The sequence below is a fragment of the Chrysoperla carnea genome, chromosome X (genome assembly GCF_905475395.1).
Source record: "Chrysoperla carnea chromosome X, inChrCarn1.1, whole genome shotgun sequence".
NCBI lineage: Eukaryota > Metazoa > Arthropoda > Insecta > Neuroptera > Chrysopidae > Chrysoperla > Chrysoperla carnea.
The window spans coordinates 6,790,966-6,863,054 of record NC_058342.1 but is presented as its reverse complement, the minus strand read 5'-3'; the positions used below and the strand labels follow the sequence as shown (position 1 = coordinate 6,863,054).

The 72,089-nt window shown below is 31.9% G+C and overlaps 2 protein-coding genes across 2 annotated transcripts; both read left to right on the top strand.

The window, feature by feature from the left end:
• The first annotated feature begins 42,305 nt into the window (after nt 1-42,305).
• Nucleotides 42,306-46,873, top strand: LOC123302834. The gene is made up of 2 exons (XM_044885925.1): nt 42,306-44,585; nt 44,855-46,873. Exons 1-2 carry the CDS (start codon nt 42,306-42,308, stop codon nt 46,871-46,873), a joined length of 4,299 nt encoding a protein of 1,432 aa, XP_044741860.1.
• Nucleotides 46,874-59,624: 12,751 nt separating this feature from the next.
• On the top strand, nt 59,625-66,307 carry LOC123302833 (piggyBac transposable element-derived protein 4-like). Its single transcript, XM_044885923.1, has 2 exons — nt 59,625-61,440; nt 66,186-66,307. Exons 1-2 carry the CDS (start codon nt 59,625-59,627, stop codon nt 66,305-66,307), a joined length of 1,938 nt encoding a protein of 645 aa, XP_044741858.1.
• Nucleotides 66,308-72,089: the final 5,782 nt, after the last annotated feature.

The window sequence follows — 72,089 nt, the reverse complement described above, 5'->3', positions numbered from 1 at the left end:
GGTCATGCTTGCGTATCGTAATGACTTTAGAGGCTAGGCCAGCGGTAGATAATATAAAACTATTTACTGGTAGGGAATCCCATGCTGGAAAGATTCCAAATGAACGATCAGACTAAGATCCAGTAGGCCCCTAATCCAGGGTGTTATGCGACCCGTTGCCGTTGGCTGTATTTGAACGGAGCCTGCCCGATACCTGTTCGCCGTATTATGGAGCACTGGTGCGGCCGGCCTTTCACTTTTTTTAAAGGACCACCGAGTTTGCCTTTAACCGATGGAGTGGTCCTACACTATAAACGAAACAGAAAAAAAAAAAAAAATAACCAGGCCGCCCAAGAAGGTAGGCATATCACTCCCCCATGTTCCACAACGCAAAGAGTATTTATGCCCACGCAAAGTGGACCACAATTGAAAAAAGTATCTTTGGCTTTCAAACCAGGATCTTCCACTCAAAAGCCAAGTTACTCCAAAACAGAGGGCAACAAACCAGCTGATGGAGGCAAAATGGGTCTATCGGCCCAAAAATATAAGGAACGTAGTGCAGCCTATCGACTTATCGAACGCCTCGAGTCCATTCCGGATGAAAGCCTCACAGATCATCAGACGGCCTCCAAGGAATGGGCAAAAGGTGTAATCAGGAAAAGGGAAAAGGCAAAACAAAATCCTGCTAAAGGACCACGCTCGCATTAAGAAGCAGCCCCTCCTTCGAAGAAATTGAAAATGGGGCTTTCGCCCCGCCAAGGGAGTCAACTAATGAGTCGGCCGTACAGCTAAGTGGTTAAAGATCACTTCATCTGGGCGGTAATAGACCGTAGCAACCCCGACGGAACCATTTCAAAGAAAGAAGGTCGGAATCGCTCTTTTAAGAGTTCACAAGGAGGTCCTAACGAAAAACCCGGAGGCTCCTCCGCGTTGTAAAGATGCTGGCTTGTATCAGGGTCACATAAAACTTGTGGCCAATGAAGTTCTGCGGATCTTTACAAGGCGGCTATGGGGAAGGCAGGGAGGTATGGGATGGCAGTAGACTGGAAGCTGCCAGAAGGGACTCTATCTTGAGTAGATTAAGGTATCTGCACGAAAGTTGTAGCACACTGGTTATGGGCTGTTATTAAAAGGCTATGGATATATAAATTAACCATTAAATATTATTTATTTATTTTTAATGGTATGTCTAATAATATAAAAATTAATTACGAGCTATTTTGATTGACTTTGTCTACTACAGGTAGATGAGTTGGTTGGGTTCTGAAATTTTTAGCCCTTGCATTCAAAAATGGGACAAAAATTTTTTCCTAAATCTTTTATATTATATTGCAATAAACAAACATATTTTTGTATAAAATTCATAAATTTATTGCATTAATATTTCATATCATGGTTACTTTAAAACGAGAAGAGATTTTAAAATTTCAATTGATTAAAATAATATAAATAATTATATAAAATAAAGTCAGTATTTGGAATAGCAATCGACTACAATTATATCAGAAATTTAATATTTTTTTACTTTATTTGAATAAATGTTTTATTTCATTTGAATAATTTATATATAATATTTTTAATAAAAATAATATACTCTTATTTAATAATATATTTTTGTAATATGAATAAGGCCGAAATTTTTTTTTTTTAATTGTCTTTTAAAACGTTTATGCACGTTCTTCACGAATACGTTTTTCTTTTTTATGTCCTTTGGCATACTTATTACACGTTTGCCTGGATTGCGCATGCATTAATAACTTCAAACAAACCTACTAAATAGGCTTCACTAACTTCTGGTAGCCATAACAGCTGAACTTTGGGAACGTAAGTCTGTTTTAAAATCTTGTCAATTTCACGTAATAGACGTTGGAATGGTAATTTACGAATTAACAATTCAGTAGTTTTTTGATAACGCCGAATTTCTCACAAAACTTCTATACCAGGACGATATTCATTTGATTTTTTTTCCACCAGTGCACTTTAAAGTGCAACTTTCGTTACTAATTGGTTCTTTGCCACCAGTTGATTTACGATAAATTTTTCTTGGTTCTAGCCATTTGAGAATAATAATAATGTTTTAACACGGAACGCTGAGGAACGGGAATTTGTTATTGATTTGTTTTGATGAAGAATTATTGCAAAATGCTTGTATATTTTGTGTGCTGACGTTTGGCCACAATAAAGCACGACTTTCACCTCTCCAACAATACTGGGTACACTTGAATATGTACAATGTTCAATTCGTTATGTTTTTGGTGGAATTTCGAATTAAAAAACTGACATAAATCACTACCTTGTAAAAGATAGAAAATATAGTGCGTAACTTCTCTATTTTTATATTACATTTTTGCTACTCGCACTAAACCCAACGGACTTTAATTTGGAATTTGATCGGGTCGACATCGAAATTTAGTAACATCATCATCATTGTAAAAACAGCTTCGGATGGTTGTTACATCATTGTAAATTTTAATACCACAACCAAAAATATTTTCGTAAATTGTACCATGTTTTTGATTCGATCAAGTATCCTTTTGGGATATTTAAATTATATCATTATTAATTCGATATTCCTATCAACTACATCCATCTTTGAAATTGTACGTATTCGATTTAACTTATTTTTGGATTTCATTAATAATTTTCTGAAATTAATCAAGGTTAGTAAAATAAAACTATTTTCATCATATTCAGTTACTATGCAAATAGTTTCTGGGATTTAATTTAATTTAATTTAATTTAATCGTGTTAATATTCAAAACATTTTGTTAGAATTATTTAATCAAAAGATATTTTCTAGTATGGTTAAATAATTATCGATATAGATTTTAACTTACTGATAAAAAATATTGTTATGGGTAAAATGTTCTCAATAAATAAACTGTATTTAATTAGTAAAATAATGAAATAGTATTTATTAATTTGACGATTACACTTGATAAAACAAAATACATATTCTTTTTTTTTTTTTTTATATGTTGTATTAATGAAACATGTGCTCTTATATTCTTTATTGTTCTACACACAGTACAAACTAGTCTTAACAACGATCAAACAAAGACTCTCAATGACACACTATAAAAACTGTTAATATATATCATGCATTACATTCTAAATTAGTACATTAATCAAATAGTATGTTGTGCTGCCATCTGTTGATTGACAAATCAAACTATATTTGAATTATTAATTTATATCAACACTCCTCTTAAATTATCAATTCAAATATTGTTCAAAAAACACCAAGTTCATTTCTAAATTTTTCAAATAACACTCGTCCTAATGGTTTAGTGAAAATGTCTGCTATTTGATCAGTTCCTTTTATATGATTTAGTTTAACACAGTTATTTATATTTTCTTTAATAAAAAAGTATTTAATGTTTAAATGTTTGACTCTATTCATAAAGCCGTTGTTTTCATTTCCCAACAAACACAAAGCACTCGTATTGTCAACATAAAGTTCAGTTAGTTCATCACATTTGAAATATACATCTTTCAAAAATTGTCTTGTCCACATAATTTCTTTAATGCTGTCGCAAGCTGCTACAAACTCAGCTTCTGCTGTACTTAATGCCACTGTAGATTGTTTCCTTGAACTCCACGAAACTGCTCCGTCAGCAAGTTTACTAACATATCCAGAAGTCGATTTTCTTGATATCACCAGCAAAATCAGCATCTGTATAGGCTTTAAGTTTTGCGTTTTCTTGATTGTAATAAATTCCATAATTTTTTGTTTCTTTTAAATAACGTAAAATTCTTTTTGACTCTGTCCAATGAGTTTGAGTTGGTTTTTCGACAAATCTGCTGAGGTAATTTACTGCAAAACAAATATCGGGTCGTGTAATGTTTGATAAATAAAGTAACGTACCTATAATTTCTCGATATGGTTTGTCATGTGCACTTGAGGAATTTTCAACTTTGTCAAAATGAGGTTGCATCGGAATTTTTGAAATGTTGCATTCTTCCATTTTAAATTTACGTAGCACTTTTGTTATGTAATTTTCTTGATTTAAAAATATACCATTTTCCATCTTTTTAATAGTTATCCCTACATATTCTTTAACTTTTCCATAAGTAATTTCAAAAGTTGAGTTCATTTCTTCTAATAATTTTGCAATTTCTAAACTATCTTCACCAACAACCAATCCATCATCCACATAAAGAGCTATTATAATTATTTTTGTATCTCTTTTTATAAACACACATCTATCAGCAATAGAATTTGTAAATCCTTTATTCGTTAAGAAATTTGAAAATTTAATATACCATTGTCTAGGTGATTGCTTTAATCCGTAAATGCTTTTTAACAGTTTACAAACTTTTCCAGATCCATCATTATATCCTTCAGGTTGATAAATATAAATATCCTCCTCTAAATCACCATTTAAGAATGCTGTTTTAACGTCAAATTGTAATAGTTCATAATTTTTGATAGCACTAAGAGCTACATTCTAACTGAATTGTAGCTTACCACTGGACTGTAAATTTCTTTATAATCAATATCTGCTGTTTGAAGGAAACCTTTAACTACAAGTCGAGCTTTTTTGATTTGTTCATTTTGAAATTCTTTCTTCCGGAATACCCATCTTGAACTCAAAGGTTTTTTATTATCAGGAAGATCAACCAAAATCCAAGTGTTGTTCTTTTGTAATGATGACATTTCATCTTCTATCGCTTTTTTCCATTCAGTGTCTTTAAAAGCTTCTTCAAACGTTATATCTTCTACTTCACCAATCATTGCCGTTAATTCATAGTCAAGAAGGTGATTTGGTTTTCTTACAGTTTTCCTATTATCTCTGAGTGAATAGTTTGTATTTTCTACTTCATTTTCTTCATCAATAACTTCAGTTAAATTGTCGTTTTCGTGTAAAATATCAACTTTATCTTCATCATCAATTTGTTCATTGTTTATGAAATCCAAATTATCATCCAAATTCGTCAAATCAAGTTTCACCACATCTTCTGATTCATTGAAAATAACATTTCTACTAATTTCTATTTTATTTTCGTTTTCCACATACATTCTGTAACCTTTTATGTTTTCTTCGTATCCAACTAAAATCTCAACTTTACTTTTCGGATCTAACTTTCTTCTTTTTTGACTTGGTATATGAATATATGTTTTACAACCAAAATTTTTTAATCTAGCTAGTTCTACCGTTTTATTAAACCACAATTCGTAAGGTGTTTTATCCTTCACTGAGCTGGTGCCTGTCATATTTAAAGTATATACCGAATAATTAACCGCTTCTGCCCATAGTTTCTTGTCTAAATTATTCTCATGTAAAATAGTTCTAGTCATTTCCATAATTGTTCTGTTATTCCTTTCAATTTTTCCATTTTGTTCTGGACAGTACGCCACTGGCATTTGATGTCTGATACCTTCTTCAAGTAAAAACTGTTTTATTTTTATATTATCCTGTTCGGTACCTTGATCACTTCTAAATATTTTTACTGAATTTCCAGTTTGATTTTTGACAAGCTTAAAAAAAGATTTTATACATTCAAAAGTTTCATGTTTATTTTTAATAAAGAAAGCTTTCCTGTAATGTGAATAATCATCTTTTAATAAAAATACGTATCTAGATCCACCTAGTGAATTTACTTCCAAAGGACAAAGTACATCTCCATGAATTATCTCTCCAACTCGAGTAGTTTTCGTTTGACTAGTTGGAAAGGACAATCGATGTTGCTTTCCGATCACACATGATGTACAAATAAAGTTTTTACAATCGATAAAATCAACTTGTAACCTTTTTAAAATATTTCTCACGTGGTCTAGGTTTTGGTTGTCCTAGTCTTTCATGCCATAATTTTAATGATATTCTTGATATACCAACATTTGCAGTATTAATAGATTCATCAGTATTTTCGACATTGAATATCATCTGATATAAGTTACCTTCTCTTACACCTTTTGCAATTACATCTTTTCCATCTAAAAATTCACATTCTAGATTATTACTAATAAATTTGTATCCTTTATCTAGAGTTGTTCCAAGAGAAAATAAATTAAAAGTCAAATCTGGAACATAAAGTGCATTTTTTATTACGGTTGAAATCCAATCTTTACCATTAAATGATTGAATATGAATATCCCCTATTCCTACTGCCTTCACACACGATCCATTTCCTATTTTAATTTGTTTAGGTGATATATTTTTATAAGTAACAAACCAATCTTTTATGTGACTCATATGTTCGGATGCTCCTGAATCCAAATACCATCTAAATTTTTCTTCAATTTTAAAAGTAGCGCTCATTAATGCCTTCCTAGAATCAGCAGTTTTGTTACTATTATTGTTATTGTTATGATTTTTGGAATCCGATCTTTGTTTTAGTCTACAATCGTTTATAAAATGACCTGGTTTCTTACAAAAATAACATATTCGATCTGATTTTTTATTGAAATAGCATTGACTCTGTTTGTGACCTGGTTTCTTACATTTAAAACAAATTATTTTAGATGTTAGAGCTACTTTTGATTCATCTTTCCTTGAATTTGGCATTCGTTGCTCCTCTAAAAGTAATCTAGTAACTAAATTATTTACCGTTTTTTGTTCTCTGTTGATTGAATCCCATGCACTATGAAAATGCATAAACTCCGAAGGAAGCATATTTAAAATTTTAGATATGATCATACTATCTGATATCGATTCTCCAAAAGATTTTAGCTTTGATGTTATCTTTTCCAATTTGGTGTAATTTTCTGCCACTGATAAATTACTGTCATATTTGAAGTTGAAGAATTCTTGCTGATATGTAAATACAGATGTTTCACTTTTATAACCATACAAAGTTTTTAATTTGTTTAACATTTCATACGATGATTCGCAACTAGTTAACAATCCCAAAATATTTTCATTAACACTAGTGACGATCAGTTTTTGAGCTTCTGTATCACTTTTTAACCAATTTTGTACGTTATCACCATCAACAACTTCAGGTTTTAATTCGATTCCAGTAGCAACGTTGTATTTATCAAAACTTTTCAATATTATATTTATCTGAAATCGCCATGTTTCATAATTTTCACCATTTAACTTGATAATTTTTTCTTCCATCTTGTTCATTTTATTGCACTTAGTTTTAATTACAAAAAATTTCAATTTTATTTGTTCTTGTTCACAAAGAAAGTTTTTTATTTTAACGTTAATAAATTGCCGGTTCTCAATTCTCACACAGATAAACAAAATGTCCACAAAGTTCGTCTTGATCGTTAAACTGAGCACGTGGTTTTTGGCACGTTATTCTGGGCCCATAACTGATAAAAAATATTGTTATGGGTAAAATGTTCTCAATAAATAAACTGTATTTAATTAGTAAAATAATGAAATAGTATTTATTAATTTGACGATTACACTTGATAAAACAAAATACATATTCTTTTTTTTTTTTTATATGTTGTATTAATGAAACATGTGCTCTTATATTCTTTATTGTTCTACACACAGTACCAACTAGTCTTAACAACGATCAAACAAAGACTCTCAATGACACACTATAAAAACTGTTAATATATATCATGCATTACATTCTAAATTAGTACATTAATCAAATAGTATGTTGTGCTGCCATCTGTTGATTGACAAATCAAACTATATTTGAATTATTAATTTATATCAACACTTACCAATTATGGTTTGTCGTAATTTGATTTAGTAATCCTTTTAACATCGTTTCTTTTGTCGAAAGCAATTATTATTGAATTTTATCTGGGGTTATACACGATTGGTGTATGGTTTTTTTATATATAACCGAATCCTGTAATATTCAAAGATTTTTGAGATATACGAATGTTAAAATGAAACTTTATTTGATTCTAAGTACATCATTTGTATTTCGATAATTTCATTAATTTTCTACTTAATTACTTACATTTATTTAATGTTTTGAATGTATTTTCACTTTTCATGTATAGTAGAGGGAAATTACGCCTTGTGTATGGATTAAAAGTTCGAGCAGCGAAACTTTGGGGTTTTTCTTTACACATAAAATAAGTATTTTTCGAAATTTTTACTTTCCCGGAGTGGTGCAACATGTTTAAAAAACAAAATAACGTCAAAAATGGAATTTTTTTCAGAAATTTTATCATTTTTATTTTATATTCGCAAAAGGGAACATCGGTGGATATCCAAATTTGGTAGGTTTGTAGTCAATGTTAAGAACTACTCCTCATATTTGGGGGGGGGGTTCGTCCCTTCCCCTCCCATTTATATATATATGTATACATACATATGGTAAAACAGTTCATTTGACTGTAACTTGAAAAATATTTGATTGATTTTAATGAAACTAATATCAATAGTAGATTTCATTACTTACAACTTTCGGTTAAAATTTTAGCGAAATTCGTTACATAGTTCGGCCAAAATTTCCAATTTAGTAAATTGTTTAAAATGGCTGCCATTTTATGCCATTTTGTCCTACGAAGTTAAATTTTTTTTTTAAATTGTAGCATTTTTTATTATGTTTCGATTTTATAATAAGTGGCTTACCTGTAAAATGACTCCTTGATCCATATTCTTGCGAAAAACGGAAAATTTAACACTTTCTGGAAATAATTGTTTGGGGGGTGTATGGACTGGCTTTGGGGGGTGTTTTTTGCTTTGGCTTCAGAAAACTATTTTTAAAAGAGGTCTATATGGTTTAAAGCAAAATTTTTAAGTTTTAACCCCCGCGCTGTTAGGGGGAAGGGGTGTATGGAATAAATGTATCTTAAAAGATTTTAAAAAGAGGTCAAAATAGTTTAAAATGCTAAAGTAACCCAAAACTTTAGATGCTTTTATTAATATAGCCCTTTTTACAACATCCACCCCTTCCCGTCCCGCTTTCATATTTTTGCAAATTCAAAATTTTTATGACGTATAAAGGGGTTTTTGGGGTCGCTGATCTCGAATTTTTGGCCCAAATAAGTACACCCCCTAAAAATATTACTATTTTTTCGTGCAAAATTCGAGATCAGCTCTCTGACATATGCTATTGATGTGTTGGGCCCTCCAGTGGCCAAATCCTTCCTTAAAAAAATACAAAACCTTCAAAACAGGGGACTCAAGTTGATGCTAGATGGCGATGCATCCACTAGCTCAGACACCAACCATGAACTCACTAACTAGAATTGAAACGATTGATGAACTCATCATGAAAAGAACACTTAACAGCCAAAAGAAACTTGAAAATCATACCAACTTCTTACTAAACTCATTAAAATACAACAAAAATCTTTCACACAATGCAAAAAACATATTATTTCCGTTTGAAAGATATATAAATCTATGAATGGGATTTAATAAAGTCTTTGCCACTCCGAAAGCCCCGTCATAGAAAAATTTTTAAATTTTTTTTTCTTCCGGTATTTAGTTTTAAGTGTTGTGTAGTTTTAAGGTAGTTTTAAGGCAAATATATGTTATGAGGTTTTTGGAAATTTTATCCTCTGTATTTAAATAGATTAACTATAATTCATATTTATAAAAAATAGTTTTAAAGAAACAATTCTTATGTTAAAACAAGTGAAAACAAACAATTCACTGAATTAATTGTTGAAATACCATGTATAGACAGTGTTGCTTACTCTGTCACACACATACATGTCATACATATATAACTGATATTTCCAAATAATACATACTATACAATTTGCGCTCTCACGGGTAAATAGTGATGTTAACGAAAAAATGTTCAAAACAAAAGTTGTTTATTTTTTTATATGAAACATTTTTTACATTTAAACTTTTGTTCTATCTCTAACGGCTTACAAGATGGGTCCTTCGGACCCAAGACCCAATTGACCTATGTTGCTCAATTGGGTCTTGGGTCTATGTTGCTCTACTCGACCTCAGTTTTTACAGACTAAGCACACTATAAAAATTTCAGCTTGATATCTCTATTCGTTTTTGAGAAATCGTGATGACAGACGGAAAGACGACAGACAGACAGACAGACAACCGGAAATGGACTAATTAGGTGATTTTATGAATACCTCTACAAAAATTGTTCATACTATCAATGTTTTTAAGCGTTACAAACTTGGGACTAAACTTAGTATACCACGATATATTTTATATACATGGTATAATTAAGGTCAAAAGGTACTATTTATAACTTTTACTAATGTAACAAATGTTAAAACTATACTTTATTATCATCCAACATTGAATTTTAATTTTTTGAAATTTTTCGCCGCTCACATCACATCACATCACATTACATCACAATCACATCACATCACAATCACATCACAATCACATCACAATCACAATCACAATCACAATCACAATCACAATCACATCACATCACATCACATCACATCACATCACATCACATCACATCACATCACATCACATCACATCACAAATCACAAATCACAAATCACAAATCGCAAATCGCAAATCACAAATCACAAATCACAATCACAATCACATCACATCACATCACATCAGATAGTGTATTTTGAAGGCATAATTTGAACAACTACATAAGTGTGTTGTATAACCCATAAACAATAAGGCCCATTGTATTAAATTAATTAATTAAGCAAATCATTATCTTATCAATTACTAATTAAGCAAAATATTATCTTATCAAATTAATTATTATATGTGGACTACCCACACTTAAACATTACAATGTATTTATTTATTAAGTAATTATTTCTTTTATCACGATTCTTTTAACACGTAATATAATAAAATTATTATTCAAAATAAAAATTGTTTAAAACATAAACAATAAAAATTATTATAAATAAAAATTGTTAAAAATATAAGCAATAAAAATGTCCAAAATAGAATTATCTAAAATGTAATTCCAAGAATAGACATAAAATAAGGCAGGAAATTAAGCTATCAAAATTCAATTCATAGAAATTGATAATCGTTATGGCTATTCTTCAAAATTAAAAATATTGTACGTGTAATCACAGGATGTTGATAATAATTATTACTAAACAAAAATTTAAAGACAAAGGAAATCTTTTGTCTAAAAACAGTATAAATACCAGCATCCAAACAAGCCAAAAATTACTCTTTGTCGAATCTTTGTTACGTTCAAGTTACGTTCAATTATTTAATTGTTAAAGTGTTCAATCTATTATTTTGTAAATAATATAAATATTCAATCTAATAAAAATAATTAAAGTAAAAATTATTCAAAGTCTTATCATTTTCAACAACGCATTAAAAGGGAAGTAAATACAAATACAACGAACGCTAAAGTTATCATCAACTTTATTCAAAAGAAAACTATCAACATCAAGTGGAAGAACCATCCAATATTGGCTTAGAGTCGCTCGATGTCAATTGTCGAGTGTAAATAATTCATTGACTGGTGACAGCGAAACTGCAACGCAAGAACCAAAAACCTTTTGGTATATTGTAACAACTCCTTCTTAATATTATTACGGGGAATCATATTTAAAAAAAAGCTACCAAAGCTAAATAATTATACGCCATTGCCTAGTATCAAAACAGCATAGGAACCCAGAATTATAGGGGAAGGTTTATTTTTATGTGTTAAATTTTACACAAGCAAATTTTATATTTTAAACTGCAAGTAGAGTTTATTTTGTGCATACATGTTTTTTCCATGTAACCCAAAAATAAAAAGGGAAAAATATTTTCTTAATTATTATACGCCAAAGCCTGTTATTTTAAAAGCACAGGAACCCATAATATAGGGAAGGTCTTTTACGCCAAAGCCTGTTATTTTAAAAGCACAGGAACCCAAAATAAAGGGAAGGTCTTTTATTAATGTACTAAATACACATGCATTATTTCTCGAATTTATAATACTTAAACGAATTTATATATACTTATTTTAAAAAGAAAAATACATTTCAAGTTATTATAGTATTATAAAATATTTTTCATTTAAAAATTATTAACTAAATCTAAAACTGATTAAATTGAAAAATATCATTTTAAATAATTTCAATATAGTATTGTCTAAAAATATTAAATATTATTCTTTTATTTGAAAGTAAAATCTTATTAAGAAATATTATAAGTCATTAAAATTTTACAAATTATTTTATAAATAAAATTATTAAACACAATTGCTTTCAAACCATATCACATACCGAAGAAAGGTCACTTAGTTAAAATAAAAATGGCACCACCAGTCGAAAGTACCTCAGCGATAGTAGCAACAATAGATCCAAAACAATGGATATGGATGTTATCAAAGATAAAAGAATTCAATGGTAAAGATATTCAAAGTTTGGAAGTTTTCTCAACAGCGTAAATACTGTGAAACAATTAATTGGAACACATAACGCAATGTTAAACGAAAAATTAGCTATCTGTGCATACAATAAAATACCAGCAAATACAGCATTGGAATTGGGATACAAATCGCCACCAGCATGGGACACATTAAGGACCAAGTTACAACAAATATATGGGGATAAGACTCATATGGACTTACGTATGGAACGGTTAGAAACCGCAAGACAACTTCCATCTGAAAATGTTACGGAATATTATACGAGACTGAAGCAATTGGGAGATAAATGCATTGTCTGTCTTAAACAATCCACGCCTGCTGCTTCCTTACCGTATGAAGCCGCCATGATCAGAAGAACTTGTTTACGAAGGTTCATTTACCACAGTCAACCCGAAATCTCAAGAGTATTGCGAATTGTATCAAAAATCGAATCTTTGGAAGAAGCCTATACAAGAGCATTAGAAGAAGAATCGGCACAAAAAATTTATCAAGTCGCTTATAAAGAAAGAAATAAACCCAAGCTGTATTGTACAAAATGCCATATGAATAATCATACATGGAAGACATGTAGACGTAAAAATTATAATAATCATCAATACAATAAAAACAATGGTACTTCGAACAATTATAATAAACCAAACAACAATACAAATCGAAGCAACACGAATATTCAAAATTCTGCTCCAAAGACTTGTTTGTATGTATATATATATATAAATTTTATTTGACATAAATCAAGTACAAACATTCAATGCAAAAAATTAAAGTGACTAAAACTAAATATATATGCTTGAGAGGTTAGTAGAGATATGTTTGTCTTTTTAACAGTATATGTCGCAGATACGTCGTTATTGCTCTCATAAGCTCTAAACTAGAGCAATTGAGAATAGATTGAGTCGTAGTTAGTCCCAATCTATGCAATTCTTCCCTTTCTTGGCCTGCAGTTCCTGGACAGTCCTCTATCAGATGCTTCACACTTTCTGCCGAATCACACAATACACATATTCTAACTCCATCAACTTTCACACTTTCCCACTTAAACCCATACATTCTAAAATTTGCAATCAAATATCTCTCACTTCTATTACACACATTCACATATCTAGCAACTAGTTTATAGTGGTCTAAGGTTATAAAGGTGCTTAGACTCTCTTTCATTCTCATATCATTCAAACTTTCAAGTATCGCTAACTCTTCAATTTCTCTCTTGATCTTTGATCTCACACAGCCCTCATCCAATTCATTCAATCCTCTTTCGTTCATAAGATCTCTTATTCTATCCAACGTACCCTCATTCAAACAGATTATTTGCAGCTCTTTGTTACTATTATACACTCTATTGCGATAATTCAAGGCCTTGGACATGCAGTAATACTCCACACTTCTAGTGCCCATTTCAATATTAACTGCTGAATTGGGAATAGATTTTGCTACACCCAACAGTTCTTTAAGAAAATTATGCATTAATGTGTTTACAGTTCTAATATGCTCTTTATAGTTATTACTATTTCCAACCCATAGCTCGCTTCCATATGTTAAAATTGGAATTATTAAAGCATTACACATTTTCAAAATCACGTTTATAGGGAAATTTTCATACCTGTACACATACCTCCTAATGCTCATTAAAACTTTCATTGCCTTATCTGTCATACGTTCCACATGCTCTTTCCATTTTCCATTACTACACATCACTACACCCAAATATTCAAAACAACTAACATTCTCTGCAATCACTTCTTTATACTTCCATACTTCATTCATGCTATTTTTTCGTCCATTCGTCACTATCATCATTTTTGTTTTCTTTACATTCACACTCAACATCCATCTTTCACAATACTCCTCCAAACCTTTTAAAAACCTCCGCATACCTCCAACTGTTTTTGAAATTAACACCACATCATCTGCGTAAAATAATATTTTTATTTCTTTACCATTAATACATGGTGATGTGGTGTTTATTCCTTCCATCCATTCATACATATCGTTTATATATACCAAGAAAAGAAGTTCCGATAAGTGACAGCCTTGCCTAAGACCTTGAAAAGTTTTAAAGTCTGGGCTTACATATCCGTTATCCGATCGAATGCAACACGCAGTGGACATATATATAGATTTAAGTATTTCAATCATATGCATTGGCAATCCGATATTTATAAGTTTATTCCATAAAAGATGTCTATTTACTTTATCGAATGCCTTCTCAAAGTCTATGAAACATAGATAAGTTTTGGTTCTTTTCACGGCTAATGATTTGTCTATGATTGTTTTCAACACCAAAACATTATCCATTACTTCATAGCCAGTGCGAAATCCGGCTTGGGCATAATTAATGACTCTATTATCATTTAGCCATTGCCGTAAACGATCGGATAAAACTTTTGTATATATCTTACTCAAGCAAGGCATAAGTGTCAAACCTCTGTAATTCTGAGGATCATAAGTACTTCCCTTCCCTTTATATATTTTTGTAATTATTCCCGTACTCCAGGCATTTGGATAAAATCTGTTAACTATCATGACATTCATCAATTTGCACAATAGTAATCCAAAATTTGGGCAGTGTTTATGTATGGTTTTAATAATTTCAATTAATATCCCATCTTTGCCTGGTGCCTTGTTGTTCTTTGCCATGATAATTGCCTGATCTATATCCGTGCTTTCCAGGGAAAGGTTGAGATCATCCGTTGTCGACACTTCTTCTCTTAATGTCTCCTCACATTCTACACTCACGCCATACAAATTGCTATAATGCCTAACCCATTCATCCCATTTGACCTCATCTTTCACAGAGCTTTTACCTCGCCGGGCTAATATCTTCCATAGTAGCTTGGAATCGTTGTTATTGGCAGCTTCATTCACCCTTTGCACATATTCTAATTCATAGATTTTTTTCTTTCGCTCGCACATACATTCAAAAGATTCCTTACACTCCAGATATAGCTTTAATGACAAATCAGTCTTTTGTCTTCTCATTTTCCTTAGTTTATTTTTCAATTCTTTTCTTTGTTGCTTACAGTCGGAGTCATACCAATCGTACTTTTTGGTGCATGTAATCTTACAATGACTTTTAGCTTCTAAATCTCTACTTAAATAGCCTATCCAGTCTTGTAAAATTTTAACAGCTTCATTGACTCCGATTGAAAACAAACGAGATTCCTCGCTATTGACTCGTTGGAGGATACATGTTTCTTTATTGGGATCCCCCTTATATCTCACTAATTCCTCATTGCAACATAAGTTTTCTTCGCCCGCTATATTATTAATATCAGTCTTTACTTCTAATGGAAAATGAAAAGACTCAACCAATTCCCCTACCATCATGTCAGTATACCCATTCCACAAGTCTTTCGTAACACACACGTAATCAATCACACTCTTCCCTTGTTTCGATACATACGTCCACTCACCACTACTGTCGCTCAAAGCCCTTCCATTCAAAATCACCAAATTATTCTGTCTAATCATACTCAAAAACTTTTTACCATAACCATTCACGCATTTGTCCATGCTTTGCCTAGGCTCTAATACATCATACTCTATATCTACGTGATCGATTTCTATTCCAATTCTCGCATTCATGTCCCCGCCCAAAATGATTGAAGCATCTGGATATTTCTGCATTATGGCATTTATTTCGTCATTTAACATTACAAAAAACTTATTATTCGTATATTTCGAATTTTCTGGCTGCAAATAAACCACACCCATCAATATTTGTTTCGCTCTACACATCACTAACAACCATATAACTTCTTTCATTCCGCTCTCGATTTCAATTATCATTTCAGACATACTACTCCGATAGAAGACAGCCAAGCCCCCAGGAAATCTTCCTTTATCTGTATCTCGTTTACCACCTTTACATATACATTTATACCCATTCAAGCGGGGTATTTCTCCTAAATCACTCCATGTCTCTACTAAGCCTACTATATCAAAATTATTTAAATATTCTATCATACTATTCCTCGAAAATTTCTTCTTTATTCCTTCAATATTCCAAAACACGATGTTTAAATTATGAGCATATGTACCATTCCCATTTACATTATTATAAGATCCGTATCCATTATTCTTATCCATTTTTCCATTGCCAGTGTCGCCTAATTTATCTTTTTTAACCTCCCTTTCTGCGTTCAGTTGTTTTGGGGTTTGATTCCCATGTTTGCAGATGTCGACGGAGATGAAGTTTCAATAGAATTTAATCTAGGCCGAACAAAATGGTCCAAGGTCGATGACTTTAGGCTTATGTTGTTCTGTTGTTTCGTTTTGCTTGATTCTTTATTGGCCGATAGTTGTAATTTTTTGCTCACGGAAGTATTCACTCTATGGTCCGCTGCCGAGTCTTCTTCAGCTTCCAAATATCTTTTTTTATTGTTTATGTCTGCTTCAGGTATTACTCCAGTTGGATTAAGCGTTTCATTATCTAATACTTTCCCTTCCACATACAGTTGTCCTTTTTTAATAACAGCATGTTTTCCATTTTTTCGAAAATTCATCATCTGTGGGAGAAGCTTCTTTTCTTTTTGTCTTTCTTTGAAAGTAAGGTCATCAGATATGTAAATGCTAGACCCTTTCAAATTTTTCTTATTATTGAAAATCTGACGTTTCATTCTCCATGATGTTAAACCCACAATTATCGGTCCATTATTTTTAATACTCCGTATTCTACTGGTGAAATCAATATCACTGTAATTAAATTCGATTTTTAGGTTTGTTTTCATAAAATTTAATATAAGTTCATCTAATTCTTCTGCGTTTGCACTAATATTTTGGATTCCATAAATAATAATATTTCTGCGTTTAAAAAGTTTTTCCAAATGTTCAGCACGATTTTCTATATTACTAAGTCTTTCATCCAACTGTATATTCTTAAGCTTTAACTCCTTGAACTGTTGATTGAGATTATTGTTAACATTTGCAATATCTGCTTTAATATTCCCGATTTCAGTTTTCAAACTTAAAATAGCATCAAGAATCTCTTCATTCGACATGTTTATAACAGATGTCAATTGAGATAATAACAAAAATAAAGCAAATAAAAATTGTAATAAATAAAACGACACAAGTGGGATTCGAACCGCCTTCAGTTGTAATGTATAACACACTTAACTGTATCACTTAACTGATTGCGCTATCGGTAATGTTACAATTGTTTACAAATTATAATTAATATTCTGTTCCAGAATATTGTTTGTCTTTCGTCAGTTTTTTTAAAGAACTAGTAGAATTATAGAAAAAGAGTATGAATCACAATTATTTCAATAATATTATAATATCAAATATTTCATAGATCGTCACTTCTCACTTATATTCACAAAAACTTTGTTTAAAAATATAATCACTTTTAACACAAGAAAAACAGAAAATTCTAATTTTAATTTAAGAGGTTAATTTTGAACGATGTTGACACATATATATTTTAATTTTTTGATGTTCACTCGTTGGTGTAATAGACTTGTTTGTATTGTAAAAAAATGAGTCATACAATTGACAATTGTTTCAAAAAATTAAACAATGAAAAATACAGAAATCGAGCAGCCATTAATACTGTCATTGAAGATATGGATAATTTAAACTTGAACCAGGGAACTGTCGAGATGTCCGTCAGCCAACCCCGAATTGTAGACATCAACTAAATCCAATCGAATCTATATACCACAATCACAAAAGAGGAACCATTTGGATAGAAACCCCAAACACGGATTCTATCAAAGGCAATTTTAAATTATTAGTGGACACGGGAGCATCAATTTCAATAATTAAACACGAAACTCTACACAACCAATGTGCACGGGATTACCGAACACTACATCATATTAAGTTAGGAGCACTACCTTCAAACAGCAGAACATTTACTATTGAAAAAGCGTTAATATTATTAAATGGTTTAACGTATACTCCATATATAATAACTGCTGAGGATGCGAATCTTGATTATGATGGAATTATTGGAAATGATTTTCTACGACAAAATAATGCCGTGATCGACTATTATCAAAAATTATTAATATTAAACAATAATGCCTGTTATAAATTATGTATGGACGAAATGGAACCTCACATTTATTTTACACCGACAAATCGGGTAAATGAATTCTATAAAAGTGTTAGATTGGAACACTTAAATGAAGAAGTAAAACAAGAAATTTTTTAATTATTAATAAAATATAAAGAGTTACCCAAATTAAGTAATGACGAACCAGGTCAAGCAATTGGATTTCAACACAAAATCGATACAACAGATGATCAACCCATTAAAAACAAAATATATCCATTACCAGAAGTCCGCCGACAAGAAGCGGACAGGCAAATTAAAGAATTACTGGAAATGAATATTATTAGGGAAAGCGAAAGCCCATACAATTGTCCAGTTTGGATTGTACCAAAGAAAGAATATGCAAGTGGAAAAAAGAAATGGAGAATGGTTATTGATTATAGAAAATTGAATGAAAAAACCATTCCCAATAATTATCCCATGCCTAATATAAACGAAATACTGGGAAAATTAAATGGAAACTCATACTTCACAACCATCGATTTGGCTAGTGGATATCATCAAATTCCAATTAAAGAAAGTGACATTCATAAAACAGCATTCTCTGTTAATGGAGAACACTACGAATTTGTACGAATGCCTTTCGGTTTGATAAACGCGCCAGCAACATTCCAAACAATGATGAATAAAATATTAAAACAAGAAATAGGTAAAACATGCCTAGTTTATTTGGATGACATAATAATCTTTGGAAAAACGAAAGAAGAACATTTATTATTACTTATTATTGTTGTTTACATTTAATCATGCACACAATATTTACATCATGGTCTTTTCGACTAATTTTGATATATAATATGTTACACATTCGTAAACTAAATTGACAAATATCTTGCCTAGTAATCTTAGTTAAAGCGAATTGAAAAAAATACACTCGAACCAGGACTCGAACCCGGACCTCTTGGATTCATGTCAAAATTCAAATTCAAAAACAGTTTATTAATCAACATTTAAAAATACAATACATTACATACATAACATATATTACAAAACTTTTATTTACTATTATAGGTTATTAGCCTTAAAAGGCTTTCATCCTAACTTATTTTTCTTTCATGCAGATTGCTGTGTCGCAATTATGCTTATGATATTTAATTTATTTGTTTGAGCAGGTATATGTTAAGTTAATTTTTGTTGATATGCTCTTTACAGGAAAATTTTTAAAAACCTGTTTTATGTTTTAGGCAATAGCTGTGGCAAACTTATATTGCCCATTGCCTATGTGTTTTTGCATGTAAAATTAGATTTAAAAAGAAAAGAAAAAAAGAAAAAATTTAATGCCTTGCGTGGGACTTGAACGCCTGCTTTCGGAGTGCCAGTCGGGAACGCTGGCACGACGCCACAGGCTCTTGTAAGGAATGGGTATTTTATCTTTATTATTTACTGTAAAATATTTTGTTATACATTATTTAAATATTTTGTATATATTTGTTTGTGTTTTTTGGTTAGTGAGTTTGACTTCACCATATTTTTGGTTAAGTAGCTGTTTTTAATCAACTTAGTGTAGAAAGAATGCGTTACATGTTTGGTATAGTCTTTGATTGTCGGTATGTCTGTCTCTCTATGTATGTCTTGTATTCTAGCGTATCTATCTTTGTTTAGTGTAAGTCGGAGGCATTTGTTCTGTATACGTTGCAGTCTTAGATATGTCGTGTCTGAAACGCTGTTCCACACAGGGGCTCCGTAGGTTATAGTTGGTCTTATTATTGCAGTGTATAACATTTTTTTATTTTTGGTGCTGAGTTTGCTGTATTTGTTCAGGAGTGGGTATAGTTGTCGTATACACCCATTTCCCCTACTGATCAGGTGGTTGATATGTGGGACAAACGATAATGTCCTATCAAGGTACACACCTAGGTACTTTACTTTGTGCTTGGCAGGGACTATGGCTACGCCGTCTACCTTAAGTGGATCGTAGATTTTGACATTTGTAAATTTTTTGCTAAAAATTATATGTTCAGTTTTGCTGTTATTTATTTTGATTTTCCATTCCCTGGCAAACTTTAGTATCATATCCAGGTGTATTTGTAGTTGTTTTGTTGCCACCTGAGCACTAAAGGAGTGGGCGTACACGGCAGTGTCATCCGCGTATATCGCAGTTTTTGTTTTGGCAAATTTTGGGATATCATTAATAAAGTAGGTGAACAATATGGGCCCAAGTACCGATCCTTGTGGCACACCTGCTTTTGGGTGTCGGAGTTCCGATGTGCTGTTGTTTATTTTTACATAGAATCCCCTTCCTCTGAGGTAACTGTCCAGTAGTGCTATTAGCCATCTTGGGAAGTCATAATTTATTAGTTTGTAAATCAGTCCATCAATATATACCGTGTCAAAGGCTTTCTCAATATCCAGAAGGGCCATGGCCGTGACGTTACTTTTGTTAAAATTTTGTATTATGTCACTTGCTATTCTGGCAACTTGCATGCAAGTGCCATGACCACTTCTGAATCCGAATTGTTCGTGTATTATTATATTTTTGGACTGACTTATCTTGTTTATTCTTTCCAAAATGACTTTTTCCGCTATCTTGGACAGCGTGCTCAGGAGGCTTATTGGTCTGTAATTTTTGGGATTACTATGATCCTTGTTAGGTTTCGGTACTGGGATCACTATTGCCGTTCTCCAGGACTCAGGGAAGTATCCTATCCTCAGGATTGCATTTATTATGTACTGAAGTTGTACTATAGCTTTGGTGGTAAAGTTTTTGATTATTTTGGTGTCTATCCCGTCTTGTCCTGGGGCTTTGTTATTTGGGAGGGTTTTAATTATGTTTTTAATTTCTTGGGGGGTTGTGAGCTTTATTTTGGTGTTGTTTTGTGGTGTTTGTGTGGTATGAAAGAATTCATGTATTCTTCGTTTTATGTCCTCTTCTAGTGGAGTAGTCTGTTCGTTAGTCTGGATCTCCTCTAAAGTTTCACTTATTATGTCAGCTTTGTCTTTGTCCGTCATGTAATTATTATCGTTCGTGGTGATTGTGGGGATTTGTTGTCTCGGTTTTTTAAACGTCTTCGTTATTCGCCACATTGTTCTGTCACCGGGTCGTAAGTCCGTTAGTGTTTTTTCCCACTGTTCATTGATCTTGTTTTTAATGTTCCTCCTGATCATTTTCGTGATTTTGTTTATATCTGCTTTGAGGCCTGGTATAAATCTTTTTTGGTACAGTTTCCTCATCGCATTTTTATATTTGATTAAGTTTTTTGTGTTGTCATCAGGGAGATACCTGTTATCAACTATCACGACCCGTCGGCTGTGAGCTTTTTGGACTTGTTGCACCCCTTTTGTGAAGTTATCTATTTCCTGATCAACTTCTTGGGCATTGTTTATTTTATTATTGATTTTTATTGTTGAATTTAATTTTTTTCTAAACTCTGCCCAATCGGTTGATTTATAGGAAGTGACAATGTGTTTGGAACTCGAATAGCCTAATTGGTAGGGCACTTGACATGAATCCAAGAGGTCCGGGTTCGAGTCCTGGTTCGAGTGTATTTTTTTTCAATTCACTTTAACTAAGAACATTTAAATAATATCGATAAAATATTTAAAATCATAAAACAAAATGGATTAAAAATACAATTGGATAAATGCGAATTTTTGAAAGATAACATAGAATACCTTGGACATACAGTCACAACAAAAGGAAATCTACCAAACAATAAGAAAATCGAAGCTATACAAAATGCGCCTGTACCCAACAACATGAAGCAAGTACGACAATTTCTTGGACTAGCTGGATATTATCAAAAGTTCATTAAAAATTATGATATAAATTACAAAACCATTAACAACATTATTAATGAAGGAAAAGAAATTTGAATGGACACCAAAATGCCAAGAAGCTTTCGAAAAAGTTAAAGCAGAATTAACTACGAGTCCAATACTAATACATCCAGACTTAACCAAAGAATTTAGAATCACAACGGATGCATCAAATGAAGCTATAGGAGGAGTATTGTCTCAAGAAATAGACGGAAAAGATCATCCTATTGCATTTTATTCCCAAACCCTCATCGCAGCTGAACGAAATTAAACTACTACAGAAAAGGAATGTTTAGCAATCATTAAAACAATTAAACACTTCCATCAATTTTTATATGGAAAAAAATTTTTAATTCTTACGGATCATCGCCCTTTAATATGGCTACACAACGTAAAGGATCCGAGCAGTAGATTAATAAGATGGAGATTAAAATTATTGGAATACCAGTATGAAATCAAATATAAAGAAAGAAGATTAAACACTAATGCTGATTACCTAAGTAGGATTTTATCAATAACTACGGAAAAAGAAAATTTGGAAAATTTCAATAAAATGGTAAAATTGATACCTACTAGAATCAAATGGGAAAAACAAGACATCTCTAAAGTAAAATATTTACTATTTATTACAAATAACAATCACAATATGCGCTTGAAAAGATACCTGGAAGAAAATACTGATTATAGTAATAGAGAAAAGGGAACTCTGGGAGAATTAAGTATCCTACAAAATAAAAACAATTATACTCAAACGATTTATTTATTAATAGTGGCAAATGGAAAAGAAGAAATAAATATACCACTACTATTTAGAGCTTTACATGTTCTAAAATATGAATATAATGTACCAGAAATCACTTGCTTTGATTTCATCACTAAAGGAAAACAGCAGAAGATGCTATTAAAATTATTTTACTACTTTTTTGAAGAAAATTTTTGGATATTGAACGATACGTCTATACCAAATAAATATTTTGATAATAAATCGTCTAAAACGACATTGAAAAATAATCAAGAGATAGTAGAAATAGAAGATAGTAGCGACGAAGAAGAGAATATTGAAGCTACACAAAGCCAACACAAAGATGCAGTCATCGACTTAGAAAAAGAAGAAGTGAATAAACAAATGAAAGAAAGAATTAAAATATACCGCCAGAATTGGAAACCACATTGTTGATACGAATGACATGTGATTTAAATACATATAATGATAATTACCCATATTTCTCAAAACACGTAAATATTGATGAAATTGGAGAAATAAGAAGAGGAGCATTCAAAATAATGCAAAATATAAAACATCCTCATCAGAAAATAATAATATACTACTTTAAAAATTACTTCGACGAAGAAGACGATTATATAAATTTAAATAATGATTTAAAAATACTAAAACAAATATGTAGTGAACTAAAAATTAAAACATTAAGTGTTCTTAACGAAAATAATAACCAAATAAAAGAAGCATATTCAAATAACTTAAAAGAAATAAATTTACATTCTTGTGAAGAATTAAAAACGGTCATAACTGATCCTGAGTTAAAACGGCAAATACTAAGAGAATATCACAACGACTCCACTGGAGGACACACAGAAATGAACCGTACATATATGAAGATAAGAGAAAAATATACGTGGAAAAATATGAAAAAGGAAATTGAACAGTACATCCACTCATGTCATGAATGTCAAGTAAATAAAGCCAATAATCAACCTACAAAACTACCAATGGTTATCACTTCCACGGCGAATACATTTAAAGAAATAATCGAAATGGATATATTAGGACCATTTCCTGAAACGAAGAATGAAAATCGTTATATTTTGGTTATAAGGGACAATTTAAAAAAATTCACGCAACTCTATCCTACTCCGAATAAATCAGGAGAAATCATCGCTCTGAAATATCTAAAATATTGTTTTACTTTTGGTTACCCTAACGTTATTTTAACCGATCAAGGAGGAGAATTTATAAACGAAATATTAAAAGACATAAATGCAATAATGCAAACAAAGCATAAAATCGCAACACCGTACCATCCACAAACGAATGGCTCTGTTGAAAAGATGAACCAAGTCATCAAAGAATATTTAAGAAGTTATGTTAACGAATATAAAGATAACTGGGACGAATTTGTCGATACTTGTGCTTATGCTTACAATACGACACAATGTGTATCTACGGGAGAATACCCATATCTACTTACATTTGGAAAAACCCCAAGAGATCTAAATTTGCAACGCTACAAAACTTATGATGAATACTTAAAGAACATATTACAAAAATTAGAATTCAGCAGGCAACGAGCGAAAGAAAATTTAACTAAATCGAAAGAGAAAAGCAAAGTCAAATATGACAATAAAATTAAAACGAGCAAAATGAAAGTAGGAGACTTTGTAACAATAAATTTTAAGGGAAGGCAAAGAAAACTCAATAGGCAAAACAATGGCCCGTATAAAGTATTGAAAATTACCGAAAATAATGCTACCCTACAAATATCACCAACTACAACAAAAGAATACCACTTAAACTTACTCAGAAAATGTATTGTTCCAGATGAAATTTAAAATAATATTATTCGCTATACTGTTAAAAACCATTACTGCACTGGAACCGAATTATGAAACGAAAAAGATCGCTACAGGATCAGGATTACTCTTCAAACACCTAGAAAATGCTGAAGTATGTACTAAGAAAATCTCTATACTATTAACATATAATATGACGATATTATACAATTATTATAAAAATATAAATCATCACGTTGGAAAACTAAATGATATATGCCAAAGTGATTATAATAAACAAATAGATTATTGTAAAAAGGAACACGCAAATCTGTTATATCGACTTACAAAAATTTACAAGAAATTATCTATACTATCTGAACACATAACGTTAGACAAAAACAAGAAACGAGGAATACTCGATGGATTATCATATCCCATTAAATGGATATTTGGAACGCCGAATGCCGACGACACCAAATTTTACGACGAATCATTACAAGATCTAATTAATAATAAGAAAACCGAAGATATAATTTTGAAGAATCAAGCTGATATTATCGATGCTGCTACAGAAAATTTTAAGCACATTACAGAAAATTTAAAAGATACAGAAAAACGACTCGACTCGTTTTTATTTTATTCACTTTTTTTAATTTTTTTTTTTTTTTTTTTTTTGTAAAATATTTTATCAAGCACAACAAAATTAATAAGAATTAAGTAGTTGATTAATAATATTTTATTAATATATTTAATATATAATTAATAATTTTTCTTTAATAATATTAATAATAGTGTAATGATTAATTAATGATGCACAAATAATTGAAATGGAAGAAAAAACAAAAATATATAATACATTTGCAAAAATACATGGAAATAATCAATTGATAACTTTTTTATCAAACAATTTTTCAAGACTAAACATTCGTGTTTCTTTGAGGGACCGGCAAAATCGGGCATACCGGGTTTTGATTAACCAAGGTATGTAACGCAGATGATTGATTTGGACCAGATCAACAAAATCTTCTCCGGACCCCATTAGAAATTCCGAATCTGGCCCCTATAAGTTTTTCCTGATCAGGTTCAGGCAAATCATCTGCGTTACATACCTTATCTGGTCTAGATCGGATATGTCCGATCCGGTCCTTCGAAGGATCACGAAAAAATTTCTAGTCGGGTAGTTCGATGTACTATATCTTTTGTTGGATACGTATCCAATCGTTCCACAAAATTCACTTTAGCATACTCACTAGTTCTTCTTTTGGCCATCACTATCGTCATTTCCAACAAGCCGTTAAGTATGCAATTATACTACTAAATTACGTATCAATGGTTACAAATTAGCAGAATAGTTACTGTCAACAAAAATTCATCCTAGTTAACAGAATAATTTTTGATTGGTTATTTCCCTTGGAACTCTTAGTTAATTAATACCAATCATAATTCATTTTTTAACTAATGGAAAGCGTAGTTATATACCAAAATAGATCATTGTGAATGCGAGAGTGAAATAATTCATTGGGATTGCGTCTTAAATACAGCATAATATTGTGTATACAATTATATACACATCAGTCCATGTTCTTACTCCTAGTCATAGGTTATATTTTAAATTATATTTAAAGTACAATCAGGTTTAAGAGGCTTAAAATACATTATTTTGATCGTTTTTAATTAATAAATATGCACAAATTTGACTTTAACTCACGTCTCTGCTCCAATATCAACAGATATTTTTCCAACGACACAACCATCACCATTAAATCCCCAGGCTGTATCTAATTGGGATAAATTCTATCGAAAAAATAATTCAAAGCAAGCAAACAAACTTTATGCGCCGGTGGCATTAACAGCGACGCCGACAACAGCAAGAGATTTCGCATTTACTGATGCAGCTACGTCGATGTATGGCGCTGGAATTCTAACGCAAGCCTAAAAGTTAACGTTATATTGCTAACTGGAGCGGTCGAGTTTCCATTCTTTCTTTTAAATTGTGGGCCGATCGTTTTAAAGAATTTCCGACCCTAAATTTGGGTGGATGCTTGACGCCATCCAGTCCAGCCTTTGCAACGTGAAGAGAATGAACATCAGCGAGCCGATGGAAAGTTTCGAAAAAAAATATAATCTTCATACCTGATTCGAAGAGAACGTTTGCAAAAATGCATTCTCTTTTATATAGAGAGTGTAAAAACAAATAAAGTAGCGTTTTTGTTTTAATGAAAAGCAAAGATTAAAATGTCCTAAATTTATGAATCCTAAACATAACATTCAAAAACATGCAGTCACAACTATTGCTCATTAAGTAGTGTTCAGTTTCCAGGCAAGTTAAACATAATTAATTATTAATGTTGTCCACTCTAGAATATATTTTTTATTTACATTACATTTTTATTTTTAGGACCATGCCCAAAAAACATGACCGAATTGGACCGAGAGTGGAGATTATTGAGAAACATGACATTTCATTTCACCGAAAAAAAATGTGGATCCTACATCTGAATAATTCTGGAAGCATGTTTCATCTATTAAAAAAGAAGACCAGTCTCCAATGTTTCCCCTGCTATGCGAATTCGTGAGAAAATTACTCGCACTTCGACATAGTAGCGCCAACGTTAAGAGATTGTTTTATGTAATTAATAATATGGATTATTGATTACCGGACCTTGATTCACAACGTTCTATCAGTTTTCTGACAGAAACCATCAACGAAATACTTACGACATACGAATGCATGCTGATTTTGGTCGGTGACTTTAATAGTCGGATTGGTGTATTAAATCAGGACTTTGACGAATCAGTTTTTAATCATTCGCACTTGTCCTACAAAAGAAAATCGTCAGATTTAATAGTTAATAAGCGCGGTCGCCTGTTGGCCGAGTCTTTTAATGCCATGGATCTCGTCGCCTTAAATGGTAGGGCCCCCAGCGACCCTATAGCTGCTCCTACATATATAGCTTATAATGGTGCTAGCGTTATCGACTTAGCATGGGTACACGGTGCATACTTGGACCTGGTGAAGGATTTCACGGTGAACGAATCAGGTGAATCTTCCCATTTATTGTGCTCCATTATTTTGAAAAATACTTTTCAGTCTCGTTCTTTTCCAGGCTGCAGAAACCATCAAAAGCTTGCCTGCGTTTATTCCGATTATTTTCAATGGAAGGAAGATAAAAGTTTTGAATATGCGATCAGCATGGCAAGAGATAAGCGCCTCTACTTCAACAGTCAGAGTGTTGACGAACTTTTTCAAAATCTTTTGTATTGTATCTACGATTCGGCTATTAACTCAAACTTGGCCGTTCAACACAAAGTTGCACTCACAAACAGTCATCCCACATTAACGAAAAATTGGTTTTCGAAGGACTTAAGAAATTTGAGAAGGGCACTAAACACTGCTTACAAAAGAGCAAAAAAGCAAGGATTTATTGAACCTTACCTACATGACTATCGGAAGCTTCGAACTGAATACAGGATGTCAGTTAGGAACGCTAAACTGGACTATTCAAGAAGAATTACGGATGCAATAGCCTGCGCCAAAGATAATACTGAGTTCTGGAAGGTGGTTCGTAAGTTTTCTGGTAATATAAACTCCCGAAACAACGATCTTGATCCCGATGTCTGTTTTTCATATTTCTCAAACTTATATGGTCAAAAAACTCAACATTCTCTGTGTTTTCATGACTCCTCTCACCCTTTTTTAGACAACGAAATCACCCTCGACGAACTTCAACTTGGTCTGAGTCAAAGGAAGAATAACAAATCTCCAGGCATCGACGGAATTACCAATGAATTCTACAGACACCTACCTCCCAACTGGATCCATTATATTCTGAACATGTTTAACAAAATCATATCCTCTGAAACTCTCCCAAAACAGTGGACAGAATCTCAAATTGTTCTTATTCATAAATGTGGAGATACAAAGGATCCGAGAAATTACCGTCCGATTGCACTGTTAAATACACTGCTTAAGCTGTTCACGACTATATTAAATTATCGTTTGCAAACCTGGATTGAGGAAAAAAACCTACTACCGGAAAACCAAAATGGTTTCCGAACCGGTCGCAGTTGTGTTGATAATATCTTCATCCTGAACTCACTGCTAACGATTCAAGTCCAAATCAAGCGCAGACATGTCTATGCTCTGGTTGTAGATTTCCAAGCTGCGTTTGACTCCTTAAACCACGAACTACTGTGGGCAAAATTATACGACATCGGAATCTCGGGGAAAGCACTAAGAGTGGTTAAACATCTTTATACCAACGCTAAGGCAAGAATTAAGTTGCATGGAAACCTATCGAAATACATTGATTTGACGTCAGGAGTTCTACAGGGGGAAACGCTATCTCCAACTTTGTTCAACCTCTTTATTGGGGATATTGAAGACTCATTTCGCGGGGCTGGCTTTTCTGGGCTAGATATAAACCAAAAGTGTGACCTGCTGACATTGTGCTACGCCGACGACATGATAATATTTGGGTACTCTCCGTTTGATATTCAACAAAAATTAAACCACCTCTCTTCATACTGCACTAAAAACAAATTAGTTGTAAACATCAAAAAGACTAAAATTATAGTGTTCAGAAATTCACCAAAGTGCAAAAATCTACCAACCTTCACATACAACTCAGAACCAATACAAATCGAACAACAATGTGTTTATTTAGGAGTGAAATTTAGTTCGACTTGCAAATTTCTCCAAGCCACGAATAACGCCATTAACAAAGCCAACATTGCTAACGCCCTAGTGAAGCGAATCCTAAGTTGTTGTAAGTCCGACTCCTGGTCAACCAAATGCCAACTGTTTGACAGCATCTCACGAGCCACCTTGCTTTATGCTTCAGAGGTCTGGGCTTACAATTACATGGAGAAAGTCGAATCAGTCCAAATTAAATTTATCAAGTCGATCCTCTGCCTTGCAAGAAGCACTCCAAACTTTATGGTTCGTCTGGAAACACGTAGATCTAACATCTCGATAGAAATCGTAAAAAGAATTCTTAAATACTGGCGTCACCTCATAACCACTCCAAATAATAGACTCATAAAAATATGTTATAATCAGTTATATGAATTTTCTACATCGGACATATCCTGTGATGGTAATTGGTGTAATCAGCTTCGAAACATACTGACGGGCGTGGATAGAGTCGAACTTTTAAACTCTCATCGAGTTGAAACTATTAAAAATGACATTGCTGAAGTTATTGACCTCTACTCGAAGAAAATGCACCATAACGACTTGGAATCATTAGAAGCATCCCACTACAGTGACATCTATGGCCACTTATTCCAGCTCAACAACTACAACTATGAGTACTTGAACATCCGCTGCGCTCTATCTAAGTTACGCCTTATTACACAAATAAAAACAACAAGTCAGTTTAGTTTTCGATTACTAATTAGTAACCAGCAATACACCTTAAATTATAAAGAAAGATGTCCAGTTTGTAACACTGGTGAAACTGACGACCTATATCACTTTTTTATCAGATGTCCCATATATAAGGCATACAGATCTCAGTATTTGAAGTATCCCTTATCATATATTGCAAACAATATAAAACCCTGGTTTAGTTTATTCCATATAAACTCATATGAGCAACTAAATGATATATACCACTTTACTGTAAATTCTTTCCGCCTAAGAGCATTCGTGCTAAATGAGTAACTACCCAGTCTCGAGTTAGTGTCCAATGAACACTTCAATAATCTTGCATTTATTACATTGTTTATCTGTTTTAAAAAAGTTCTACTCTTTGTTATTGTAGATTCACATGTCTATTTTGATTATAAATTTAAACATTATTATCTAAATCATATTTTATTGTTATTTATATTATTATTGTTTTTTATATTGTTATCTATAATATTTATATTTATTGTTATAGTTTATAATTTTATATATTTATGGTGTTTTACAGATTTATACAAACCCAGAATTAGTTACATATAATTTTCTATTTAGTACTTGAGATGAAACTTTTCTTTTTTTTTTTTGGGTTTTTGTTTTTTTTTTGGAACCATATTAGTTATTACTTGTGTAAACATATATATTTTTATTTATTTATTTATTTATCCGTTCAATGCAACTGAACGCTTCTTTGTTATAATCGCTGTACGGTAGTCAAACAAATAAACGTTATTATTATTATTATTATTAATTAATAATATGAAAATCTTCCAGTGAAATATAGTTTATTTATATAATTTAATTTTATTTATACCTGAAAAATTTTTCAGCACTCAAATTGTTTCATCCAGGGAAACAGATCGAGAGCACAGCTATGGAAAGCTTCAACAATATTTCAAAAACGTTTTTGTTAATAGTCCGGAAGGTATCGTTGTATTTTTCATGGCAATTTCAGGCCGATAGATTTTAGATGAAACGGTTAGTTTCAACAACGCTAATAATCGAATGGTGGGTCAGCAGGTGCACCTAAGGTGGGCCGACGAGGCAGAAATTTTTGTTTAGGTAAAAATTAAAACATCCAAAATTGTTATCAGGCCGCTCAAAAATTTTACTAAGGGCTGCTTATATAATAAAAACTATTACTATAATAGTCAGCAGCCTAGATTATGATGGATTCTACGTCAGCCGACATTAAAGACCTTATTTTTTTTCTGTAGGTTTTAGGGTTGGATCATAAGCAGCCCGTCCACTCATACACGATCTTTTCCTCCACTTACAAAAAAAAAACGACAAAGCTCTGGTACGTAGACAAGTATAAATAAAAAAATAATTTAAACACAAAAATTTATAATGTTACGGGAATTATGTTTTGGTGAGGTAATTAGAAAAAAAAAGAAACGAATTTTTTCTCATCCCAAAATTTAAATACTTAATTGATTCTCGACTTGCGTCGAGAACAAGAAGTAAGGCTCAGCCAAAATTCCTCGCAACCCCCAGAACAGAAATGTTTAAAAAAAACCGAAACAGATCAATTTGCGTGCTAGGCCCAAAGATAACGCCGAAGGCGATTACCCCCCAGAAAGTATTAACAATACAAATAAAAAGTCTACGTTTAAAATAAAAAAAATATAAAGTTTGTTTATTTCATTAATTCAAAAATATGTTTGACGTTACATAATTGAAAAAATATATAAATTCAGAAGGCATCAGCCATTTTTTAACTTACATGAAATTTCACATGTTGAATTTAAAGCAAACACAAAGTTTTTGAAAAATATCTTTTGATAATAAATTTAGAAAAAAATTAACGTATATAAAATATATAATAAAATGTTTCCTGTATGTATTTTGTGATCACCGTGAATCCAGCTCCTTAAATTACATTTTATAAGGAATTGTGGTCACAAATAAAATTCTAAACGCCACAAAAAACATACAAAGGAAAATAATATAAAGTTACACAATTTTTTAAATTATTACAGAATGTCTCTTTTACATTCTGTACAATTGCGTGTTTTCAATAAACGACATTTAACAAAAATATATGTTTAAACTGTCGTATTCAAAAATATAAATTCTTGATAAGAATTAAATAAATAAATTATAAAAATTAAATAATTTAATTATTGCCACACACTAAAAGGTGTGTTAAAAAAAATGAGTATCCATCTTGGAATAAATAATTTAAATTAATTATTCCAAGAAGTTCCCTGTTTGACGCTTAGAATTTAAAGAGAATTATTTTAACTCAAATTCCACTGAGCTCTGTTCGGGTAGTGACTGGTGTCAATTTTTAGAACTAAAAGTTGCAAAAAAAATAAATAACAAAGTTGAAAAAGATAAAGTACAGTCACAGACAGAGTAAACTTTTTAATTGAATATGTACCGTCACAGACAGATTTAAAAGTTTGATATTTTACATTTTGTTTGCATAATTTATTACTAATTAATTAATTTTAATTAGTTTGCCAACAATTTGTAACAATAACACTTAATAAGATTGACGTCACAAAATAAATTAACATTTATATCATTATTACTCAAGTACATATACAAACCATTTGAAATATACTTTTAAACAGTCTTAAATATACACTTATAAACACAACGAAAATATTCTAAAAACAATACTTAAAAAATCGCTAGATTATTCTAGCAGTGCATCACTCTTGCAATGTGCATGTCACACTGCCGAATGGCACACAAAATATATTTAAAAAAAAATCATTTCCCCCCTGGTCTAGGTCTTAGCCTGTACCTGAAAGCTTTGATAAAATCGTCGTCTATACGCAGGTACTACTTTATGAACGAAGATAATTTATCGATATATCTCAGCAGCCCTAGATTCGTATCAGACCGCATGAAACTAATATAAATTACTTTTTATATGAACTAATTTATTAAAAAAACCAAAACAAGTCAGCAAGTTATTGCATGATGGTTGGAAGGTCAATTAAATGAAATGTTCAGCTGACAAGGAATCCACCCTTAATCATTCTGCTGACTCTTTCATTTTTTTATGGAATATATTAAAATAAATAAATTATTAATTTTAAACGGCCTGAATTACAATTTTTTTATTAAAATTCCCATTTTTATCTATCCTTTTTAAAATAAATGTGATAGACATCATTTGCGCGACCTAAATCCCTATTATTTTGTCTTAAAAAATTATGCTGACCTTTTTTATTAAAAGAACATAATTTATCCATGAGTGATTCCAAGTTCCTACAGATATGAACGAATGTCAGAAATATCACCCCAAGTGTAATAGAGTGTTCACCGCGTTGCCTCCAAATCATAGAAAACTTCTATAATCTCTCTCTTCAACAACGCCCAGGTAAGAAATATGTTACATACACATACACATCCTTTCCCTAAAATTTCCTTAAACATAGAAAAATTTATTTCCAAATGCATGAATGTTGCTACGTCTATGGTATTGAATATTTTTGTGACCTTCAAACGTAGATGCAGGTGCACTCTTTACTATTGAGTGAGGCTCAAGTAGTGGTGGGGACATAACGTTTATTACGACTCCAATTAAGATAGTAGGGTAGAGCAGAGAAAATGACAAAATGTAGCAATCTTTGTAAATTGTTTTGTATGTACTCCAAAAAAGTATCCCACTGAATATTCCTCTATTTAATGGAGGAGATTAATTTGAAATACATATTACTTTATCCATTATTCTTATCTTAGATCTTCTTTTATTTGAAAGTATTGATAATGAATATCTGTCTTACTTATTATTAATACAAAACTACTTAACATTCAATGCATTATTTTCGTTATGTTTTTCCATTTATTTCCAATTATTTAACGCATGAATAGAAATTACATTTTACTATATAAAATAGTACTCATTAAATCATTGTGTTCTTTGGAAAATAATTATCGACTATATTTTTATTTCTATAGTTCGCATGAAGAACCAGGAGCAAGTAACCAAGGTGACTTGGAATGAAAGTACGTGCGATGCAATAGAAGAAAAAGCTGTAAATATTGACGAAGCTATGGATGCTTCTGTGGAAGACGTGCAGCACCTGACTATGGAAGAGTCAGTGGAAGGTAGCTCTAATATACCGGATAATGCAGTTTGTATATTTTGTAATAAAAATCGCAAGAAATATCGCAACCATGAACAACGATTACAAACTTTTTTTTAATTTAAGTTTGAGAGCGTTAATTTGTGGAAGTTATTAACATTAATTAAACACCTTTTAAACATTTTATTTGCTTAAAATCGACTTTATTTAAGATTTTGTCAATCAAAATATTTTGTTTATGCACATTTCGATTTGTTAGTCATCTTCAGAACAATAGTATTTTAAACAAACAACGTACCTGTATTTATACAGGTACGTTATAAATACAAATATAAATACAAATTGAAATTATATAATAATGAGGTGATAATGAAACCTGTAGAATTGTTAAAAAATAAATAAAAACAATTGTATGATCCAAAATCGTTAAAAATTATTGGTTAAAAGAGACGAAAGCAGTTTTCGCTTGATAAAAATTACTTAAAATTACACATAATAAATAACAAATAGTTCCTTCTAGTCAAATTTCCATTAGTTCATTTTATATTTATTTATAGTTCGACGTATGATTCACATATCACAATTGTTTATTAACTTATTTTTTAACCTTTTTAACTTTTAAACGGTTTTCTGAAAAAGAAAAAAAAAATTTTCATCTATTTATTTTTTTAACTATTTATTTGTTCTTTATTATGTGTAATTTTAAGTAATTTTTATCAAGCGAAATCTGCTTTCGTCTCTTTTAACCAATAATTTTTAACTATTTTGGATCATACAATTGTTTTTATTTATTTTTTAACAACTCTACAGGTTTCATTATCACCTCATTATTATATAATTTCAATTTGTATTTTAGTATAAATAAAGGTACGTTGTTTGTTTAAAATACTATTGTTCTGAAGATGACTAACAAGTCGAAATGTGCATAAACAAAATATTTTGATTGACAAACTCTTAAATAAAGTGGATTTTAAGCAAATAAAATGAGTTTAATTAATATTAAGATTACAAACTTGTTTAATGGAAAATGCTATCAAAACAATGAAATGTACTGAAGCTCGTAAGATGGGTGACAAAATTTTACTCCAAAAAATTATTGATCATTTTATAAACATTGATTTGGATCTTCTAGAAAAGCAAAATATTTTGGATCGAGCTGCACTGATTTTGAGGTCAGAAATTCAAAAAATTATACCACAACCCTGGTCAAACAAACCAACTGTTCATGATTTAATCAAAGGGAAATGTGACATACCACCTTTCCTTGAAGATTTTTATTCAAAGTTAATATGCTCTAGTTTTCGCCGTAAAAACAACTTGAATGTCAAGAGAATTGCCCAATCTTTTTCTGCTGATTTAATTTATGCAGTGACCAAAGGTCACATTAAGCCGTCTAGGCACGTGGCATTATGATTGACACTAAAAGGGCCAACAAACAGCAAAAAAATTATTAACCTTATCAATAAATACGGTCATAGCTGCAGCTATACAACATTGGAAAAGCTGGAAACAGAAGCAACATTTCAGTCAGCACAACAAAATGATATATGTCCAGAAGGTATAGAACGCTCACGATCTTTATGTACATGATAAGTATACGATAATTTCTATCGATTCGTACATACCTCCAGCGGAAAAGACACTTTGCATGATACCGTAGGTATTATTTTCCAAAATATTTCTGATCCAGAAGAAACAAATTCAAACAATAACTGATGTGACAGCAGAATAATGTATGTAAGTCGTGAAGAAATAAATTCAATTTACCAAGAAACTAATAATTCTTTGCAACAAAATGAAACTACAATTAATAAAAGACGAAGACGACGAACGTTCGATGTCATAACTTTTGAAATAGAATCTTATAATAAAAGAGAAAAAGACCACGATTACTATAAACTTTGGAATCAGCAACAACCCAACTACGTTTGGAAGTCCCAGATGACATTTTGATATTCGAATATATCGATCTCGCTTGGATAGCGGAGTCATTTTATCGGAAAACCTCGCATGCCATCAAGGGTAGGATTCAATAGTATTTTTCATAAAGATCTAAGCTGCAAGCAAAAAATTGCATATTTGACGACAATAAATTCTTCACCCACCAATGTCTCTGTAGTCCTTGAAACTATGAAACAGGTTCAAAAAATTGCTCACGAATGTGATGAGCCATACATAGAAATCACATACGATTCAGCAATTGCTTAGGTTGCTCTACAAATCAAAAGTACTGAAAAGTCGCGAATCAATAATTTGTTTATTCATTTGGGTTTTTTTCATATTATGATGGCATATTTTAAAACAATAGGAAAATTTATTGATAACTATGGTATTACAGATTAAAAGTTCTGAATTTCTTGCAAACGGTTCAGTCAGCAGTTTTATTACGAGAAAAAATTTTAACCGTTGCAAAAATCTGAACCCCTTACTGTCACTTGCTCTTGAGATTTTACATTTTGAAAGAGTCCTGGAGGATAAAGAAATTCAAATAACTAGAAAAATGAAAGAATCATTATTTGATTTCATAACAACGAAAGCAGTCAATCCTACAATAACAGAGGAAAAATTAACGACATTGTTTCATGAATATAAAATATATCAACAGAAGACACTAGAATCTAGATGATAAACATGGCAAAACAGCACAATTCTACAGGATATATATAAAATTAATCAATTACTATTTTTTATTGAGTCGCAGCATCAGAAAACCAGATCTTCAATTATTCATATATGTATTGGCTAAGATAGCGAATATTTTCTTCGCTTTTTACCAACAGAATTATGCGTGATATACGGTAGTATATCACGAAAATCTAATGAGAGTCAACACGAGTTTTTGAGAAAAAACGGGAGTTCTTGAGAAAAAAAATGCCTGCTTGATAGACGTTTCTGAATGTGCCCTGTCAAAATTAATTTAAAGTAATTGAGTTTAATTACAACAATTCCGGAAGTGTTAAAATAAAATTAGTTTCGAAATTTTTGCTTTGTAAAATACAGTCTTAATAGTGAAAATTTAAAATTAATAATAACAAGTGAAAACAAACAATTAACTGAGTTAATTGTTGAAATACCATGCATAGTCAGTGTTGATTTCTTTATCATATTACACATACAAACAACATGTGACACATACATAACTGATAATCAAGTATAGTACATATTCTAAAATTTCCGCCTAATTGGCGCCCTCACGGGTAAACAGTGATGTTTACGAAAAAATGTTTCAAACAAAAGTTGTTTATTTTTTTATAAGGAACATTTTTTTACATTTAAACTTTTGTTCTATATCTAACGGTTTACAAGATGGGTCCTACGGACCCAAGACCCACATGACCTACGATGCTCATTTACGAACTTGACCTCACTTTTTACGTCCTGAGTACGCTGTAACCATGTATATATGAAATATACATAGTATATTAAGTTTAGTCCCAAGTTTGTAACGCTTAAAAATAATGATGCTAGCAAAAAATTTTTGTCATAGGTGTTCATAAAATCACCTAATTAGCCCATTTCCGGTTGTCCGCCCGTCCGTCCGTCTGTGGACACGATAACTCAAAAACGAAAAAAGATATCGAGCTGAAATTTTTACAGCGTACTCAGGACGTAAAAAGTGAGGTCAAGTTCGTAAATGAGCATCATAGGTCAATTTTGCCTTGCGGGTCCTATCTTGTAAACCGTTAGAGATAGAACAAAAGTTTAAATGTAAAAAATGTTCCTTATCAAAAAATAAACAACTTTTGTTTGAAATATTTTTTCGTAAACATTACTGTTTACCCGTGAGGGCGCCAATTAGGCGGAAATTTTATAATATGTACTATGCTTCATTATCCGTTATGTATGTGTCACATGTTTGTATGTGTAATGTGATAAAGATATCAACACTGACTGTGCATGGTATTTCAACCTTTAACTCAGTCAATTGTTTTCACTTGTTTTTTATTAATATTTTTTTCGAATTTCTTATTCGCGATTCATAATTGGTTTATGTTAAAATTAGTTAATACTTATGTAAATGGTTTTTGTGTAGTTTAATAGTGAATTTTACTTTAGACGTTAGTAAGCTGAACATAAAAGTTTATTCGTAATATAAATGTGTGTAGCCTACAAATTTTTGAGAACATCTGCTCATAAACATATAGTGTTGAATTAAATTTGTATAATATTACATTAATCAGGTAGCGCAGTTGATAAACATCCCATTTTATTTTATTTTTTTTGTTTTATTTTTTTGTATGTGTTTTGTATGTGTGTGACTGTAAACAATATAAAAAAGCAAAATACAATTATTGACAATAGTTTTCTTTTTACTAAATCATCGTTCTCCCGTAATACAAATAGCTACATATCTTTTATAATTATATTTTGTAATAATTACATCGTTACATCTTAAATCGTTGATAATTACCTATTTTTTTAAAATGGGGGATAAAGGTATAATTGATTATTTAACAAGTGAAAACAAACAATTGACTGAGTTAATTGTTGAAATACTATGTATAGACAGTGTTGATGAAGCAATCGTTTGTTTTTTGACGTCACGTTAATAAAAAAAGATATCCACTTTTAAATAGCTACACACACACTGATATTCCCATATTAATGCATACTATAAAATTTGCACCTAATAAGCGCCCTCGTGGGTAAACAGTGAAGTTAACAAAAAAAATTTTCAAACAAAAGTTGTTTATTTTTTTATAAAGAACATTTTTTACATTTTGTTCTATCTCTAACGGTTTACAAGATGGGTCCTACGGACCCAAGACCCAATTGACCCATATTGCTCATTTACGAACTTGACCTCAGTTTTTAGGTCCAGAGTACGCTATAAAAATTTCATCTTTTTGTTTTTGAGTTATCGTGTCCACAGACGGACGGACGTAGTCCATTTCCGGACAACCGGAAATGGACTAATTAGGTGATTCTATGAACACCTATACCAAAACTTTTTTCCTTGCATCAATTTCTAAGCGTTACAAACTTTGGACTAAACTTAATATACTATGTATATTTCATATATACATGGTATAAAAAGAATTGAAACTTAATATGGGGAACAATTGAACGATATTAAAAACACTATTCAAGATACTAATTCAAAAATAAATTTATTGGAACAAGCAATTAAAAACTTAAAATCAGAAAACGAGAATTTGAAACGGGAAACGAATAATCAAAGAGAAACTATTGAATATCTTCAAAAGCAAATAAAACGAAATAATATTTTAATTAATGGACTTAAAGAAGAGGATGATGAGAATTCAGACATTTTGGAAGACGTTGTACTGAAAGTTATAAATGAAAAATGCAAATAGAATGTTCGTTGCGAGAAATTAACTTCATATACAGAATTGGAAAAAAACAGCCTACCCGCACCAGGCCTGTAATCGTATCGTTTATTTCCAATACGGTGTATACCAAAATAAAAGGTATTACGCAACAGAACTTAGCTCAAATGACATGACTAAAAATGAACTTGAAGAACTCAAAAAACAACTCCACGCTAAAACGCTCAAAGGTTGAGAAATGAAGGAAACAGGACTTTATTTCGAGGGAAAGCATGCATACATGACTTGGAGCAATCTTACAACGACATAACGGAAATAGATAAGCAACTGAAACTCTCTGGCCCTTCCTCTTCGCATGTTAAAAGCATCACCACTTCTTAAGGAGATGCTGCGATCGAGAAAATACACCGATCAACCCCGAATGGTAATTGGATTATCATTTCATTCCCCGCACGGCAAAAAAATTTTCCGCAATTTCAGATCCCCCAGCTTTAAAAAACTAAACAATTAATCATTAATATGGTGGAATTTTCAAGGGTTCAACAATTTTTTAAATATGGAAGAGAGGGAATTAAATAATTTTTTGTTATCTGATGTTATTTGTATCACTGAAACCTGGCTGAGTCACGAGATTTCTACTTTGCCCAAATTAAAAGAATTTAATTTTTTCGAAAGCACAGCATAAAATCAAACGACCGAGGTCGTGGCAGTGGAGGTATTATGGTTTTAGTAAAAAAAACATCTTAAATGTTAGTTAATTGATAAATCGTTTTTGTGTTAAACTAAAAGTAAAAAGTGACTGTGATAAGTTAATTGTGGGAGCAGTGTATATGGAACCTGATTCGGATAACAACGTATGCATTGGCTTATTATCAGAATCGATTTTTAAAATTAATCAACAGTTTCACTCAAAAGTTGTAATTGGGGGTGATTTCAATGCTAGGGTGGGAAATTTGAATCAAGCTGAGGAGGAATTGTTCTAAAATTCAAATTTAATTTCTACACGTACTTCAAACTACTTTAAATGCAATCAGAGAGGTAGACTGCTATCAAATTTAATGGTAGTATTAAGTAAATTTATTGTTAAGAAAAAATTTCATACAATTTTTTACAATTGCATTATATATATAATATATATAATTGAATGCATTTTACGATTCAGAATAATACATAGTAAAAATAAATAATAAATAAATAGTTAAATACTAAACAACGACAACATAAATTCCTAATATTTAATATATATAAAACAACTTATATTTTCTAAAAGAAAGAAAGAAAAAAAAACATTATAAATGTATATGTTTGAAACAGATCTGAGCCGTATGATAACTACAATCGTTTTATCAACAACTGTGGTGGCAGCGGGTCACCACATCGGACTTCCATACCGGAGGTCCCGGGTTCGAATCTGACTAAGGTCAGATATCATTTTTCCGCTTCGTTTTTACTTTTGATTAGTAGAACAATCAATGCGTTGATCTTCAATTTATTTCAAAATGGCAGAGCCAATGAAAGTGATCCTCCTCGTTCTACAAAAACAAATGTGCGTAGAGCAAAAAGCTTTTGAAAAGCGACTCCATTGAGTGAACATTCAATCGAAGTGATCGCCACGTGCAATTATAAATCTTCAGTTATCAATATCATCAGTTAAGTTATCCATCGAATCATCGCTCATCAAAATTGGTAGTTAATCTGTGTATTAGTGTTTGGCAATATTTTTATGTTTTGCTGTGAACAATCGGATATATTTGTGTATCGTTACTTTTCATCAGTGAATATTTCGTTTATAAACGTGTGCTGTGGACATTAATTTTGAAGTGAATTCCACGCGTTTTTGTGTATTGAAAAACAGTTGAGCATATTAAATATATATGTGTATTAATTATAGTTGGACTAATTATTATCATTTTGTTTCATTAAATTACGTGTTTCAGTAATTAAGCAATTTGTGTTTGAACATTGATTATTCGAACAATACACTTTGAATACATTTATTTGTTAACGAATAAAACCATTTGTATTGTTCAACATTGTTTTTTCTCATTTTATCACCAACATCTACCTGTGCTAGGATATGTTAGCTTTTCATACAGATCAGCTAAAGTAATCACCTCATCTCTAACATTGTGGTCCTTCGAGCCGGATATCCAGGCACAGTAATTTTGTAAAAATCTATTTAATTAACGGAACACGTGTTTAAAGTGGTTGTGAACATTTTAGTTTATACATATCAATAAACAACATTATTTGTGAACATTGTTTTGTGAACATTATCTTGTGAAGTAGTGAAGCTTTTCGTGTCGATATTTTGATTATTATTTTCATACTTCCTCGTCTTTGAACTATCAAGTAATCAAATTTTGAATCATCAACATGACTTCTTTGGAGCCGCGTATCGCGCTACAAGAAACGCGTTTTAATCTCATAAAAAATGCGCTAGACCCTATCAAGAATATCGACGTTTCAAATTTAACAAAATCAAGAGTTCAAACGAGACTTGAAGTGTTGGAGTCGAATTGGACAAAGTTTGACAAAGATCATGAACGTATTTGTGAGACTAGAACGGACACTATCAAAGATTTGCCGTATATGAACAATTCTGCCTATGCTCTCACTCAGGAAGCATATATGGAAAGCAAAGCGACCCTGCTTGAGCTTCTATCTCAAATTATTGTAGCTAATCCATTGGACGGAGCTACTTTAGCTGACACTTCTGGTGTTGGCTCATCATCAGCGCCTCGTACGATACTTCCAAAAATTCAACTTCCTAAATTCGCAGGCGATTAACAATCTTGGAGGCCTTTTAGTGACATGTTCACATCATTAGTGGGTGCAGATTCTGAACTTACAAATGTCATGAAAATGCATTATCTCAAAAGTAGTGTCACTGGAGAAGCTGCCAACCTCATTTCAAATTTTCAAATTACTGGTGAGAATTTCATTCCAGCATGGGACAAATTAATTTCCAGGTACGAAAACAAGCGTGTTTAGTAAACAAACATTAAGATACTATTTTTAAAATGAAACCACTACTGCGTAAATCATCAAAAGGGTTGAATCATCTTTTATCAACAGTTAATGAAGCACTAGGTGCACTCAAAGCATTGGGATCACCTACCAACAAATGGGATCAAATTATTGTATACACAATAGTCAACCGTTTAGATTCGGACACACATGAAGCATGGGAACTACACGAAGGTGCTTCAATGTCTCCTTCATCATTTCAAGATCTTGAACACTTTATTGAAAGTCGTGCTCGTGCTTTGGAATCAATCGAAGGTCGCGAATTTACAAAATCAGCATCCATATATCAAGATAAATCGACTAGTCGTTCTCCAAATGCTAGAATCCATGTTGCTGTGGAAAATCAAGAAAAGGGATCGAAGTATAGCTGCTCACTTTGTAGCTCAGATCATTATCTAACGAGTTGCAAAGCCTTTGGTCAGAAAACTCCAAACCAACGACGTCAGTTTGTAGTATCCAACCGGTTGTGTTTTAATTGCCTTGGTCCTCATATGCTAAAAGACTGTCGCTCAGTAAAGTCATGTGTACAATGCAGACGACGTCACCATACAATGATTCATGACGCAGTCACACAGTCTTCACATGAATCCCCGAGCAGCAAATCCACAGGTAACGTGTCATCAAACTCCAACGAAGCTAATCCGTCTACATCCTCCGCTGATCGAACGGTCAATCATGCGTCGTCGATATGTGTTCCTTCTCAATCAATGGTGCTACTCGCAACAGCTCAAGTCAGAATCTCAGGGGAAGATGGTAATTTCGTAATCGCGAAAGCTCTTATTGATCCAGGGTCCGAAAGTTCGTTCATCAGTGGACGTCTTGTTCAGAATCTTCGTCTTAGACGATCATCTACATCAATCTCTCATATCGGAGTAGGAGCAACTCAATCTTCAACTGCACGTGGGGCGGTATCTATCCATATTGGCTCCGCCTTCGACTCCAATGTTAGTATAAAAGTAAAGGCTTATATTTTATCTAAGCTCACTTCAACGTTACCATCAAGGCAACCAGCTACATCTCATTGGCCGCATATATCAGGCCTACAACTCGCAGACCCATCATTCATGATACCAAGTTCGATTGATTTGATTCTTGGTGCCGATATTTACGGAAACATTATTCTTTCCGATGTCATCAAGGGGCCACCACAATGCCCTATCGCTCAATCTACCATATTCGGGTGGATTTTATCAGGACCAATCAACAGAAATCTCACTGAGTCGACCGCCACTGTTTATCATTGCTCACTTGATGTGCAACTGGACTTGCTTCTTCAACGTTTCTGGAATCAAGAAGAAATCATGGATGGTAAAGCTACCAGCTTGTCACCAGAGGAAGAAGTTTGTGAGCAACATTTCTTATCGACTCATTCGAGATTAGACTCTGGTCGATACGTAGTTCGACTGCCATTGAAAGAATCACCAGATGCACTAGGAGAATCTCGAGGTCCTGCAACGAAGATGCTTCATTCACTTCAACGTCGGTTAAACTCTGATAATGAGTTTCGCCACCTATATGATGAATTCATCCGAGAATATGAATCACTCAACCACATGTCTCTTGTATCAGCCAACTCAGTCGAACCGAAGTGTGTTTTTTATCTACCTCATCACGGCGTGCTACGTTCGACAAGTACTACCACTAAACTTCGTGTCGTGTTCAACGGATCAATGCGGACTAGCTCGGGAAAATCACTTAATGATATTCTCCACACTGGCGAAAAACTTCAAACCGATCTTCCAGATGTTCTCTTGTGGTTTCGACGATTCAAATATGTCTTCGTGTCAGATATCGAAAAAATGTATCGTCAGATAGTGGTCGATCATCATGATTGGTATCTTCAAAGGATCCTGTGGATGCAGGATGGTGTCATCCAAACTTATCAATTAAAAACCGTAACCTATGGTTTAGGATGTGCGCCATTCTTGGCATTGCGAACGCTCAAACAATTAATACTCGACGATGGAAATCAATTTCCGTTGGCTGAGTCAACGATGCTCAAAGGGCGATATGAAGATGATATATTTGGTGGAGCTGATACTGTCTCTGAATGTAGTCAAATCATCACTCAGGTTGATCAATTATGTAGACGCGGCGGGTTTATTCTCAAAAAATGGGTCAGCAATCATCCCAATTTGTTAGAAAGCATTCCACCAGAATATCATGCCAAGGAAGCTACAATTCTTATCGATCAATCGTCAATTTTAGGTCTCTCCTGGAATCCATCAAGTGACAGATTTTCAATCATTGTCAACAGTGAACCACTGCAGCGCGTAACGAAAAGAAGTTGCTCTCTCGCATAGCCCAGCTTTTTGACCCACTAGGATTAATCTCACCGTTCATAATTCAAGCTAAAGTTTTAATGCAGCATCTTTGGTTGGTCAAATTAAATTGGGATGAGATCCTTCCAGATCATTTATGCAAACAATGGAGAGAATTCGAACGACAGCTTACAGATTTGTCATTAATTTCAATCCCACGGTACTTGGGACCTCTTCAATCCTCAAAACTCGAGCTTCATGGGTTTTCTGACGCCTCACAGTCTGCATTAAGTGCAGTTGTTTATCTCAGAGTGGAAACTTGCTCCTCAATTAGCGTCAACATTGTGTGTGCAAAAACAAAAGTGGCACCGTTGAAGAAAATGACAATACCACGTTTAGAACTTACTGCAGCTGCTCTGCTTACTCGACTCGCAGGATATGTACGCAGAACTATGGACCTACATTCAGCACCACTATGGCTTTGGACCGATTCATCAGTTGCACTCACGTGGATCACATCTCATCCAAGTAAATGGAAGGATTTTGTTCGAAATCGTGTCACCTTCATCCAAGAAAACCTATCATCAGCTCGTTGGAGATTTATCGCTGGAAAACAAAATCCAGCTGACTGTGCGTCCCGCGGACTCTCAGCCCAAGCTCTTGATAAACATCAATTATGGTGGAAAGGTCCCGAATGGCTTTTTCTACCATCTGACCAATGGCCCCATGACATTTGCTCACCATCACTTGTCCCAGCTTCGGAAGTTCGATCTGCAAAAGTGAATCATTGCTCACAAATTGAGTTAGAGCCGGAATTGTTGCATCGATATTCTAACTTAAATCGACTCTTGCGTATCACATCTTGGTGCATGAAGTTCATCAATCGTAGCCGTAGAATCAAGGATGATGATCCACCAGCCTTGTTAACTACTCATAATCTTCAGGCGTCTCTATTAATTTGGGTTCGGATTAGCCAAAGGATTGCATTTTCAAACGAGTTGAAGTTGTTGCAGAAGAAACAACCAATCACTAGCTCGAGTTCTTTGCGCTTGCTCACTCCATTTCTCGATCAAAATGGTCTGATACGAGTTGGTGGACGTCTTGAACAATCATCACTGGATTATTACTCAAAGCACCCCTATATCCTCTCGAAAGATTCCACTCTGTCTCTTCTAATAATCCAAAGTGCTCATCTTCGATCACTCCACAGTGGTACCAGTAACACTTTAGCAGCAGTTCGACAAAAATTTTGGATACTGGGAGCTCGTCTAGCAGTTCGAAAAGTAATCTTGAAATGTGTAATCTGCGCACGCCAACGTGCTAAACGAGCTGAACAACTCATGGGACAACTTCCAGCAGCGCGTACGACTCCATCCCGCCCCTTTTGCCACTCAGGGGTTGATTACGCTGGCCCATTTCTTGTTAAAACATGGCATGGGCGTGCTGCTAAAACATACAAAGGCTATGTTGTTTTGTTTATATGTTCCTCTACGTCTGCAATTCATCTCGAGATAGTTACAGACTATTCCACTAGTGGTTTTATTGTTGCATATAAACGCTTCACTGGACGTCGCGGGATCTGTGCTACACTCTCAAGCGACTGTGGAACTAATCTTGTGGGGGCTGATGCTGAACTCAAACGACTCTTTACGGAGTCATCCACACAGCTTAAAACTCTTCGTTCGTTACTTGCAAACGACGGAACTCACTGGCACTTTAATCCACCGTCTGCCCCACATTTTGGCGGCCGCTGGGAAGCTGGAGTTAAATCCGTCAAACATCATTTAAAGAGGGTTATTGGTAACACTCTCCTTACATACGAAGAATTCACCACTGTTCTGATACAAATTGAAGCAGTGTTGAATTCAAGGCCTCTTTGCCGGCTTACTGATGATCCAGATGACCTCGCAGTCTTAACACCCGGACATTTCCTCACTGGTGGACCCTTAACGACTATTCCCGAGCCAGCATTAACACATTTGAAAATTACACATTTATCTCGTTGGCAATTAACTCGCCAAATTCTCGAAAACTTCTGGACGAAATGGTCCAGAGAATATCTTCAACAGTTGCAGGCTATTTATAAGTGGCAATATCCTGCAAATCAAATCAAAATCGGATCAATTGTTTTAATCGTTGATGAAAGATATCCGGCATCTAAATGGCCATTAGCTAAAGTCATCCAACTTCATCGTGGAGCTGATAATCTTACTCGAGTAGTGACACTCAAAACGGCAACTACAGTGCTGAAACGGCCGATTGTTAAGCTGTGTGTACTTCCCATTTCAGACACCACATAAACTTATTATTGCCCCAAACGTTTGGTGCAATGCGGGGGAGTATGTTTGAAACAGATCTGAGCCGTATGATAACTACCATCGTTTTATCAACAACTGTGGTGGCAGCGGGTCACCACATCGGACTTCCATACCGGAGGTCCCGGGTTCGAATCTGACTAAGGTCAGATATCATTTTTCCGCTTCGTTTTTACTTTTGATTAGTAGAACAATCAATGCGTTGATCTTCAATTTATTTCAAAATGGCAGAGCCAATGAAAGTGATCCTCCTCGTTCTACAAAAACAAATGTGCGTAGAGCAAAAAGCTTTTGAAAAGCGACTCCATTGAGTGAACATTCAATCGAAGTGATCGCCACGTGCAATTATAAATCTTCAGTTATCAATATCATCAGTTAAGTTATCCATCGAATCATCGCTCATCAAAATTGGTAGTTAATCTGTGTATTAGTGTTTGGCAATATTTTTATGTTTTGCTGTGAACAATCGGATATATTTGTGTATCGTTACTTTTCATCAGTGAATATTTCGTTTATAAACGTGTGCTGTGGACATTAATTTTGAAGTGAATTCCACGCGTTTTTGTGTATTGAAAAACAGTTGAGCATATTAAATATATATGTGTATTAATTATAGTTGGACTAATTATTATCATTTTGTTTCATTAAATTACGTGTTTCAGTAATTAAGCAATTTGTGTTTGAACATTGATTATTCGAACAATACACTTTGAATACATTTATTTGTTAACGAATAAAACCATTTGTATTGTTCAACATTGTTTTTTCTCATTTTTTCACCAACATCTACCTGTGCTAGGATATGTTAGCTTTTCATACAGATCAGCTAAAGTAATCACCTCATCTCTAACAGTATAAAATTACTAAATTAAATTAAATTAATTCCATATAATGAAAAATCGAAATTGGAAATTTCAGTAAGAGGCAGATTTTAATTTTTTACAGTATAAATGGTTTCAAAGGCCAAAAATTTTACTTTACTAGATTGTGGTATGCCATCAGAAATTGGTAAACACAATTCAATTTTCTTACGGAGTCGAAACGCAGGATATCCATCACACTAATCTGTATATTGTTTTTGATGAAGATTTCAGTTCTTATAGCATCCAGAGCTTGACATTCTACAAGTAGGTGAAAGAGGATTTCTTTTCCTTGACCACATATGTTGCAAATAGAGCCACTTTTCAATTTAAAGATAATATTTTTTGTGTACACTGAAACTTGATCATTATTTGAAGTCCAAAGTTGACTGACTGCTCTTATTTTATCAAGGCTTACTTTAAATTTTAAATAATCTTCGCCTTCGTAGCTATTTTTTATGTCTTGATACATACTGCAGAAGTTGGAGTTAATTGATTTTTCGCAATCTCTTAATTTAGCTTTGGATTCATAGAACGTTTCAAGTTCCTTGCAGCATTCTTGGGCTTAGTTAGGGTTTTGTTCCTCCCAGATGCTTTCTTTCCCTACGAATTTAAAAAATATTTTAACATTCGTAGTCCAATTATACCTGACTTGAGTAGCTTCCGTGTTTCTATCAAATTCTAGTAGCCTTTTAAAACATATTTTCGGTAGTCTGGATTCCGGCATTTTTAATAATTTTAACCACCAATTGAACACTATTCTAAAAACTTGTAGTTCCAAACAATAAGCACCTGTTTCCAAGCGAACTATATGTCCAGGTGTGTTTTTTGCCCAAAAGTACAAATTCTTGAAAAAAGCTACTAGGATTTTTTCGACTATGCGCAGATACTGAAGAGACCAAATTTCACTGGCATATAAAAGCACTGAGACACCCATGGATTTATATATTTGAAGTTTGCTTTCCCAAGATTCTACTTTAGCCTTTATAAAATATCTCGAACCACAGCTGATGCTCTTCAAGCTCTGGTAGCCATTTCTTGCGCTGTGTTTGCCCATGAACTAGAACTGCTAAATTTAATAGCTAGATAATTAAATTCTGAGACAACATCTAATTTTTTCTCGTTATAAGTGAATTTATACTTTTCTTTGTTTATTCTACCTTTGTGAAAAATCATAACTTTTGTCTTTTCAGTGTTAACAAGTAGCTGGTTTTTTTCACTGTAATGTTTCAACGCCGCTAGTTGTTTCTGTGCATTGTAGGGTGTAAATGAAACCAAAACTAAATCGTCTGCGTATGCTAAATATTGGATTTCGTTATAAGCATCAATATCAATTCCTTTGTACTCAAATAATGTCAGAGACTCTTGAATGTCAGCTAAAAAAAGCACGAATAACAACGTACCTAAGCAGTCACCTTGCATTACACCTATATTAACACTTGTACTAGACGTGAGCTCCGCGTTATATTTTAGACTTATTTCAGCTTTTTTATAAATATATTTCATTATACGGATAAGTTTCGAACTAATACCAATTTTATAAAGCTTGTACCATAATATTTCATGATTAATTTTCTCGAAGGCTTGTTTAAAATCAATGAAGGTAGTAAAGAATTTACGTTTTGGTAATCTCAGTTGCAAATTTATTATAGAGTCAAGCAAAAAAATATTGTCCACAGTACTTCTTTTTCTTCGGAAGCCATTTGGTTCCTCCGGTATGATATTGTAATTTTCGGCCCATTCATGAATTGTATTACTGATTATTCGTGTGAAAATTTTGGTAACGGTATTTATTATAGCTATACCCCTATAATTTTCCGGATCTGTCTGCTGCCCTTTCTTGAATATCATATTTTTGAAGATCTTCATCCATTTGTCTGGGACATATTCTTGCATATACAAAATCTTTTAGTACATTAAATAGATAATTCACTAATATTTCCGGTATATTTTTCCAGAACTCGTTTGTAATATTATCGTAGCCCGGTGATTTATTATTTTTTAATTGTCGTAAGGCATACTTAAGTCCTTGTATTTCAATTTGTTTGTCTAGATATGGGTGTTGGCAGTCTGCAAAATCTAAATTATGATTTAAGTACGATGTTGTTTTTTCTTATTTCTGAGAAATACCTTTTCCTACAAATATCTTGCATTTCCTTATATTCCTTTTTAAGTTTAAGGTATTTTTGTACTTCTTCTTCTTTAAATTTGCAGCTGCTACATTCATTAAGAGCTTGTTTGGTTTTAATTTTGTATTCTTTACAGTTTTGATTAAACCACGGCTTGTTTGTAGTTTTATACGCATGTTTCGAATATTTTTTTATTGTTTGGTTCTTTACCATACCCGTCGTTCCAGCAGTCTCAAGTAATGCACTTTCCAAAAACGTCGTATGTTTCACATCCTTCTAGTTTCTTTTCCATTTCTTCCTGAAACTCATTAAGTTTTTTGGAATTACCATTTTAAATTTGTAATACTTATTTCAGTGTTTGACAAGTTTCTTATGTATTTAGTATCCGCTCCAAATGGATTTTCTATACTAAGTATACATGGAAAGTGAGTTGAAAGATTCATTGAATATGTGCATTTGTTTCGACATTTGATATGTTCATAGCTAGCTATCAGATCAACAATACTTTTTCCTAGAGGACTTATATAAGTATAGCATGCAGGCACATCCCCTTTTGTACGGCCGTTTAAGATTAAACATTCTTTGTTTTCTAGAAGATATACAAAATCTTTACCTTCCTTATCTAATTTTTTATCTAAGGTATTCCTGACAGAGTATACGTTCCTTGTACCCTCCAAAAATTATTTTACGTAATTATTTAGATTGCCAATATGAAAGTTCATATCCCCGCAAAAATAGTCTGTTTTTTTTTTCTAAGATATGTTTCCATTTCTGTTACACACGTGTCAGAATTCAATGTTGGTGGTAAATACACTGTAGCTATATTACATTTGTGTTTACCAGTTCGGATGGACGCCACAATCCCCATTTCTGAAATATATGAAGCATTTGTTTTAATTTTTTGATTTTTCTTAACTAACATTAATATCCCCCCTCAAGCACGGCCCCTCGCCCTTCTTCTTATAGCAAAACTAAAAATAATATCATATTCTGTAAATTCTTCTTCTATGTTTTCTTTACTCATAGTCCATGTTTCTGTTAGTTTCAATGATATTTTCAGTGAAATAGTTTATATAGCTGCGCCTTTACCGATTGCCCTATCACAACTGTTTGTAAGTGAAAAGATTTTAGCAATTATTAAATTAAGTCTGATAAATTGCTTAGTAGATATTTTTTTCAGACAAAATGACCCAAACCTCACATACACCAAATTTTTTAATTTATTAAAAAAAAAAACTTTCACATTCAGAACTTTCAACATTATCACAAATATACACTAATATTAAATATACTTTAACCAGTAAATCAGTTGAATTATATCACTTAAAAATAAAATAAAATTTAAAATAAATACTAGGTTAAAAACAAGAGATGTTCTCTGTCTCAACTCTACCATTCAAATTCAATGGAATTAAACGGCATGTTTCCAGCAAACGGTAGATCTCAATCGGATAATCCAGGTCATTTTACTCATCTTTCAGGAAGAGGCTCTAGTATTATTGTACTTGTTTGGTTGGACGTTGACTGTTTAAATTTAACGGAAGATTTTGCTGTTTCTGATTACTGCTTGGACGCCGATCACCTACCAGTAACTCTCTACCTTGAATTTAAATCTTCGAAGATAAAACTATTGAAAATAGTAATAATCGTGGCGCATCAGTAAAAACACAGAGGCTCGTCTGGAATTCAAATAATTTGGCGTATTATAAATTCCTTATTTCTCAGACACTTAATGTTAATTTCGTTAATTCTGACAACTTAAACAATATTATACTAGATGTGAGTAAGCAGTTAAACATGATTAAGAATTACGAAACAACAAAGTCAACTCACTCTAGTAATAATAGTTGAAGCCCTTGGTTTGATCATGATTGTTTGAGAGCAAAAAAGGATTATAGACGAAATGTCAGAATTTATAAAAAATCGGGATATATGACAGATCGGTTAGAAATTTTAATTGAGCATCGTAAACATTACAAATCTCTTATATCATTAAAGAAAAAGGAATATGAACTATACATTAATAATTGCTTGGAAAATGTTAAAAATCCTAAATAATTCTGGAGTACTGTACAAATATTTAACCGTACTCGGCCATCGTCACACGAAGCTTGTGCCGGAAAAAATTCAATAATATTTTTTAACAGCTTATCACACATTTACTATATAAGACTCTGTGCTTTAAGAAAAATTAAAAACGATAAGTATCCTGGGCATGATGGAATCACAAACGAATTTTACAAAAATCTTCCATATGTTGCAAAATTCCACCCACTTAATATTTTCAATGATATTCTTAGCCCCTCGCATGTGCCTTCAGAGTGGTGCAAAGTTAAATTGTTCCTGCTACATAAAAAAGTAGATATAAAAGACATTGACAATTATTGAATTATCTCATTACTGAATCATTTCATAAAACTTTTTACCAGCTTTCTCGCAGAAAGGCTAGTCAAATGGGCAGAAAGTTTTGGAATGTTGTATGAGGGGCAATCAGGTTTTTGCTCGCGTCTAGGCTGTTTGGATAGCATATTTGTGCTTAATGGTATAATTCAAAACTATCTCAGACTGCCTGGACGAACTCTACGTAGCATTAATTGATTTTCAAAAGGCCTTCGATAAGATTAATCATTTGAAGCTATGGAGTAAACTCTTTACTTTAGGTATATCAGGTAATATAATAAAATTTTAAAAAACATCTATGAAAAGGCGGTTCTTAATTTATCTGGCCATGGTTTCAAAAATGATATTAGTATAACTAAAGGCGTGCTACAAGGGGATTCATTGTCACCACTTCTGTTCATACTTTTTGCCAACGATATTGACGAGTTTTTTGTAAATCTAAATTTTACTCTATTTTTAGTATCGATAGCACCCATGATATTAATCTCTTGATGTATGCTGACGATTTAGTGTTACTTTCTGAAACCCAATATGATTTGCAACAAAAATGAATTGCCTTTGAATCCTACTACTTTACCAATGATCTAACAGTTAATACAAAAAAATCAAAAATGTTACTACTTAAAAAAGGGGGTCGGTTAAAAACAAAGCAAAATTACATATTTAAGTATGAAGGGGAAAATCTTGAAAATGTTAAAAATTTCAATTACTTGAAAGTAAAGTTTTCGCGAAGTGGACTATTTAACGAAAACTCATCAACTCGGCCTTTGGTTGTTGCAGAAAAATACTATCTAAATCAAAAACTGCTAATCAGGCCACTAGAATAAAATTATACCACAATATTATTGTTTCTGTACTTTTATATACAGCGGAAATATGGGGTTTCAGATACACTGATCTTATAGAAAAAAGACAGACGTCATACTTCAAACATATCTATGGCCAATTACTACCCCTAGCTATATTGTAAGGCTTGAAACTGGCCGATTAAAGCTACAATTGGGCTTCGTTAAGAAAATGATGCTATTATGTTGGAGGAAATTATTACTAATGCCGAATGATCGATTTTCAAAAATAGTTTATGAAAGACTTAAAGCTCTTAGCAATACTTCGGATAATTGTCCATATAATTGGTGCTTCCAGCTTAAACAAATACATATTACATGAATCCGGCTTTGAAGAGATCTGGGAAAATCAATACGTTACGTTACTTACTACTTACATTACTAATCAACTTCTTCAAGAGGATTGGTCAAGGCTGCATGATTCTTCATATTCCGTCATTTACAATGACTTAAAAACTCTAACTGGTGTAGAAGAATGCTTAACGTATAATATAAAGATGGAAAAAATACGAGTAGTAAGCCGTTTACGTTTAGTAAGCAGCCATTGTCTAATATTGCGCAGCAATGGGATGTATATAAACTTGGACCCAAATAATAATTGTACCATTTGCAATTTACAGTCAATGGAAGATATATTTAATATTTTGATGGAGTGTCCAACATACAGTCCTTTAAGACTGGCGTTTTTAAATAAATATCTGTTCTGCGAATTAACCCGTCACAATTTCCATACGATTCTTCTTAATATAAGAAACATTACATAGCTGAATGATATATATTGCTTTATTGCGGGTTCTTTAAGACTTCATCCACAACGAATAGTTTTCACAAATTTTTATTGTTACACCTGATTGCTACTTATTTTTTATATTTAACTGTTAAATTTTTTTCATTTTGTATTGTTAAATTTTCTTGTTACATATTTTTACTTTGTTTTCATATTTTACTATTACATTTATCCTTATTTTATTGTTAAATTTTCTTGTTACATATTTTTAACTTTGTTTTCATATTTTAATGTTACATTTTTTTCAATTTTTTATTGTTGAATTTTCTTGTTACATATTTTTACTTTGTTTTCATATATTACTGATATATTGCTTCATATATTATGGCTACGTTTTTCCATGTTTATATTTTAGCGTTTACTTGTTACATATGTTCCCTTTCTCTCTCATATTCCTCTGATAATGTTACAGCTTTACATTTTTTGTTTGTTTAATGTTTTAAATATTTTTCTGTTATTTTATCACACTTTTTGAAATTTTATTGTTACAGTTATACTTGTCACAGAATTTATTTTATTACTAAGGTTTTTATTTATTATTTTCTTATTATCTATATAAATGAATTATGTTAAGATTATATGTAGAATCAACATACTCAAACCCCTATGTATGAAACAATTTCGTCTTATAACAAATAAATATATTATTATTGTAATTATTAAAATTATGACATTTGCAAACATGATTCAAAAAAAAAAAAAAATAGTCTGCCACTGGAAAAATTGTCGAAGTACGAATGCAGCGCGATTTGTTTGAACACTTACTTTTATTGTCGCTCCAAACAATCCTTAATATTGATATAGTTGTTACTTATCCGCTAACACCAGTTCCATTAGCTATATGCCATTTAGATGGTATAATTTTTAAGACAAATAAATCTACATTATCAAAATGTTTGAAAGAAAATGTAACATTAAATGAGCCAGAGAAATGTGATGTAATGATACCTGATGGATTTTTCATGTTGCACTCCATAATCTTCCACTAACGTTTAGCAAATGTCATATGTACAAAGTTGTTGATGAGAAAGTAGTGAAGACTCCAGTTCCAGATTTAGACTAACCAACTTATGAAGAAGCTGATACAAAAATGGTATTTCATGCTTGTCAGATAGATTTTGATGCCCATGTCACTATTAGATGCTCCGATATTGATATTTTAATAATAATGCTAAACAATATGCAACACTTTGCAAATTTGAGAAATTTGCAAATTAGCATTTTAGATGGAACTGAAAATACCAAGCGATATATTAATGTCAATAAGTTATATGAAAAATTAGGAGAAGATTTATGCACAGCATTACCAGGGTTCCATGCGTTCAATGGATGTGATTTTAATCCACCGTTTTATCGGCGAGGCAAGAAACTTCCATACAAGATATGAAAAAATTCTACTGATTATGCGAAAGCCTTTTCAGATATGGCTGACCTATACAAATGTGATATAGAAAAAACATCGGTAACCATTGAAGAATTTGTATGTAGAATGTACGGTTTTAAAAGCATCAATGATGTAAATGTTGCACGAGTTCTACATTTACAAAAGTATACAAGATGAATCTAAAAACAAATGTTCTAACATTCAAAACTACAATTGATGGCACGACGTTTCCTCCATGTAAGTCAGAATTACACCAACAAGTGTTACGTTCTGCATAGATTGCCCACCTCTGGAGTCATGCTTATCTACCAGTTCCTACAGGATTTTCGCCAATGGATTATGGACGGGTAAAGAAGGAGGATAAATATACACTTCAAATGGTTTGAAGGTGATCAACTTCCATCAAATATTAGCAGCATTACAAGTGTTGCCAATACAACAGGTAATAATAAATAATTATAATATTTTTTTTTTTTTTTTTTTGTTTCAAGATAACCCTCAAGAAGAGGGAGAAACTGAAAAACTGAATCACGAAGAAGACGAGGAAAGTGAAGAAGATGAAAGAGCGTATGACTTATCATATGACAGTAGTGAAGAAACGGAATAGGAATCAGATACAAGTATAGAATCTGATGCTGATGACTAACAGTATAACGTAATGTTTCATATGTTCTATGCATTAGTTTAATATTTAAAAACATGTATTGATTGAACATTTAAAAATATAATTTCCAATAAACTGTAATACTTACGTGAACATGTGATTTTTAGTATGTTCCTTACATTCCAGTCCCTCAAAATATCGTTTAAAAAAATGTTGTGATAAATACGATTGTTGATAATTGACTGAGTAAACTTATTTGTAATTAATTATAAAACTAGTTTAAATAAAACAAAAATTATTAAAAAAAGGTCCGCATAGATGAGGACATCTAAAAAACATTGAATTCAATTTTGAATCAAGCGACCTGAAATCGAAGTGAGAAAGAAAAACCAGATAGTGGAAAAACACTGTGAACTATGTTATGTAAAAGCTAATTTGGAGGAGCAGTTTGAAATGCATTTAATTTGGAAAAATAGGGCTATATTAAGGAGCCATCAAAGCTTATGTGCAAGAAATCACAAATTTCAGACTTTGTTTTACGAAATGCCAAGAGGAATACGTCATATCTCAAAAGGGGACGTTTGGTTCCATTATCGAAGGTAAAATTGATGCTTTGTTTTATCACCGTTGAATCGAAGTTTATTGGATTCAGAACAAGGTATGTTCATTTAGAAATAAAAACAGACGACTCTCTTATACGAATATGTTTTTCGGGAGGAAACCCTCTGTTTATTCATTTTGAGGTTTGCGAACCATTAAAATGTGCCAATCGTTTAAGTAACGAGGATTGTTCAATAGGAAATTGATGAAGTTGGTTTAGAAAAAATAAAAGTGGTCGACCAAAGAAAAATAAAGGTGGTCGACCAAACTTATGTGACAAATCTTTAAAAGAATTACGTGCCAATGCCAGCGTGCGATATCGTAAGAAAAAACCGAAAGTTAATAGAAACCTGTTGCATTAGATACAAATAAAAATGTCGCAATAAATGAAAAATCCGTCAAATTTTATCAGTTAAGAAATTTTATTGGAAATACTGAGAAAATAGTCCACGAATTAATGAATATAATTGGCGAGCGACTTGAAGCTGGAAAAATCTTTAAATGGACACTTATAAAACGTAGAAATTTGATAGGTCATTACTTAAAAACTTGTGCAAATTTAAAAAAAAAAAAACTTGTTGCAGACCTTGAAAAATACCGTTTCCTACCGCCCAATTCAAATTCATTTGCAAATTTCCAATCGTTACTTGGTCAACGTTTACATCGTCCTACAAGTATTATGCAGAAACATCTTATAAACCGTTAGAGAATAATAAAACGATTGTTGTAAACGATGGTAGAAAAGCTTCTCTTCTACATAATTTTCCACAGAAGAGCATAAATATTACTAACAAGAATAATTGCTGCTGCGATTCAAACAATTGTTTACTTACCGAAAATAAATTTAAAATATTAAAATCAAGACGTATGATATAGTTAATTTCCAACAGTCCCACTTGCATAAGTCTATCTCCATCATTTAAAATATTAATTGAACGCTGAATATAATTCTTTTTGTGTTATTTTTATATTGTTGTAACATCGTCCAGAACGAGTATTTAGTGTGAGATACTCATTTTTGACGAAACTACAACAATAGAAAAATTTTTTTTTTCAGCGTTAAATTAAGATTATAAATAGAGGAGATAGACTTTGAAAATCCTCCTCTTTAAAAATCTCTTTTTTAATTTCTTAAATAAAAATTTGAGGTTTGGTGAAAATTTTCAAGATCATGTACAAAAATACTAAAAATAGTCCAATATATAATAGCTAGCTAATAACTTTCAAATTAAATTTTTGACCGGATTTATTTTCGTTTTCGGAAAAAATTCGCAATTTTTTTTTCAAATGCTTATATCTCGAAAACGATGAGGTTAAGTAAAAAATGTTACAGATAAAAAAATATTTCTCCAAAAGTTAAAATCTAACAGGTTTTTTAAAAATATTTAAGAGAATATGGTGCCCGGAAGTAGGCAACTTCTGCCTCGCCGTATGGGCGTAAGTCGAAAAAGCACAAGCACTCACGTATATAGCATGTTTGAGTACACTCAGACAAACATTTTCCACCGGCTCAAATAAAAATCTCCTGACGAGGAGACAATTCTTGGGTCAAATGCTTCATTTCCTACAGTAAAACGTTGATTCGTATAATAGTCACATTATATCAAGAAAGCACGTGAAAATTTTTACTGCAACATTAAATAAGGTACCAAATTGTCTAACAAAGGAAAATAGATCGAGAAGACAGCTATCGAAAATTTTCAAAAATATTCCAAAAAAGTATATGTTAACGAAGAGATATCAGTCAGTGAAAAAGAAAAGCCAGATAGTGGCAAAACATTTTGAACTTTGTGAATTAAAAATTCTCGTCGCACTTTACTCCGAAGATGCAAAGCCTTTGAACCCGGAAGAGTTTTTGCATGATTTCGTCCAAGATTTTAACCATTTATTAGTTTAAGATACCGTTATAAATGATAGACGCCAGAAAACGAGACAAAGTTTAAAAAAATCATGCGGTTTTTATTTCAGATGCAATCAATATGGTATCACTTTGACGATAAACGATCTCTAAGAAAGATTTTGCTGCAATTTTGAAAAAAATATACGACTCGGGATCTCGCTTTGCATTTCAATGCGCAACGGAAAAAAAAAATGAAAAATTCTTTTTAAAGATACCGCGGTTTCAACCTGCTCTTTTGGTAAGATATTTCATTACAAATTAATCTAAAAACTTTAAGGTATATCTCTATATTACACCAATTTGAACTTGTTGACTAGACTAATTATACAATATGTCGTTATTCGTTGAAATATGTTATAAGGACATTTTCTGAGAATTCAACAAATTTCCCTGCCTTTTATTTAGGCCGCCTGAGTTACAAGATGGATAACGTGGACGGGAAAAAAGAACAATTGTTTGTCTTTCATTTGATATGGCCTGGACCCAAAAGAGGCAATGGATATACGTACGATAGCCTTTATGGATTGTGCTGTCTGATTGGCTTACAAACTGAAGTTCCTTCTGTCACAACTTTCAACAAAAAGTGCAAAAGATGTCAGTACATTGAAAACACTGGTAAATTTATTGAGCACGAATGCCACCTAAACTACCTAGGTTCCACTGTTCAATTTGGGATATTCGTCGGGAACAACGATACTGGAAGTTATTGGAAGACTTTGTAAGAACTAAGAAGCTACAGATTATCCTGTACTGATCCAGAGTATTCCGCAAAGAGTATTCCACATTTAACACGTTCCCTGTCCCAATATAAAAATGCAAAATTGACCGACAAGTCCAATAGGATTTTTTTTATAATTTGTTTTTTTATAGTCAAAGGATACCCCTAGTAATAATACTTAAAAAAAGAAAAACCGGATGTAGAGTTTTCTTACCTGAAACACATATGGTTCATGAGCGTAGGGAGACATTTTTGCTTCTGCACGTTCATGATACATATGTGGTTCAGAGAACTTTTTTAGATTTTCAAAAGTATTTGTTTGTGTAAATACTCTATTATATAATACGACAATTATAAACTTTGCATAGACTTGTCAGTGCAATTATTTTATATCATTGTCATATTTTACAATTCTGTTAGTTTGTTGTTTGTCAGTTTATCGTTTCAAGTTCTAAAATTGTTTGTTGTTTGTTGAGAGTATAATATCGTATGTGCTATTTTTATTGAAAATGTCTCGCAAATTATCAAATGAGGAATTGCGACGTGTACTAGAAGAAAGTGACTTTGAATTGAGTGATGATGACATGGATTCCAACAGCGACAATAGCGATCCAGAGTCTAATATTACGGATCAAGAACCGAGTATTTTTGCTGATGACGACGTCGAAGATCCTGATTTTGATCCAGATGAAATTTCTCGTTCCAACATTGTAACCGATGGCTTTGGTACAGACTCGCCAGCTGATAATTTATCCGATAACGTCATAAATTCACCTAGGCCAGAAACGAGCAGAAGACGGACTGCTGGTGAGATTATGCGGCTTACTCCGCAAGAAATAAATGATATAGATAGAGAAAATGGCTGGAGTCAGGAAATACTACCACTGTCACGCCAACCTTATAACAGCACCCCAACACTTCATATTCAAGGCGAACAATCTGTTGTATCCATTTATCGACGTATATTGACCAATGAAGTATTAGATCTTATGGTCACTCAAACAAATCTATACGCTTCTCAACTGAAACAGAACGTCAATATGTCAGTTCATAGCTGCATGACCCGGTGGACAGACGTAACACGCGAAGAAATGATGAAATTTATTGCCTTGTATATGCTTATGGGTATTGTGAAATTTCCGACGTTTGAATCATATTGGAAACTAGACGCGATTTACTATCATCCAATATTTCATAACGTAAACATATCGTATAATCGCTTCTCATCAATATTACGCTGCTGGCACTTTGTTGATAATGAAGCTCCAAGGGATCGAAACGAACGTCTGTATAAAATAAAACCACTTTTGGACCTTGTTATCAACAACTGGAAGAGCTTACTAACACCTGATGAATGTATTGTCATTGACGAGTCGATGATGCCGTTTAGAGGGAGGATATCTTTCCGTCAATACAACCCATCAAAAGCTCATAAATACGGCTTGAAAATCTATAAACTCTGCACAGAAGAGGGTTTTGTCTGGAACTATAATATTTACATTGGTCGCGACCCCGAGATTGCTGATTTGGATAAGCCAGGTAGTGTCGTAGTTCAGTTATGTGATGGTCTTCTAGAAGCTGGTCGGATAATTGTGTGTGACAACTATTACAATTCCGTAGGATTAGCAAAATATTTACAGCAGCGTAAGACAGACTTATGCGGCACTCTACGGGTAAATAGAAAAGAACTTCCATGGGCAATAAGATCGAAAAAAATGGGCCCTAAAAAAGGTGAAGTAATTGCTCGTCAGAAGGACAATATAACACTGGTGAAATGGAGAGACAAACGTGACGTTGTTATGATTTCTACATGCCATGACGCTAGTATGCAAATGTCTGCAGGTTATAAACGGAAATTGAAGCCAGAAGTCGTGCTCTATTACAATGAGCGAAAAAAGGGCATAGATGTATCTGATCAACTTTCAAGTTACTATGACCCTAAAAGAAAGTCTCTGGCATGGTACAAAAAGATAGCTTTAGATGTTTTGATTTGTGCATCAGTAACAAACGCTACGCTTTTGTATCAAAAACTACATTCTACTACTAATAGAAGAGATCGCAAAACCGTACTACAGACGCAACAAGAAATTATTAGGGAGTTCTTGCAATTGAACAATGCATCCGATGTGAGTGCAAATTCATTGACCAATAGCCCAGGACCGTCTACTAGCTCAATTGCAAATCAACACTTTCTGACGAAAATTCCGCGGAAAGAGGACAATAAAATTGTCCGAAAACGATGCCATGGATGCTACGAAGACTTGCGTAAAGAAGGCACAAACTGGCAAATAGCTGCAAAAAGAGTAAAACGGGTAGACACTGAGTGTTTGCATTGCAAAAAAACGTTTTGTTTATGCTGTTTCCAAAATAAACATAGTGAGAAATAGCTTAGAAATAATTTGTAATTTCTTAGAAAAATAAAAATATTTTTTCGTATGTCCCGGCGTTTTTGTTTACTTTATGATCGTACCAACACGTCCAATGCAAAAACAGTACAGTTTAAGAACGTCCAGTGGAATTATTCGTTTTAGAAGTTGTATATGGCCCCTGACTCACATATGGCTCAAGAGCGTATTAGTGCTTTTCAAGCGCACGTTTCCTGAACCATATGTGGCTCAGTGGACAGGGAAACTTATTTTCTGGAATGACAATCAAAATTAAATTATATCGAAGTCCAAATTAAAGGAAAATATTTTTAAATTCTGGTAAAATTTTAAGTTGCAAAATTTTAATAAAACAATTTTTTAAATGAAAATATGGTTAACGACAGTTTAATTGAAAACAAGCCACTAACCGCAGAGCTAGTGTGCAACACCATAGCAGACTTAAATGAAAAAAAGCGTGGTTCTACTTCAAGAGCAATTCATAAAAATATCATAAAACAAATTGAATCACAGGGAAGTTGGACTAGAAAGAGTAAATCAGGACATTACAGTTGATCCTGTGTACGTTTCGTCTCTTTATAGAGCTAAAAATTATAATTATCAAAATTACAATATAACGTCTACTACATAATAACTAAAAAACAAAAAAACTAACTTAATAAAAATTCATGATTCTTACCTTGATCTTATAAGTTCAAAGTCTTTTTATATTTTAATAACATGTATACTAGATTTTTAACAAAATAATAAATTAACATAATATTTAACAATAACAATTAATAAAATTTGCAAATCAATGACCAACAAAATGTAATTATGCAGTGCTAATGAATTTTTAATTATGTATGCGACTCATGCGCTATCTAATGTCACTTATAATAAAATTTTCTTTTTGGGCAGCAACTACAAGAAGTTGAACAATAACCATAAGCATTTTTACTGCCCTCTTTTTGACGTCTAAGTTTCCGATTACGAGATTAATCAGCTTCGTTACTCATTGAGTCCGTGAATTGATAACGCCCCATGTATTTTGTAATCAAACCAAATTGTACTCCATTTTGTATTGATGGAACTATTGGGCTATATCGATGATATGTGGTGATAATTTATAATGTTAATCATTAAAGGCTGACTGACATGATGCGCAAGCCACTGGCGATTTACAAGGGTTATTTTTTTTATTATTATTATACTGTGTTTCTAACATCTAGGTCATTTACACAGTCATAGATAAAACATTAAATGATATATATAAATAATATATAAATGTAATAACAGTATTGAATAAGTTAAATAAAATTAATAAAAATTACTTACCTTCATAACAAACATCTGTAATTTTGTAATAAATCCTCTAGAAATTTGCTTCAGCCAGTTGCATTTTTTTGGGGGGCAGCATCCGCAAGAAGGGGGAGGTAATCATAAGCATCTTTACTGCCCTCTTTAGGATCTTTTAGGATTGATTATAAAATTCCAGATGTTTGCTATGAAGATAAAAACAACCGTGTGGATCGCCAGTGACTTGCGCATCATGTCAGCCAGCGTGTAGTGATAAACATCATAAATTTGCACCACATGCCATCGATAGCTGAATAGGTCCATCAATACAAAATGAAGTACATGATAACATAGGCGTCAAAAAGATGGCAGTTAAGATGCTTTTGGGTGCTCTCCCCCCTCTTGTGGATACTGCCTCTAAAGAAAATGTAACATCGAAAAAAAAAATTCCGGGAAGATTGATTATAAATTTGCAGATGTTTGTTATAAATATCAATCCAAAAATCATGTAAAGTTTTAGGTGCAAAATTTGTCTATAGCGATATCGAATTTTAAACCTTATTTTACCCATCCAAAAACTTCAAAACCTGTATTTTATATGTATGTATTTTTCGATCCATGGCATACGTTAGAACTAGTAAGGAACTAGTAAGGAATGATTTTGCATAAAAAAGTGCTATTATTTTCAAGAAATCAGAAAAAATAAATTGGGAATATATTAAAAGATTAAGCGTTAAGAAATATGCTGAAGGTTGTGCATGTAATATCAAAAATAGACACATAAACTTCTATATTGAATTAAATGAATTAAAAAATAGTGATTTTAAAGGCTCTTTTGCTACATCAACATTTTTAAGAATCTTCAATGACATCTTCGATACATTAAATAGCAGGAATGTCTATTGTAAAACACCTGGAAGAAATGAAATTAAAAAAGATTCTTCTCCTGAATTAAAAAATAAAATTGAATAAGCCTTCATCTTACTGTAAGACTGAATACAAACCTATAATTAAGTCACGATTAGTTAAAACTGGATTCGTTGATCTTTGCTTAAAATACTTGTATGCTTTGTGCAATCAAGATAACATGTTATTGATAAGTATATCATCTGAATTAAGTATGAAGCTAGATGAAAATAGTGAAGACTTCTCAATTGAACCAAAAAGAATTAGGAAACCAAAATCACAAATATGCTCTTTTGTAATTGCCATATATTGGAACACGATTATTCCAAGCATGATAAATGGGTTGATTCTGAATATCCCGATGATGTTTTTAAACATACTGCTGAATTCATTGTTCGTTTCATGGGAAAATAGATTCATTGCAAACAATGTTCGAATATGTTAACAGCAGCCAAATTTTCAAACATTTCTAGAATTATTTAATTAAAAAATAGACAAGTGTATACATTTCCATCTGATGATGCTATTTTGATGTGTCATTGTACAGAATAAATATTAAGACGCCATAAATTTTAACTATTAACAAAAAACATTTACTTTACTGTAACAGAAACATTAAAAATAATAATAAAAAATATTGATCATATTTGGGAACAAAAACCACTGTATGAACACCGACAGCAACTAATACTTCTGTCTTCTAATCTGAAGTATTAGTTGCTAACTGAAGCACGAAAGTGAGAAACTTAATTATGGAAAACGTAGAATAAAAATGCATTACAATAAGCTAATCATATGTCAAGGGCAATAATAATTGGTGTACCTTACTCTAGTGAAACCCTGGTTAAGTATTAGGTATCATTCTGATTTTACTTGATAATAAATTTTATTCAAAAAATAAATTTTGATTATTTAACTAGAATAATGTAAATAATACATGAAACTAATAAAACTAGTCTTTCTAAATTTGACCATAATATAGCCTTCAAAAATTTTTTAAAAACCGAACTGATTCCAAATAAATAATCTGTTGACAATAAAGTTAATTTGTTCAGTTTAAAAGTTGAAATTAATATGGATATCAGAACATGTCTCGAGTTTAGAGTCAGTTCATTATTTTATTTTGGTGCTTAGAAAATTTTTGAAGATTGGGGCTACTTTATCAGTTTGATTGCTGTAAATTATCTGAAGATTTCATTTAGTTAGTTGGATCAAATTGGATGTTGGAAAATTTCATAAAAAAAAACGCATAAACATATTGAAGGTGTGCTAAAAAATGTTCAAAGTATTCAAACTAAAAACGCGCCATTAATATTTATCTACGAATGTGTGATTAGACAAAGATAAGTATGGGTCACTCATCTTCCCTTTTTTATTATTTGTTGGACACTCGAACTCATAGGCCTGCCCAAAGATATTGTAATAGTACTATCATAGGCCTGCCCAAAGATATTGTAATAGTACTAATATTAATTAATTGTAATAGTACTAATATTAACAATATGTAACTAATAGTAATAAATAGTACTATTATTTTATCTATGGGCCTGCCTATGGCTCCTCTACTTATGTAATAACTCACTTTTTGATACACTAAGATGATCCTCCTTACATCTACCCTCTATATATATATATAAGTATCTATTATATTGGACTTTACAAAATAAACATATACCAGTTGAATTTTTGTATAATTTGACAGAATTATCAACCCTAAAATTCTTTGTATATATCAGACCTCGACGAAAAGGCAACACTTTATAACACAAATAGTACAAATGGTTCATCTATAGTGAGTGTTAATACACGTACCCCATGTATCTTACAGACTCGATGTTTTAACGATACATGGAGTGAAAATTCTAACTAAATTATGACTTCGGCTTAACCCTTTGTCAACCCGTGTGGCATTTCTGTAACAAACCTCAATTATCCCGCTAAAATATATACTCAACATTTAAGCTCATTCAAATCTCTGTATTGTTACATACCACACCGAACCTTTTAGTATCAAATCATAGATAGTGTATATTGATGATTTTAGCCAGTTTCATAATTCGTGCGTTGTTCAAAGTGACAAGTTGGAATTTGATAAAAGTTTGAATTTTATAAAATATACTAAAATGGTATAAAATTGTATTGTTTTCGTAGAAACATATAGATAGGTAAGTGAATTATTTTGTTTATATATTGTTACCAAAGTATATTTTTGCTTTTTAATGTCATTATATGTTTATGTGTTTATATATTTACATGTTTGTAACATGTCTGTTACGTTGAGTGACGTTGGAAATATTAATTGTAACGAAGTATGTGGATATTGGTTTAAAATATTACCATATTATTTCAGAATGGGTTCATACTCACTGAAGGATCATGAAATACGTGACATATTGCACCAATATGATAGCGAAGACGGATAAGAGGACGATGATGACAGCATTATTGATCCCGATTTTCAACCGTTATTAGAAGCTTTAAAACTTTTTTCTGATTGTTAAGATACTGCAGTTGATGTAGATGTAATTATTGATGAATCTGGACGCAGTAAGCCTATTGCTGGCCTCTCGTCTGCAGATCCTGGAAAGCAAGATAGCCATTCAAATAAAGCTTCCACTAATTAAAAGCGAAAAAAGCGGCAATTACAATGGATAAAAAAATCTAGTTCTAAACGACCAGCAATTGCGATTTACAGGAAATAATACTCTACCGAATAATTTACTGGAGCTTGATATACCAATTAAATTTTTTTTCCCAATGAACTGATAACTTTTATTACAGAACTTTACATAGCACAAAAAAATACTTCAATCCTTTCAAGTTGCCAATACTGATATCCAGCATTTTATTGGTGCAACTTATATTCAAATTGAATTTATTCATTCTTTTCTTAAGCAATACAATTTTGTACAGAGCACGGCATTATATATGCAGGGCCCGATCCAGAGGGGGCGAGCCGAGCGGCTGCCCGGAGCGGCAAAAATTTGGGGCGGCAAATCCTTAAAATTCGATATACAGTAATCTCGATAATCGCGACTCAAAAACCAGAAATATTCCGAAAACTGGGATTGCATGTTTTTGATGTTTTTGAATGTTTTTCTCATATTATAGACACAGTTTTAAACTCCTTAAAGTTAAGGTTATAAATTTTTTTCATACGAAACGTATGAGCCGAATATTATTCAATTTAACAACATTCCATCTTTGAAATAAGAAGTTCATGACCTATATAAGTGTAAAGGGCGGCAAATATTATTTTTGCCCGGAGCGGCAAAATAGCTGGATCGGGCCCTGTATATATGATAGGAAAAAAGAAAGGAAGGGAAAGGTATGCAGCTATGGCTGACTTTGTTAGGAACTATCCCGGCAATAACCTCTTGCAAAAATAATGGAAAACCATAGAAAATCATAGGAAAGCCGGCATCTGACACTAAAAGATCAAATGCCTCCCGAGTATTACTCATAGTGTGATTCGGTTAAGGATTTGGAATACAAGTGGTACTTAGATGAAGTACATAAAAAATTAAACTGTAAATTACATACGTCAAACTAAAATATTTTCTCAGTTGAATAGATATGTTAAAATATATATTTTTTTTTTTTTAAATAAAAAAAAAACAAAAATTCATTTTCTTTAAAATGAAACCAGTATAATTTAACAAACTAATAACAAAGTGTTTGTATAATAGATAACAAATATAAAAAAAAAACATAACAAAAAAAACAAAAAACAAACAAAAAAAAAAAAAAAAAAAAAACAAAATTTCGTCTAAGCCTCATAGCAACACTTCGTCTAGAGAATACGGACAAATAGTCAATAAGTACTTTTTCACTGCAGTTATAAAAGTCGATCCATCTTTCTCCATTATAGAATTAATTCTCTTACAACTAATAAATTTATTATAAAGGCGAATTGCCTGGTTTCGAGGTCCTAAATCTACACATTTGTAATCGCTTAAGGAGCTCACATAACTGCGCTGCTGTCTTATATTACGATTTATACTAACTTTAATCGTATTGAAATAATTTTTATTTTTCAGGAAAAACCATTCAAGCGCATAAACACGTGAAGAGTCAAAATTTTCAAATCTTTAAATATGTCTTTTTAGACTAAATATAATTCTAATAACCTTTTTTTGTAATATTAAAACTTGTTTGGCGCAGTTATTAGAGCCCCATACAATAATTATAAATTAATAAATATAAATAAGCAGAGAATTTATATCAATTATTTTTTCATCATTCTTAACTGAAAACAAACTTTATTTAGCCTTGCATATAATGAATCTATGTGAACTTTCCATTTAATGCTACTCTCAAATATGATACCCAAAAATTTTATTTTGTTTGAAAACCGGGAATATATCTATCCCCTTATTATTATTATTGACTTTAAATTTTTGAATTTGAGATTTATTCAAATAATGGCGCGGAGCATATCAAGACCTCAAAACTATCAACTGTATTTTGATAATTACTTTACTTCGTTGGCATTGCCGGAATACTTGGCTAAACAGAGTAAATTGGGTCTTGAGACAGTACGACGCAATCACATTCCAGATTGCAAACTACACGCTGACAAGGAAGTAATAAAAAAAAACGAGGGTTTTCCGTTGAATATGTAGCAAATATGGACAGAATTGATGTGTCGAACGTTATATGGAAAGGCAAAAAAGTTGTAACGCTTCTATCATATTTTCTGATGAATTGCCGAAGGCCCAAGTCATACGTTATGATTAGCCCAATAAGAAGTACATCGACATATGCGTGGCGTAGATTTGAGAGACAGCATTATGGGAAGGTATAAAATTTTGACATAAAGTAAAAATAGTAGGTTTGGATGTTTTATCACTTATTATACCTGACTATGGCAAATTCTTGCCTTTTATATCCAAGAGAAAGGCAAGTGAAAAACTACAGTGACAAACGAATGCCTTCAGGCGATTTTCGTCTTGGGATCGGTGAAACTTTAGGCAAGCTAGGCTTGAAATCTAATATCAAGCACCGAAGGTCAGTTGAAAAGGAAATTCAAGCCAAAAAACACAAGGGATCAGCGCAACATGTTCCCCCATTGGCATTAAATCAAAATCAAATTCGCCACTGGCCGGTTTGAGTAGAAAAAAGGGTTCGGTGCAAGTTTCCCAAATGTACTTGTGTATCACAAACAATTTGCGAAAAATGCGAAGCATCATTATGTTACAACAAACAAAATAATTGCTTTAGAACCTTCCACGCTACATTAGTACATTTTCTTTTAGTTTGTAACTCAATGTTGCATTAATATATTGCAATAATTTTTATTTTTCAGGAAAAACTTCAACAATTCAAGCGCATAAACACGTGAAAAGGCAAAATTTTACTTATCTTTACACCCTAAAATATCAAATAAATAAATAATAATAAATATTTTTAATTTTTGAGAAATAGGGTTTTTTTTATTTGTTTATACCTGTCATACCCTTATGGAAAAAATAAACTGTTACAAAGTCATACAAAGTTTAAATAAGAGTTCTTAAAGTTTTACTTTCTCTTACAAACTCTGAAAAAGTCTTATAAACTCTGAATAAGATCTAATAAGACGTAAAAAGTAGGAATTATTCCATCTTTTCGGTCTCTGCCAGAAGAGTTATTCAGAGTTAATAAAACTTACTAAAAGAGTTAGTAAGACTTTTTCAGAGTTTTTAATTCTTAAAAAAAGTTTTGAATAATTTTTTGAGGCTGTAAAAAGAATTATTCCGACTTTTTAAAACTTTCAATAGTAAATTTATAGGCTATAAAAAGAATTAGTAAGAGTTTTTAATACTTAAAAAAAGTATTTTATAAAAATGTCAAAAGAATTAGTAAGAGTTTTTAATACTTAAAAAAAGTATTTCATAAAAATGTCAAAATAATTTATTTTCTGACTTATTTTCTATATTTATTAAAATTTTTTGCGAATTACATAATAATTATTATTTCAGTTATCGTTGTCATTATAAATTCGTCATGTGAAACTTAAATATCCAGTAACAAATTATTTTGCAACACAGGCAAAATAATTTGTTACTGGATATTTAAGTTTCACATGACGAATTTATAATGACAACGATAACTGAAATATTTTCAAATATAAATATAATCAATCGCAGTTCAAACGTTTAAGGTAATAAATTTGAAGAAATAATTAAAAACAAATTTTTATTCTTTCTATTTATTTTTACAAAGTTTTTTTTTTACATTTTTTAAATTATAAAATCTTGCAATGTTTTTGAATATTAATTTTTTTGTTTGGTTTTACAAACTTTTGAAGCTTATATTAATATTTTTTAAATCTATTTACTATCGCTTTAATTTTATTCATTCCTAATTATCATAAATAAATAAATTATTAATTAGTAACATAAAAGTTACATAATACTTTACGAGCAATTATTGCACGCTGTTCAATGGACGATATTACTTTTTTGTTTGATTATGACAAAAACTTGCAACTTATATTAACTTTTTTTAAAACAATAAATTAAAAATTATTAACATAAAAACATAAATAATATCTTACGAGCAGTAATTGCACTCTTTATATCCCTTTTATCAAATTGGTCATTTTCAAACACTGTGACAAAATGACCAATTTGGTACAAAACATATGTCACCAAAAAAAATTACATTATTACATTTTTAAATTGTTAAAAATACAGTGATGTCTTTTAATTGTTAAAAAAATATATATTTTAATAAATCGGTGGAATAATAAAATAATTAATTAAAACATGTTCCGCAAAATAGAGCTCCAAAACATAAGAATAATTTAATACATTTTATAATACAAGAAATAATTTTTATTTTTATTTGTAAACATAATTCAGTTAAATAAAAATACAATTTTATAGAAAAATTGATCAAAAATAATTGACTGGATAATTTTTAAAATTCAATAAAAATTGAAAGAAAATTTTCAAAAAAATCTATTATATAATTTTTATTATTATCAATAATTATTAACTATCAATTGTTTTTGTCAATCTTTTTTAGATGAAAATTTTTAAAATCAAATCATTCAAAAACGGATTGAAATCAACATCTAAAATTTACTCTTCAATTTAGATACTACAAAATGACAAAAAAATTGTAAATTTAAGAGAATTCGTACCTTTCGGATTTCAGATCCGAACTAATTTTCTTTTGTTGGTTTGTTTCTTCAGTAGATTTCGTTTTGATAGAGACGATTTTCTTCTGTCGTGTATCCAATTGAAGGGATGGTAATAAAATACAATTTTATTACCATCCCTTCATAGCTTGTTTTTCAATATAGCATAATTTAAAAAGAAAGAGGCATAGTTTCTACCGGGTGCTCACGACACGTCTTTTTTTATATTGTTGATAAAATAAAATATGTTAGAGAAATCTTAAAATACAAATTCTCAAAAATTTTCATATCAATGCATAATAAATTTTAACAATCACTGTAAGTTTTATAATTAAATCGAGAACACTGTAATCGAGAAATAAGGAGAAACTAATTATCACTTAAGCAACAACAATTGCCAATATAATATAAAATTTACTGCCCAAAAGTAAAAAAATTATTTTGCAAATATGTTGTAAATAACAGTATTTACTGCACATTTCTAATAACTCCTAGAATTTTTCAGTTATGGGCTGCGAATGACAACAATATTGTTTTTAGGACGGAAAAGTGAGGTGTAAAAATTGGGTCTTGAGTCCAGAGATCAATATTTTAAGTCGTTATAGATTGAACAAAAGTGTAAAAAATATTCCTTATAAAAAAATTAACAACTTTTGTTTGAAACATTTTTTCGCAAACTTCACTGTTTACCCTTGAGGGCGCAAATTATATAGTAAGTTCATGGTATTTCAAAAATTGATTCAGTCATTTGTTTGTTTTCACTTGTTTTTTTTATTTAAATTTTGGTCTTAAGAGGTTGTGGGCAATTTTATAAAACTAAAAATGTAAAAATAGTCACTTGTTTAAAAAAAATTGGTAGATATGATTAATCCATGCTGAACGTACTTTATTTTACAATAGGTTATAGGAAGGAACGTACTTTAACTATTTATATAAAACTGTACATTGAATGAGATTGAATGGTTATTATAGGGTGGTGAAGTGTGGTACACACAAAGACACAACACTTGCAGAGAATATATCGGTAAAAACATTGTGTACAGAGACTGTTACAGTACGAGTACGTATGTATGCTGGTCATTAAGTGTTATAAGAGATTGGTTCTAAATAAAATAAAATACAAAACTAAACAAATATCAAGCTAGCCTGGTGACATTTTTATATAAAAAGCTCGAAAATTTTTTCTGTAAAATTTGCATTGCTAACATATTTTAAAAATTTTAGTACAATTTATTCGTTGAAACAGTTTACGAAAGCCGAGAAGATACACGACAGAAGAA

Bases quoted from the DNA above. Each gene is read 5' to 3' on its own strand.
- LOC123302833 (XM_044885923.1), top strand. From the start codon at position 59,625: ATGTCTCGCAAATTATCAAATGAGGAATTGCGACGTGTACTAGAAGAA. The intron at 61,441-66,185 runs GTTTGCATTGCA...CTGATTGTTAAG, and splicing joins AAAACGGGTAGACACTGAGT to ATACTGCAGTTGATGTAGAT.
- LOC123302834 (XM_044885925.1), top strand. From the start codon at position 42,306: ATGAAACCACTACTGCGTAAATCATCAAAAGGGTTGAATCATCTTTTA. The intron at 44,586-44,854 runs GTAACGAAAAGA...GACGCCTCACAG, and splicing joins ACAGTGAACCACTGCAGCGC to TCTGCATTAAGTGCAGTTGT.